This window comes from Ananas comosus, linkage group 1 (genome assembly GCF_001540865.1).
Source record: "Ananas comosus cultivar F153 linkage group 1, ASM154086v1, whole genome shotgun sequence".
NCBI lineage: Eukaryota > Viridiplantae > Streptophyta > Magnoliopsida > Poales > Bromeliaceae > Ananas > Ananas comosus.
The window spans coordinates 1,708,761-1,778,525 of NC_033621.1; the positions used below are offsets into that span (position 1 = coordinate 1,708,761).

Consider the following 69,765-nt stretch of genomic DNA (forward strand, 5'->3'; position numbering starts at 1 on the left):
AGAAAAGAAAAAGTGCTCAACTTGTTTCTGATATCCGCCTCCCGCCGGCCCAGCCTGGGGGTGTCAACTGTCAATACAATAGCCTTGAAGCCATTCTTCTCGGCTCTCCGCACCAACGTAGCCGAAACATCTCGTCTTTTGAATACCTATTGATAATACACAAACTAACCCTCTATGAACAGCAGAGCGAATAGAGTAGATAACGAAAACGGACGTATAGAGGACTTGAGCATTGACCGTACATACAACTGAAAGAAGCGAACGGCACTGCAACTAGAAGCAACCTCCTCTACGGTGTAATTGGATGAAAAGGAAAGCACCTGGAAGGAGAAGGGCCCTCCTTACAACGCATTTATTCGTGTATAATAATGTACTAACATTCTGAAACTAGATTTACCATAATAGCATCACATGCCGCAGCAGCTCTCGCCGTCGCCTTCTCGCCTGAAAACAGAGATCACCGCCGACGAGAGATATATAAGAACCACCGAACTCGTAAATGATATACCACCTTAATTTCAAGAGCAATAAGATCAGGTTACGACCTTCGGGGTGCGCCAACTTCTGCATCCCGGTCGGCGCAACCAGGATGGGTGAGGACATGTTATAGCCCAGTAAGGTCGTCGACATGTCGATTTCGCTAACGTCTACGAGGATTCTCGGGCGCAACCTGTGAAACATTAATGCTTATCGAACGTGATTAAGCTGAATGACAGTTGTTTTGCTAGATCGAAATATATATATATATATGTAGTACTACTGCAGCGACAAGTATATATTATTACAGAATCCTTCCGAATGCTGCAGTATTCTCCCTCAAGGTATGTTCATCCTCTGCTCCGCCGTTAAAATAATCGTAGTACATCTTCGGAAGAGCTTGCTTGGCCAGTTGTTGGAACTCGCTGATGTTAACCGGTTCATCCTGCATGTCTATATAGCTCCTGCACAAATTAGATACTTGACTAGTACTAGTACTAGAGAACATGCATGCATATCTCTCACTGAGCATAATTAATAGGAAAAACTTCAAAAAAAAAAAAAAAAAACCATGTGGTTTCACACTTTTTTATTTTAGTACCCGATGATTTAAAGTGTATCAAGGTAGTACCGTGTGGTTTTTCACTTTATCACTTTAGTACCCTATAGTTTAAAGTGTATCAAGTTAGTATATGTGGTTTCGCACTTTATCACTTTAGTACCCTGTGGTTTAAAAATCACAGGATACTAACTTGATACAAAATTAAAACCACAGAGTACTAAAGTGATAAAGTGCAAAACCACAAGTACTAACTTGATACACTTTAAACCACAGGGTACTAAAGTGATAAAGTGCAAAACCACAAGTACTAACTTGATACACTTTAAATCACAGGGTACTAAAGTGATAAAGTGAGAAACCACAGGGTACTAATTTGATACATTTTAAACCACATGATACTGAAGTAAAAAAAAGTGAAACCACAATGGGGGTTTTTGAAGTTTTTCCTAATTAATATCTCACCATGTCTTCTTAAGTTGTTAAAGGAGAAAAAAAAAATTGGATTTTGAGTGAATTCATGCTTATTTTTGCCATTTGCGCGAGGGACTGTTGCGTCCCGCAAAATTTTTAATTTCCGTAAAATAATATAATATATTATTAATAGTAATTATATTTTTAAATATATTTTATAAATATAAAATATTAACTTTGATGCTTCTAATAAAATTGTAATTCAATCAAATATTTCAAATATACTCACTAGTTAAATAAAAAAAAAAAATTTGATCGCTATATATATTTTCATTAATTTGACTTGTTATATCATTATTGAGCAACTGAAAAAAAAAATTTAAGGAGAATGAACTCGCCCAATTATGAAAGCGAACCGACAAATTTAAACTAGACTAGATGGAAAATACCATATAAACAAGTCAAATTAATGAAAATATAAAAAAAAAAAAAAGGCTATTCTACTCAACCCATCTCACCCAGCCCATTTGAACCGATTAATCCAAAAGTAAAAAAAATAAAATAAAATCGATCGGGGTTTGAGAAGGACCAAACCTGGAGGGAAGCGAAAGGAGATCGACGCGGCTTCCGGGTTTCAGGAGAGAGAGAGAGAGAGAGAGAGAGAGAGAGAAAGAAAGAGGACTACTGCTGCTGCTACTAATCAATCACCGGACATTGTCGCAGTGCGAGGAGAGAGAGAGAATTTGTTTGTTTGCGTTTGGCGCTGATGCGCATATGAAACTAGTTAGTGCATAGAAACATTTATGCGAGTGGATATTGTGTGGTAAAAAAAACGCTTCAGCAATCAGATATGTACGAGGGTCGCAATTATTGTCTTTGGATTCGCATATAAAAGGTATAAAAAATTATTATATTAAATTATAAAAAAAAAATTCTGTTAATATTTATTTTTTTATTTTTTTATTATTAAAAAATTTATATTTTATCTTTATAAAAAATAAAAATATTTACAGAAAAATATGCTGTGATAAAATGATCAAATTTTTTTTCATCTTCTTTCGGAATAGGCGTGGATGGAGCGGTGGGTGAGGGCAAAGGTGAGGCGGCGGAGGCGGACCAGAACGTGTGTGTAGGGATGTCAACGGGTATGGATACCCGAAATTTTATCCGAATTCGAATCCGAATGAAACAGATATATTCGATGGATATGGATATGGATATGGATATGGATATCAAAAATAGAAACCCGACGAATATGGATTCAGATATGGATTTTGATTGTACCCGACCCGAACCCGAATTTGTTTTGTAATATATATAATATATATATATAAATTTGATGTTATATTTGAATTTGTATTTTAAAAATTTAGATTTAATATAATATATTTTGAAATATGGAAAAAAGAAATAATTGTTTCGGATTCAAATTTTCGGGTTCGGGTTTCGAATTTTTTGTCGGGTTCGGGTTTGGATATGAATTTTTAAAATCCGTCGGGTTCAGATTCGGGTCTCGGATTTGGAGTCGGGTTCGGGTTTGGAATTTTAAAAATTCGCCCTGAATCCGACCCGTTGACATCTCTACGTGTGTGTTGGTATGAACAGAGAAAAGGGCGAGGACAAGGCGGCGAGATCGGAGATCGATCACCGCCAAAACCACTAAAACCCTTGAATCGCTTCCCCTCTCCCTCCGTTCCTCTATTTCTTATTCCTTCTTGGGTTATCGCGGCGTGAAACAGTGCATTTTATACAGAGTATATGCGTACGAGTATATGACTGTTTTGAAGCGGCGCGTACCTCGTACGTGTGCATCGCACAAGAATATACGCCTAATCATTGCATGGACTGCGGTCATACCGGTTTATACGGATATTTAATAAAAATACTAAATTATACTTTATAGAAAACTTAATATTAAAATATCGAACATGATTTTTTTTTAACATTTACAAAAAAATTTCATTATAATTAGTATAAATCTCTATCATAAACAGTAATATTCAATTCGAAAAATCTATTAGTTAAATGATACCCGGGTCTATAGACCGCGGTTCATGCAAATTCTCCTCAGAAACGTAACGTTACATGGAAATTTTTGGGCCACCGCAGCTAAATCCAGTGCAAATGTATTGGGCCTAGTTTACGACATGGGCTATATATATTTGTTGTTTTTATTTGGGGCCCCAACTAATAGTTGCTTATTACGAACAATGGGCCTAATTTAAATTCCTATGAATTAAAGTTTGCATTTGGACTACTTAAATGAAATTAATGCCTAAACAGCTTGGTTAGCGTTTTTTTTTTTTTTTTTTTTTTGAGAAAAAGATAAGTGTTTGCTATTTTGCAATTTGTTTAGTCAATTTATTACTGCCAAATCTGATTTTTATTTGATTAAGCTGAGTCGGATTAGACTGAGCCAAACTAGTTGGTGTTTGTTTGGCTAGTAGAGATATATTTACAGGTCAAATCTCCGTTAGTTAGATTTGTTAACTTAGTTTGATTAATATAATAAATGTATGTGTTTAACTTTAAAAAAACACGTGTTAGACGAAAAAATCTTCAATTTGAAGCTCCACAAAGAAATGTATGTTAAATAAATGTATGTATCAGTTTTGTCTCTATCCAAGGTTTTAATCCTCCCCTCTCGGGTTTAAGAGATTTTTTTTAGGTTTTAGTATTAAAAAGCATCAAAGAAATCTTTAGATGAAGGCAAAACTAGTATTAAAAAGCATTCAAGAAATGTTTAGATGAAGGCAAAACTCATATGTAGCAGCGGATCGGAGGCTTCCTGACGAGGTGTGTCTCGTTAGGGCATTCGCATTGAAGATTTATCCTAGGGTTTTGCTCAATTATATTTTGTCTTTTAAGTCTTTATTGGCATCTAAAGTCAATCTTTAGGTCCTAATTGATAATCAGTAGTGGATTTGACACCATATGACAGAAAAATAATATCAGGAGAGATTACTTGGTTTGTGACAAACTGGGTCATCTCAAGCTCTTAAGATCCCCTACACCTCTGAATTGTTAAACCCTCAGTTTTTCAATATCATTGTCTAATCCCTGGTATCATTGTATCATTAACTCAATCATTGATGTTAAAACAGGAATGTATTGGTATGCAACATAGACCTTAGTAGGAGGATTAGACCTAAGAAACCATCCAAGATAACAAGGATGCTAAGAATGTGACTCGGCAAAACTTTGGTAAAAGTATACAAAACTTATCTGAACAATAGATCATTTTGAATCGACTATCAAAGTCTTCAAATTTTTGATTTTGCTAATTCAGCCTCTCAATTTATCTAAATTGAGTCAATCAAGAATACTTTAACTTTAAATTTTGAACTAATTTACTTACTTTAATTTTTATCATAGTTGTGAGAATTGAATAAAGAAAATACTGACTAAGTATGTAAAAATAAACGACAGATTCAAATTTTAAATTTAAAATAATGTTAAATAACTTAAATTAAAAAAAATTTGAAAGATTAGACAGTTAAATTAAAAATTTTATAAAATTAGATAGTTGACTCAAAATGGTTGGAATAAGTTTTTGTGCCTTGTAATCTTAAACATTTTATGGCAACACACCATGATTCCTCATCTGTCAATCAACTCACCTTGCTATCTTATCACATTGTGCAAATTTGCACATGCTTATTTTGAGCAAACAGTGCACGGCGATACAATCGAAGCCATGGATAAAAAGGGCACCATGCTTTTTAAATTTCCTTTAAAAGACAAAAGAAAAAAAAAAAAAAAAAAGAGCACGAGAAATGATACATCATACAATGTCCATTTGCTTTGTGGGTCAAAATTTCACTTGTTATGGCTTTCTCAAATGGTTGGCTATGTTTTTCGTTTATCATATCCTCCTACAGTGAACCCTGAATTGAGTAGAGAAGTTGTTAAAAAAAGAAAAAAACAAAAAAAAAAAAAGAGAAGGCAAAAGGGCAAACTAGCTAGCTTATGTATTCAATAACCTTCCGAATTTGTAGGTGGGAAAAATCATATTCTTAATTAGTTGCATATTTTGTCTCTCTTTTATCACCAACAAAATAAAGTTTTCGAGTGCAAGACAAGCATAACTTAATTGGCTTTATAAATTCCCCGCGATATATTATTGCTTGCACCTAGCCAACGATGGTGCGCGCACTCCAGATAATGAATTTCATTAATTTTTTTTTATGTAGTCGTAAAAATTAAATGCAGAAATAAAATAGAGAGCAGATCAAACCAAAGTACATTCCATCGCTAACGAATGTTATATAAGATTATTGATCAATTAACATGCAATATTGGAAACTTGGTGAAACAACATATAACTCTTATTAGAAACCAGATAAGATTATTGGAGCTCATCCACCAATTTAGGAAAGCTCCCAACAATTCGAGCAGCCTCATTTTATTACATGCCCCAGTTTTTGTTCCCTTGGAGATATCTCCAGGTCCCATAAAAAGTAAATATACTTCTATAACATTAGCCAATTAATTGATGGTCCACATAATAACTCTCATTTATTAATGTAGCTAGGAATAGCAACCAGAATGAGAGGCATTTAATATCTCACACAAGTTTGTGTCCATTTTGTTGGCTTAAATGGGTCAGCACATTCTACTCTGTGGCGGGAGGTCATGTTAGGCCAAATCATATTCGAAATGATGTGAGACTGGTTGAGCCGAGTCACAATCGAGATATGTGGGCGCTAAATGAATTGATTGCGTATTTTTAACAGCTCGAACTTTTAGAATTAATTATTAGTGCCAACGATTCGACACAGTTGACATTTACTACTTCAGAAATGACCTTCTGTATAATACAAACAATAGTTTATGAAAATTAATTTAATTAGTAAGCCATTTGAAGAGTAAATATTTATTTAAAGCCAAAATTTTGTTACCTAGTCAAATGATCAAGTTTTTAGTAATCAGCATAGAAATATACTCCCAACACTTTTCCTCGTGCGCATGGTAATTAAAAACTAGACTAGCCAACTCAAATATCATATTACTTAAAAAATTGATTTGATAGAAAACAAAAAAAAAAAAAAAAAAAAAAAAAAAAACTCTGAAGGAGCCTTAATTAACAAGTTTCAAACGTGCATATTTATTCTCTTATTATCTAATATATTGATATTGAGATCCCAAAGATACCATCTTTTCATACTTTTTGTATCTATTTGTTCCAGTCATATATATCTACTTAGCCCTCATACCTGTAGAAAGCAAAATTTTGATTCCTTTAAACACATAATTGGTACTGCATAGCCCTCATAAATGCAAATGGATGTACGGATACTAATTGTAGGTATTGAGATCTCTAGATCTCCGTAACACGTATCCGCAGCGGAAGAAAAATAATATACAATCCATTATCTTTATGTTATGTGACGTATAAGAAGCATTTTCTTTTTTTCCCAACATGTTAACTTGAAAGCTTAATTTCGTACATAAATAAGCACTTCTGCAAACTCCCTTACCAGGAGAGTAATATATTTGCTAGTTCGAGAAAAAGTCATTTTTGCAACCATGCAGCACTGCACCTTATAGAAGCAAATTTGTAGGTCATGTGTTTGCCTCACTTTGCGATAATTTTCTGGCTCGAAAAGTATAAATGAGACATTTGATAAATAAGGTAATATAAAGTTTTCATTGTGAAACTAATCGCCATGCTATAATCCAGGTTCGGTTTCCATTTCAGACAGAACGAGTGCGTATCTACAGCATTCGAGCATCTAAAAAAATCTGTAATTTACCGACCGTCTTTAGAGCAAGTGGCAAAAGGCTTGGTGGTTGGTACCCGAGACCCAAGTTCGAATTCTAGTTGATTCACATTTCCAGCTAAGTTTATTTTTAAATGCTACCTATCTTAAAAATAAAGACAAAAAAAAAAAAAGAAAAAGGTCTAGCACTATGCTACTATTTTCATTGAACTAACTGTTTGCCTCTAAATTAGAGTGGGTTTCATAAAATATCTTAAAAATGTACCACATGCAACCAAACAATCAAAGTGTACGGGCTCTTCCACCATTGTAATAAATATATATCCCAGTAATTAAAACATTACATCGTACATAATAAAATATATTGGGCTTATCACCCTATTATAAATAGATAGACATTTAAGGCATGCTTGCAGTTGCATATAATTAAATATAGAGTACATGTACGAAATTTTTGTTATATATTGACAACATATTATCATCAACATATTATTAAAAAAAAACTTGATTGATTTATACATGTATTTTAAAAATATAAAATTGAATTACTAAAAACTTAGGAACCATATATTAGCATAATCTATAAACTACTATTAAATTTCATAGCATTCAGTCCACCTGGCAGGACCCACCTGTCATATTAAGCATTTAATTGGAGGCCTGTTATTGTATAATAATTTGATTGCATGTTGAAAATTTTGATAGATTTGTTTATATTAGGATTTAGAATTTTTGAAATGATTAATTATTACGCAGTCTAACGTCATACTTGGTGCAATCTAATGAATACATTAAAATTTATTTGCTAAATATATTTCATATTGTTTCTGATTAAATCTATACGTCACTACCTATATAATAAGACATCTATATATAGTTGTCAGAAATAGATGTGATTTGATAATTATCGTGATGCTTGTCTTAAAAATTGAAATGTTCAAAAAAAATATTCTTTATACTTTTTAATATACTTTAAAATTACTAAAATTTTTAAAATAAATATATATGTTATACTCTCTACAAAATAATTTATAAAAATATAAGGATCTAAAATTTAGAATTTAAATTTTAAAAAATATATTTATCCATCGCATCGTGCGGGTTACTATACTGGTATACTTAATTACTTTATGTGCTTTTCTGAGAAGCTACATGAGACTCCTGAGCCCTGATACCACAGCCCAAGCTCGATTACTTCTTTTGCACTACAGTAAAAAATAACAATAATAAATCAAAAACTTTCCAAAAGAGATTAAAAACAAAAAAAAAAAAAATCAAACCTGCCCATCATTCTCGGATTGGAAAAGTCTAAGTTGTTCGGCTTGGTGCGAATAACGGGATCAGGGCCCGTTTAGGTAAAAATTAATTTTCGACTGCAGTTTATTTGATAGAAAGTTAAAAATTTTAAAATTATATTTATTCTGAACTACATTTACTTTTACGCTAATATATAGAACAGTTAAGAAGTTTATAATGCTAATTTTTTTATTATGTTTCCTATTTTTCTTTTTTGAACAAATTTAATTTACAATCTATTAAACAACAGCAGTAAGTATTTAGGTTTCGTTTAGAATTGCGGATAGATTGGTTTACATGCAGGGAGAAAATACGATGAAAAAATATCCTATTTGTTATCGCGATAAGTCGATTATGACATATTTTCTACAGTCCCGCCGGAGAACACAGAAGAACATTTCTATATATTTTATCTAACAGCGTAAGATAGAACTCAGTACCAGAATGCCTGTTCCCTGTTCGGAGGAGCACACTGGGTGCAATCTCTGGTGAGACGACAAACGGACGGCGGTGATTAATGGACGAGGAATAATTGGACGGTGGATGTGAGGACAGTGTTATCCACTACCCAACCACCCTAAAATGTTGCGTGGCGGAATCGGATTTTTACCCAACCCGACCCAACCACGGGAAAAACAGGAGTTAGTACTTGATGGACACGAATAATAAAGCTAAAATAGCTCCAAATCCGCATCACTTCGAATGATGGGACAAATCAGCACGGTGTCCTTAAATACAATTTCTATTATTTAATTTTTTAAAAAAATTTAAATTCATCTTATATTAGTCAATTACACTAGATAAATAATGTTAAAATTTATAAAATTGGCAATCTGAAAAGCTCAAATATGGCGAATTAAGTTTAACAATGTTGATCGTTAGTTAATTCGGATGGCTTAATTTGAAAAACAATATAGAAGTAAACGCTTTTATTTACTTCTAAAAAATGATCTAGTTTTTTTTTTTTTTTCTAATTTCGCCGTTCTAAGTGACAAAACACGCATTTTAAATTTTCTTTTTCAAATGTTAAAATCCGGTAGAAATTGTCAATAGAGAAACATGTGGTGAGAGAAGTATTTCTCGGATACCTATCTAGTCAACATTTTGAGGGATTTTGAACCATTCAAAAATCAGAACAGATGCATCTGGATTATATATATTTTTCCAAGGCTTAATTAATTACACAGGATTTTTTTTATTTCCTACATTGTATTTTGTTTTTTCTCAAGACATCAGCAAACGTTGTTAATCTTTATTTAAAATAGTAAATTTGGTGATGATAATACGAAAATTGGTGAAAAAATAAAAGCCCAGTGATATCCTTCAAAAAGTAAATAGTATAAAATAGCAAATAAAAGTAAACTTGAATTACAGCAGACGATTGTTGATAGTACGAGAAAGATAGTATATTATTCAGTAAGTTCATTTAGTAGAATCATACATTTGAAAGAAAAAAAAAAAGTCATCATAATACAGTAAATAAAAATAATACTAAAGTATAATATAGTAGGATTGTGATTTAGCCTGTTTTCAAATTAGGTCTTAATCACCGGCTGTTCTAGCGTAAGTTGCATAGTATTTAATGAATTACATTCGAGATTCTAAATTTTAAAATAGCGATTTCATATTTCCGGCTAAGCTCATTTTTAAGAAAATAAATGAAATGAAAACATACTGACATTGTTTCCAACCTTTTTTGAAACTAACTGACCGTCCCTAGAGAAGTGACAAAGAGTTTAGTGGTTGATACCCGAGGTCCCAAGTTCGAATCCTAGTTGATTCACATTTCTAGCTAAGTTTATTTTTAAATTAGATAAACGAAGCGAATAGCATATTACCAATCTCAAAAAAAAAAAAAAAAAACTCTGAAACTAGGGCTTCATCCTTGCACATGTTTTTAACATGTTCCTCTTAATTGGTGCCAAAATTTTCTTTCGTGCTCAATCTTCTCAGCCTCACGGAAGTTCTTAGCCCACTTGTGGCTCTCACCACCTGTTTGGATGGGAGTACGTGAGGGATGGAGCTCAAATGGTACGTTGAAATCGCGTGTCCGACGACCCAAAATGCCGATGTGGCTGACGTCGGTCCAAATCTAAATTACAGACATATAGACTAGAATTATCGTGAGATTCTATCTCATGCTTCTGGCTGGTATTCAGCTCTAATACCAATTATAACAATTCGATCAGCTAACAATAATTATTCGTTGAATTTAAATCACTAACTTAAAATGTTTAAATCCAATTATTATTACTAACATATAAATTTTATATATTCTAATTAAAATTATTTTTTTGAATGATGTAAGATTAATATTGGGACGGTACAGCCAGAGAAATAATGGCAACTTTACATGAGACGGACGGAGCGGGTGTCAAGTCGAAGTACGAATCACTCACCGGCCACTCCCGTGCACTAGAGATAAAAGGCATCAAAGCATGCCTAGTTTTAACGCAGTGATTTTAATAATTATGGTCGACATTATGAATTTTGTGAATATAATTTAAGTGCTTATGTATAATTCTGATATGTATTTTTTAATTCTTAAATAGTGAAAATACTGACTATAATTATAATTTATTAACTTAATTTAATCAATTTTTTATGTCTAATTTATGTGTAGTCAAATTAGATATGTTCGTGTCGCCACCCGTAGAAGTCGAAACTTCATATTGAAAAGGGTTTGTTGGTTTGTATCCGAGTTTTAAGTTTGAAGCCGTGGATAGTACTGTACCTTTCTCTCTCGAAAAAAAAAAAAAATATATATATATATATATAGGGACCCCCTCAACTATAGGCGATTCTGAAAGAACCCTCTCAACTATTCTTTTTTGATTGAGATCTCTCACTTTTCAGTTTTTTAAAATTAGGTAATTTTGGTTAAAAAAATTAGAAATTTATCAAATTTATTAGTAATTTTACTAAATTTAGTAACTACATTTATTTTTCATCAAATAAAACTAAATTAACTATCAGGTAATAATCAATAAAGTTAGACTTTTAATTTAAGTAAATTTAACAATTTAAATTGAAAAAAATAAGAGTTGAGAGAGTCTAAATTAATAATAAAAAAAAGATAAAAATGTAAATCTTATCTCAACTATCACCAATTTTGATTTAACTATCAAACTTTTAAAAATTTTGGTTCTCTACCTAAATTTTAATTTATTTTATTTGAGCAAATTAATGAAAAAACTTCAAAATTTTAATAAGTCTTTTATCTTAAGAGACTTAAATAATATATTTTATGTACTTTATTTAACTACAAATTTATTAAAGTAAATAATTAGCTTAAATTTTGTAGTAGAAGAGCTATCAAATGAATTAAGTCAAGCAAACAGAAAGGTTGATACTAAAATCAAAATTTTACAAGGTTGAATAGCATAATCAAATTGCTTACAATTCAGGTAAGTTCTAAACAATTTTACTAAAGAAAGATAAAACGTACAGAATGTATCTAAATTGTGAACAATTTTGAATTGACTATCTAGTCTTTCAAAATTTTGATTTTACTCTCAAACATTTCAATTTGTTTGATTGAGACAGCCAACAACACTTTAACTTCAAAATTTAATTAGTATATATACTTCACACAATTCTCGCAACTATTATAAATTTATTAATACTAGTAATTAGCTTAAATTTTAAAGTTAAGATAATGAAGACTAATTCAAATAAAACAAACTGAAAGGTTGGATGGCAAAATTAAAATTTTGAAAGATCGGATAGTCAAATCAAAATGGTTCATAATTTAAATAAATTCCATACGATTTTATTAAAAAAAATAATAGTTGAGATGACTATTTCAAAATTGTCCACAGTTGAGGGGGGTCTCTAAATAGTTTTACCATACAAAAAAAAAGAAGAAATGCTAAGTTTACAACCAAAAAATTGTAATTTCTATGATCTCTCTCATCCAAAAATTACAGATTTTTTTTATTTTAATAAAACATTCTAAATCTGTCTCTCATTTAATTATTACGAACACCTCCTCCGAATATAACCATAAACCTCTCTTTCGCTTATCTCTCCATCAACCAATCCCTTGATCCCATCATCCCATCCTCACAATCCCCATTTACTTTATTATTATTAACTATTGTATTTATTTAATAATAATAGTAATAATAATAATAATAATACTCACTGATCATTATTATTATTATTATTATTATTATTATTATTATTAATTTTTACATTTATTATGGTCCTCCTCTTTCTTTCTCTCTCTCTCTCTCTCTCTCTCTCTAGTTCCTTTTGTTGTACCCATTCTCCCCCTATTATATCATCACCACCACCCTTTTATATAGTCTCCTTTCTCTCTCCTACCCTCGCGCGAGCACTTGGCAATGGCTTTCGCCATTCCCTCTCAGATTCGCCCGAGCTCCCCCCCTTCCCCCTGAGATCGAAACCCTCCTCGATCGATCCCCCGGCCTCTCCTTCTCTCTCTCTTTCTCTCTCCTCTCCTCTCCTCTCCTCTCCTCTCCTCTCGGTAAGCTGCGTCTCGCTCTCTCGCTCCTCCTCGTCGACGGCGAAACCCTAGAGGTCGTGGTGGTCGCGGCAATGGCGGCGTCCGCCGTGGCGTCCCCGCTGTGCACGTGGCTGGTGGCTGCGTGCATGTCGGTCGCGTGCGGCGAGGAGCGCCCGCGGGGGCAATGGAGGGGCTCCGCGCTCGGCGGGGCCGGGCCGCGGCGGCGGAGGGGGCGCGGCGGCGTTGGAGCGGCGGCGGCGGCGTCGTGGATGGAGCGGCGGGATCCGCCGCGGAGGATCATCTCCGCCCTGTTCGGGGGTTCCGGGGGGATCCAGGGGCTCATGAGCACGTGCCTTGCCTTCGAGCCCTGCGCCGATTTCGTCCACGGCTCCACCAATGGCTCCGCCTCCTTCCTGGCCGAGCACCTCTTCGGCGCCACTCGGAGGCGGCGCAGGGCCGCGCGCTCCTCCGCAGCTTCTGGTGACAGCTCGATTCCGTTTCTTTTATTTTTTTTTTCCTCGCTACTTGTTTTTCTTGTCTTATCTCTTCGGATCAGTGCTTCATTCGTTGATTAGGATTTATATAATCAATGATTATACTATCGGGTTAAGGATTAAACTATAATTTAATTCATTTTTGGCTATTTAGGGTTGAGACAGTGGAAATTATAATGGATGGATTAGAAGGTTAAATTAGGTTCTAATTCGTTTCACATTGTTTGCGTGGGTTGGGACACTGGCGTTGCGTAGAGGGGTCTTTTGGCCATCCGTAACACCTAGCAGAGTGAAAATAACGGCAGGATATGTGGGTGAATAATTCCCTTTTAAGGATCTCGGCCCTAGAAATTGGCGCATGACCTTGTTTTTTACCGGGACTCCTTGAGGATTGTTCTCTTCCTCTTGTCTCTGGTAGTAGTAGTTTTTAGGGTGGAAGATTTCGGGTAAATTGGCTAAATATTTTTGTAGTTTATCTTGTCTCGCTCTTTTTGTTTGTTACTGTGATTATTTCGTTCATAATAATTTCTGAGGTTGATGTGAAGTGATGGTTAATTGCAATCAAATCTTAAAAAAATTTTGCCATCTCTGATCAGTTCCAAAAAGTCAAAACCTTCAAAAGAATGCTTCAAGCATATTTCTAGATACCATCCAATTAGAGAGACAAAGCAAAAAATTCTAAAAAAAATGAGAGAAAAGAAATTACGGTTTTAGTTACTTATGCTTTTAATGCTAATAATAGCTGTCAATTCTTCTGTTAATTTGCCATCATACTGATGATGAGGATGGTTAGGGTGATGATAGTAGAAATCGCTTGCTGGAACTGATGTTGCTAGATGCAGGAAAAGCTATGGCGGTTGCATTGCAACCTGAAAAGGAAGCTGTGGAGAAAAAGAAACTTGACACCAAACAGAGGAGGGTTGTTGTGACGGGCATGGGTGTAGTGACTCCACTAGGCCATGATCCTGATGTCTTTTACGATAATCTTCTTGCTGGCGTCAGTGGCATTAGTGAGATAGAGACGTTTGATTGTTCAAGTTTCCCTACGGTAAAAATCCACCTTAATCAAATATTCTATTTCTTGATTTATTTTTGCCATTTGGGCAAGGCTAAAATCTTTTTATAACTTTTGATATTAGAATTTCCTGTAGAGGATTGCAGGAGAAATTAAATCCTTTTCTTGTGATGGGTGGGTCGCGCCAAAACTATCGAAGCGGATGGATAAATTCATGCTGTACTTGCTAATTGCTGGGAAAAAAGCATTGGAGGATGGTGGAATTACAGAGGATATCATGAATCTTTTAGACAAAACTAGGTGTGGAGTTCTCATTGGGTCTGCCATGGGTGGTATGAAGGTAGGATTCTGTAATTAATTGTCCACATTGGTGAAGACATAGTATGCAGGGGGAAAAAATGAATGAACAAACTAGGTGGCTTTGATCGACACTGCTTTTGCTAAATACTTGTGTTCTTTCTTTCAATTTCATTTGGTTTTCGGTGCTATGCAAGCAGGTGTTTAACGATGCGATTGAAGCATTAAGGGTCTCTTACAAGAAAATGAATCCGTTTTGTGTACCTTTTGCAACTACAAACATGGGGTCTGCCATTCTTGCAATGGATCTGGTTGGTTAAAATGACCTGTTCTTTGAAAAATACTAGCATTCTATTGCTTGAAATATGAAGTCCTAAAAATGATGTTGCTTATGCTATCGTGTGTAGGGTTGGATGGGCCCCAACTATTCTATATCTACTGCATGTGCGACTAGCAACTTCTGTATTCTGAATGCCGCGAATCATATTAGAAGAGGTGAAGCTGTAAGTAGATCACTTCCGTCTCTTTCTTGGTATTTAATTGAAACAGGAATGGTGGTGATTACCTTTCTTCTTAACCTTGCAGGACCTGATGCTTTGTGGTGGTTCTGACGCTGCTGTCATACCCATAGGTACAGTTGTTTTATTTGTCCCACACAGTTATTCTATTCCTTCTAATCATATATCAATATTTTTTACTATCTGAAAAATAAGTATTTTGTTTGTGTGCTACAGGATTGGGAGGTTTTGTGGCTTGCAGAGCACTTTCACAGAGAAACAATGATCCCACAAAAGCTTCCAGGCCCTGGGATGTTGTAAGTAGCTCTAAAGTAAAATTGTGCACTTACTTACGTGCAATCCATCTAAATGTTAGGGAACAAGTGATAAATCACTTCACAAGAAATGTTGGTGACTATCTCATGCAAGATCAATAGTGGGCTGGTTGGTTGTAGACTTGTTGGAGATTTGCATTTTTGAGCACTTTGGAGTTTGAATTTCAGTAACTCTGTTTATCTATTCATGATAGGACCGTGATGGATTTGTTATGGGAGAAGGAGCTGGCGTGCTTCTGTTAGAAGAACTAGAACATGCTAAGGTTCTTTGGCTTTATATATTTACATATATATAGAGCTAGGCTCCTATAATATCTATAGTATCGAGACTCCGGTACTATAGTCTTATTTTCGATCTTAAAGTATTCAAATCAACAATCCACACCGTTAAAATTGATCTAGGATATTTGAAGTTTTTAGAAATAAAATTTTATATTTTTTCGACATAGTTTACTTTATAATCAAACCATTTTAAAATGTCAATTTTCAATGGCTACTATGGCGTGTTTGTAGTTTAACAGTGTAAAAGAATCTAAATTTATTCAAATTTTGATAGAAAATACTTTAAACTATCTAGATCAAGGTCAGCATCTTTGATCTTGAATTCAAAAGTCTTATTCTCAAATTTTAGAGATTGTTCAATTTTTGCTGTTTATTTTTGTATGATTTACTTACTAGGTAAATGATGTCAAAAAAAATAAAATTTTATTCCTAAGAACTTCATATGCCCTATATCATATTTAACATTGTGAATCGTTAATTTGAACACCCTAAGATCGAAAACGAGACTATAGTACTGCTGGAGCTCCGGTACTATAGATAGTATAGTAGCCACACTCCATATATATATATATATATATATCGAATTGCTTTGATGTGGCTTTTTTTTTTTCTTCATGTTAGTTCAAGCCTTAAACATTTCTACTTTTCTCTTTATGTTTAACAGCAAAGAGGAGCAGAGATCTACGCTGAGTTTCTAGGAGGAAGCTTCACATGTGATGCATACCACATGACAGAGCCACATCCTGAAGGTAAATGACATGTTGCAGTTCATGGCATACTTGCACTTCCTCTTTTCTTTTCATCTTATTTTCAACCTCTTGTTAATGATCTATGTGTCTTGTTGTTTGCTTAATATTGATACAGGGACGGGTGTTATTCTCTGTATTGAGAAGGCACTAGCAGAATCCGGGGTAGCCAAAGAAGACGTCAATTATGTCAATGCTCATGCAACTTCTACACCAGCTGGTGACCTGAAAGAGTATCAAGCTCTCATTCATTGTTTTGGGCAGAATCCTGAGGTATGTTGGTTGAATCTAGGAATACTTCTTCATTTTAATAAGCTACTTAACAAGATTCTGCAGCTACGAGTGAACTCGACAAAATCCATGACGGGGCATCTACTGGGAGCTGCTGGAGGAGTGGAAGCTGTTGCTGTGATACAGGTAAATCAAAACATTGTAGTATACTTATTTTTTTTCTTAACTCTGTGAAAAACTGAGTATCACCTCCTTGAATTCTGAGGTTGTTTCCAAGTTCTGTCCCTATAGGCTTTCAATTTTCTTTAGATACTCCTTAATCTTGTTTGCCCTGTCCCTTGAGAATTAAATAGATGAACATTCGGTACAGCAGTGACATTCCATAGAAACTTTGAGTTATAGCAGATTGCTTAAGAGACTGTTTGCTGCAGAGGGGAGCAAATTGTCCCAGATCATTAAGATTGGGAGCAAATGTCAACCGATTTTTTGGTACAATAACAGAAAGTTTCTCTTATGATAGTCTTGGAGAGTTTATCAAGTCGCTTGTTTGTTTCTTCTATTTCCATAGGCGCCACCAAAAAGAAATAACTGCTGTGGCACGGGGTTGTGCCGGAAACTTGCCGTTACGATATGTCATTGTGCGTGCTAGATAGTACCGATGTGTGCCGAACATAAAAATATATGTGTGCCAACACATAATGGCATGAAATATTTATTTTCTTTAGCAACAAATTATTCGAACTGTTTATTATATATATTTTATCAAATCTTTTGAACTTTATTGAGAAAATTACTTACTAATTTAAAGAATAGAGGGTTTTGAGCCCTGCCATCGGCACGGGGCCCGTATCGTGCTGATATCTTGTTGGCACGATACGGTACGGTGAATAAGGTCCGTGCCGATGGGCACTTAAATCCTTGGGCCCCAACCCAAGAGTCCCTGTATATGAGTCATTAGTTATTAAGTAGATGATTACTGATATTTATAGTTCAGCAGTATCAACAATAAGGGAATGCATGGAGTGAACTAAAAGAAACTATTGAAATCTACTGACTGTTTATGAAACATCTTCACTCAAAAGCATTAAAGTAATCTTAATGGACTAGCAGTTATAAGAAAAGATGTACCTTCGAACAAGTATAATCGCCTATTAACAATTGAAAGGACGCTGAATGTTGATGCTTACTACGATTCTTTTCATTTCAATATGAAATGGCAATTTTCGCACTAAAATACTTTTAATCCTAATCTTTTTAAATTTTCATACTTTTAGGACATATGTGATAAATGCTTACAATTCAGGATTCTATCATAGATTACTTTACAAGTTGACTTCCCTCTATGCCTAGCAATTGTATTCCAATCTTTACAAAGTTGACATTAGCAATGATCTCTTGAAATTGTACCTTACGTGTCATAATGTTTACTTTGTATTTGCAATGTGCATATCTAAATTTGCCAATTTTCAAGTTATCGCTATTTATATTTATCATAAAAATTTTATAGAAGTTGGAATGAAATAACCGTTATCCAGTAGTGGCGCATCGAAGTAGGTTCTTCAGAAAACATAGTTTGGATGTAGAAAAATGTCCCATGCTCAATAAGGTACAATTTTGTTCTGGTAGTCAATGAGAATACTTTTAGAAATTAGAATACTATATAAAAAGTTGGCATGGATGCATGAGGGATGTGTGATAGATGTGTGCAAGCACATTGTCTGCACGTCTGTGCTGCATCAGCTCAAGCAACTTGTTCAGTAAGCAGCTGAATAGTCATCACAACTTTTTTGCTGTGTCCATGTTTCACAGGTTACAAATTACTGTCAAAAGTTTCCTTGTATGATTGTGATGTTCAAATTACTTATTTAACAAGAATGAATGATCACATAAATGTAGAAATAATCAAGTGAAGTGCCTCGTTGATTTTGTGGCCGCTTTTGTGGCAGTGTATTTACATCACTACAATTATCAAACTTCGCAAGGCATCTCCCATGACCTGATTCTGTTCTGATTTTATTTTTGTGGGCATTTTTGCTTCTATGCAGGCAATACGCAAAGGGTGGGTCCATCCAAATATCAATCTAGACAACCCTGAGAAAAGTGTGGTATGTTCTCATTGTCCTTGGTTTTCATCACTTCACAGCGTTTTTTTTGGTTCTTGTTGAGTTAGTTGGTAAACACCAGCATCTAAGATTAGGATCAAAAGATACAGGTGACTTCCCAATTATTTATGAGATTAAAATTCAAGACGCAAGTTTTCATCTGTTATCAGTAGATCTCAGGAGGCAAGGAAAAGAATACTAGTGAAGCTTATAAGAAATGTGCATATTAGAATATCTTGAGATGGGATAGTAAATCACTTTCCTTTAATAAATTGATTCTGTAAAGATCTTTTTATATTGTAAGCTCTTTGAGGTTGCCTAAATTGGAAGTACGGATGTAGGATGCCAACGTACTGGTAGGATCAAGAAAAGAACGGCTGGATGTGAAGGTAGCGCTATCCAACTCCTTTGGCTTTGGCGGACACAACTCGTCGATCCTGTTTGCACCGTACAAGTGACCGACGTTTGATACTCATGGAATACTTGGTCAAGAGGCGTAAGAGCCCTAGGGCTTTTTCTGCTGTTATTGTAGGATTCTAATGAATCAAAGCCGGGGGATCTTTTTTTTGGCATAAATTGTAGCCAAGAAAAGCATTGGGCCCGCCTCTGTGCTTTTTGAATTAGATGTTCTTGACAGACAATGTAATGTTTTTGAGAAGCATTAGGCCGTATAAGTATTTCACCGAGAATGTGGGAAGGGGCTGGCCTTTTCAATTTCGTAGGCCGATATTTGTTTTTTCTGGTTGTTGGATCGGCGCTCTAAGAGATTACTCTTTTGATCCCTTTTGTTTGTTACTTCTGCATGCTGCAGCGCCCAAACTGCAGATAAATGATCACATTTACATTTGAGTGGGCTTGATCTAGGACTTGTGGTATTCAATGAATTCCTTGCGGTCGAGCCTTTTTTTTTTCTTTGACTTCTTGTGGGCTGAGTTGATAGAACATTGGGGGAGGTTATCGACAACCAACTAGTGATCACCTTAGGTTGTGATAAAACATTGGTTGGAATAGTGTGTGAATGGCATGTCATATGTATGAATTTACTGTTGTCTGTCAAAACATCTTGGCAACCCTCATCAGGTAAGAGCAAGTGAAACGAAGTATGGCGCTGATTTTATTTCAATAAAGTAAGATCAGGACTATGTCTGCTTTTCAACAGATGTTCTCCTTGCATTTGCTTCAGTTACACTCATTCATGGGTTAGGGTTTCATTAACCCTATCTTATTCTTTCTTTTTCTGCAGTTACATTGTTCTTTGCTATCGTCATTCAAGGTTATTTTGGTTTTCATCTTGCTCTTAAAGCATTTTTCTGTTTGCTTAACTTATCCTCCCATGGTAAGCTGTCGAGTTCATTAAACTCGCCGCCGAGTGCAGTATGTTCCAATTCCGCGGCACCAAAAATACCCAAATGAGCGTGCCAGTTCCGAGTCCCAGCGAGGACTTAGAACACAAGTGTAGAAAAGCTACGGTCGCAACACCGACCGAATCATAGAAAACAAAATTTGCTTGCTAACCCACCCACATTCACAATGAACGTAGCAAAGACGATGATGACATATTTCCTATTTTACATATTATTAGGTTTCATCATTCCAACCTTCCCTCTTCCTTCCGTCGATTTGTTGACCTTAATCACGACTTAGTATGATCTCATCTTGCTGTCCATTACTAACTAGCTACTAAAACACTGTAACTGAGACCGCAAATTTGATTAAAACCTCTTTCCCTGCCCACTTAGCAGGGAGCATCAGAACAAATACATTTTTTAAGCTTCTCCTATTTCTTTCTTTGTTAACCTTTATACAGCAATAATACTGAAATTAATTATCATCTGTTTAGGTATAATATTATACCACTCATTAACGTCATTCTCAAGAGTGGTTCTAGGAATAACAATCACAAATAATCGCTGCTTTAATAATTAGTACGAGTTTATTTATTTATTATAAATCGGTGAGGATTGATTGGGGCGGTTCGCATGCTAGTCTTCTTATTAATAAATATAAGATTCTATATAAATAGGACGATAGCAAATAAAATAATTTGATTAATGTGTTGTTAGTGTTTGGTTGGTCGAGTTCAAATTAACATACTTGGTAAGTCACAGCCTATATTGTTTGATGTACAAAGTGCAAATTTTCTAGTTCCCTCTTGTTATGGAATCGCTCGGCAAATTTAATTAGCACACTTCGCGCAATTTTGCAACTATAAATTAACTAAAATAATTAGTTTAAATTTTAAAGTCAAAATAATATTGACTGATTCAAATCAAATAAATTAAAAAATTAGTTAGTATAATTAAAATTTTGAAAGGTTAAATAACCGAATTAAAATAGTTCATAATAAAAATAAATTTGGTACACTTTTGCCTTAATTAAATTAAATCAAAATTGGAAAAAAAAAAAACACTACAGTAAGAGAGCTAACATTTTTGACAGGAGAAAGAGTGAAATTGCCATTTTATGTTTCAAAAAATCACATAACAGGGAGCGTAGTACAATATACACCGCCTAAACGATCCCATGTCCAAAAAATAATAATAATAAAAATAAATCAAACTAAATTCCCTTGGATTTCCCGTTTTACCCCTCCATTCCTCACCCCTGACCCCACAACCTTACGACGTTACCACTTAACGCCGTCCGGTCCTGGTAACGGTACCACCCGAGATGGGGATCCCCTCTCCTCATCCTAAACCCCGTCCATCCCGCTAACGGCGTTTCGCAGGCAACCTCACTGACGCCGTCATCCCCTCCTCCTCCCTCTTCCCGTTTTTCCTCCTCGTCCCGCTCGTCGCCGTTATCCTCCACGTGGAAGTACGTGGTGAACCTCCCCCTGGGGGTCCCCTCCCCCTCCACGTGGCATCTCGGCGACCGATCCACGTGTCCGGCGACCGAGGGCCCCGGCGGGGCGCGCGACGCTCGGGGGCTGGCGACGGGAGTGGGAGGAGCGTCGGATTTGGAAGCGACGGCCCTGATGCGCCAGAGGCCGAGGCGACGGCGAGCCACGCCAGGAGCGGGGCGGCGAGGGCGGCGGCGTAGCGGCACGCGAAGGCCTCAACCGAAGCTTCTACCGCAGGATCCATTTCTTCTAGAAGGTTCCAAAGCGCACACTTCTACCACACTAGAGGAGGAATTTTAGGGGGTGGGGAATTGGGGAGGAACGATGTTGGGGTGGGTGTTTTTATTTGTAAAGATGGGGAGCGGAGAAGACGAAATCTGGGCCGTTGGATTCGGGGGGGGGTCGGGGAATCGCGTGGGAAGATGCCGAGAATCGAAGCGGTCGACTTGTTCCGATTGGAGGATAATGCGACACGTGTCACGCTTGCATATGTTGATTGTGAAGTGGGCCCGGACGGAGTTGTGGTGATGTGCGGCGGAGCGATTGGACGGCCCGGATGCTGCTGGATGCATGTGTGCGTTGTGGGGGAGGAGAGACTGTTTGTGTGGCTACACGTCAGTTGGGGCCCACCCAGCTGAGAGAAATTATTATTATTATTATTATTTATTATTTATTATTATATTCCAATTAAATTAGTAGTTAAGGTTTCTTTGCTTTCGTTGATCACATAATGTACGGAGAGAAAGTATGATAAAAAAATATTATGTTTGTTTTCGTATTGTATCCAGCATGTCGCGATGATTCGGTTATGATATATTTTTTACGGTATTATCGGAGAACGTAAAAGCATATTCTTATCTACTATTATCTCAACTCCATTTTATCCAATAATAAGTCTTAGTTTAATTCTCATGCCAATTACTTATTCTAGGAATTGTATTTGTATGATTAAATGCTAAACAATTATAGTATCATTAGTGACATTTTAGGTTATTGGAAAACTACTAAATATAAAATTTAAGGGACAATTATCAAATACATTAAGAGCAAGAGGCCCAAAATTTAGAAACATGAATTTTTTATCCTAAAATTAAGCTTTCCAGAGAAATTCAAAGAAATAATTCAAACTTCGACACAAAATATACAAAAACTAGTCATAGCTAAATAAAGCTCTCCATTTATGATCACAGATATATAGATTGCATTGCTCCTAAAAGACTAAAAGAAAGTTAATATTATCCCTTTAGTTTTCTAAGTGATAATAATTTGCCGTATAACCGGCTGTTCCTAGCACAAGTAGCAAAGGATTTGATTATTGATATCCGAGATCATAAATTTGAATTCTAGTTAGATTTACATCTCCAACTAAATTTATTTCTAAATGAAATATACGAAGTGGTTAACATACTATCTTTCTCTCTTAAAAAAAAAAAATTGCCACATAATTTTACTAGTTTTCAAAAAAATGAAAATAATACATCTCTGTATTGTTCCTCTCCGAACTTTTTGGCTTAGCATGTAGCGTCAAAAAATCCTTGGCATAACAACTAACATATGATCTCTGTTAGGCGGATCGGAGACGTAGAAGGAAAGTGGACGAATTCTGCAACTCTAAATGAATCCTTGTCTTAAATTTTTTCGAAGTCAAGTTGTGTCAATTTCTGTAGCTAATTTTTTTTTCATATATGACTGCAGTAGACAGTGTTTTTTTTTTTTTTTTTTTTGTTTAAAAAAATGTGAGAGAAAACTTATGGAAAAGTTACCCGCAGTCTTCACAAGCAGGCTGTAGGCTCAAGAACTAATGATGTGCGCCAGAAAAGTCTGGTGATTGTGCAGAAAAATAATAGCGCAAGTAAATTAATAAGCAAGTGTACCACCATTGAGTATCTCATGACCTGCATGGTTTGTATTTAATGTATTTTTGAAAATAAATAATAGTTTTATATTATACATAAAATAAAAATTTTGCACCGAATTCTTCTTCCTGAACTATATATCACCTACACTTAGGTCCTGTTTAAAATTGCAAAAAGTTATATTATGTGCCGCGAAAAGGTACTATAAAAAATATTTTATTTATTTTCGTACGTAATATAGTATTTTTTTACATTACAATGAGTTTATTGCGATATATTTTTACAGTCATACCAAAAAATAGAAAAAAAAATTTTATTTGCTTTTCATCCTAACTTTGTTTGGCCTAATAATATTTGACATACTTTAATACCTAACGAACCCAGTGAATTATATGAATTAAGTACCTTTTCAACGGATTGAAGTTATCCAAGATATAATAATACGGTAGTTTTTATAATAAAAAATAGGGCTAATTTTATACAGATCTCTATAAATATAGTGAATTAAAAATATATTTATATAAAGTTCAACTTTCGTATATTATTTCTATTAAAGTCCTAATATTTTTAAATATACTCCTCTTGTTTATTACCATTAAAATACTGCCCATTTTACAAGTGAAATGACTTTTTACCATCACAAATATATCTCTCTAAAAATACCAGCCGTTAATTGAAAAGGAATAAAAAGGTCAATTCACCTTATTAACTAACAAGGGTTAAATATTTAACATATGATTAACTAAATTTTTTTAAAGAATTCTAATGGTAGGAACATATTTAAAAATATCATGATTTTTATGGAATCAAATAAATAAAAATTAAATTTTATAGAAATATATTTATAATTTACTATATTTACGGTGACGTATATGCAATTAATCCTAATAAATAATATCCTAATCAACCAAGGACAAGCAAAGTCCAAATTCATGGACAGCTGGGCTTCTTAATTTTGAGAGAGTTTCCACCATCAATGGCAACTCAGCTTGACAGCACAACTTTTTAGACTACTAACAAAAATAGGAAAAATTCTAGAATGCAACAGGTATATTAGTGACGTGGCGTAATAAATCAATCAAATTAATCTTTTTAAGAATATATGTTTCATCATAATTATAAAAAATATTTTTATTATATTTTTATTTGAAAAAAAAAATTATGATTAACTTGTTATTGATGACGTGTGCAATTAAGTATGACAGTGTAGAATTCCTCCAAAAATAGAGAGTGCATCAAGTAGCAACTTGTCACTTACTGGATTTAGGTGCTGTAGTATAGGCTCCAACAAAATGACAATGACAATAAATACAAGGAAAACTTTAAATATCATTTCTCTAATTTTTTATTTTTTTATTTTAATATTCTATAATTTAAAGTGTATTATTTTAGTATCATATAGTTTTATTTTTTTCTTTTTTTTATTCACTTCACTAATTTTTTTTATTAAATCAGTAATAAAATTAAAACTAAAGAATACTAAAGTGAATATTCGATAAACTATATGTGAGGTATTTGAAGTTTTTTGTATATAATTTAACAAAAAGTTAACGAAAAAATTGACGAAAAACGAAAATAAAATTATAAGATGCTAAATTGATATATTTTAAATCATAAAGTATTAAAATAAGAAAGTTAAAAATTACAGAGATAGTATTAAAAGTTTACCCATAAATATCCAGTGACAATCTACCCAAAAACTAAAAATAAAAAAAAAAATTTGCAGGACTACATGACAAAAAATAATGAATGTAGACGCAAGCCTTGCGATAGGACCTATATATCTAACTACATATATATAGACTATAGAGTTATCCTCTACATATAGAGTTGCTATTTCATGTACCCTCATGATGTAGCATTAACTCTATGTGCACTATATTTTAATATTCTGAGTTAGTATAACATATTTTAATCATTTATATAGATTTCAAGTTGAATTCTATTGTAAGTATTAATGAGTTAGTGTTATAGTCTTTTTTTTTTGACCCTGTTGGATTATACAACAGGCCCGGGTCATTAGATATGAACCATGAACCATTATTACATTTGATTTATAACCGAAAGAATTAATCTAACAGCTGAAAAATTTAATTACAAACACCAACCCTTATGCTTTTCGAAGTATTTTCGTTCAATATCATTTATGTGTATTCAGTATTTATTTATGTAAAACTTCTTGATAGATTTAAAACATGAACTTTAACTTAATTGGATGGAGATATATATCTTTCTTCTGTAATAAGGGAGCCAGCTGGTAAATTTTGAAAATCCTGATTGTGGATTCAAAATTAAGACGCGATAATGCATGTTTTGATACAATAACCTTTCTATATTTTCAAAAGCTTAAGTTATTATATAACGGTATTTTATTTTTCTATATATATGTATAGAATTGAGCTCCTATGCTTTTAAAAGTACCAAAACTTTAGTGCTGGTAAGTTTTCAGCCTTTGGATTAAAATATATGTGGTTAGGATGATGTGGGCCATCTAGGATTGAGTGGGTGGTTGGTTGAATAGTATAATCTAACGGGTGTAAATGATTAACAGTGCTGATCTAACAGTCAAAAACCTACAAGCACCAAGTGCTTGGTGTTACAAGCACCATAGCCAGACTCTCTCTCTCTCTCTCTCTCTCTCTCTCTCTCTATATATATATATATATATATATAATTGAGTTAGAATACTTTTAGAAGCACCACCTCCTTGGTGTAAGTTTTTAGCTTTTGAATATACTCCTTGATTATTAATAGTCTTTGGATCAAATACTATTCCACCTACCACCACCTATCATCATCATCATCCCAACCCTACATTTATTCATCCAAAGGCTAAAAACTCAAAAGCACCATCTCTTTGGTGCTTTTGAAAGTATTCTAGCTCAACTCTCTCTCTCTCTCTCTCTCTCTCTCTATATATATATATATATATATATAGTAGCCTTAAAGCACGAAAGGCTTCGTACTTCCGATAGTATAGTAGCCTCACTCTATATATATATATATATATATATATATATATATATAGTAAGAGAGAGAGAGAGAGATACATTGATGCCGAGCATGCAATTAATTGGTGTCAGCGCAGTATCTACTTTTCCTTTCTCTACACGAGATCACGTTAGAGCACTACACTTTGCAGGAAAAGAACATTATATATATTAATTAAGAAGTATATATATAGAGAGGAGGGGTGTTACAAAGAGAGAGAGAGCCACTTTGGTGGAAACTTGGTTGTTGCCTACATGCACCTGCACCACCGCCCTCTTCACACAGCTGCGGCAAAGGGATTGGTTGATGATCGAACAAAGTCACTCGCAACATAAGCAGGTACGTGATTCATATGCCAAGTACCTTCTTAATGTGTTATTTGGTATGTTATTATCCTCTCACTTATTTTCCACATTCATTGTGTTACTAATTAATATAATAAGTGGCCTTTTGCCATTTTCTTATTTATACGTGTTGCACACATGATATATAGGGTGATTTGGATAACTGCCAAATTTTTAATAACTTTGTCCCAAAACAAACTTCTTTAACAGAGACAAATGTTAACTTGTTTAATTAAGTGCCTTTCTACAAGATATGCATGGAAAAGAAAAACTTGGACATGTACTTTCTCTTTATTGAATATAAATTATTGTCAAACAGTTATTTCACATGGTATCAGTAGTAAGAGTTGTGTGTTTAGAGGAGGGTTGACAATAGGTTATTGCCTTGAGCTTTTAGAGAAAAACCATTATTTATACTCTTCATAGGAAATACGAGATCTTGATCGTTAATGACTAAATTTACTTCTTCTAAGATGGACTAATTAGAGTGTGGTAAGCACATTTCCTTTTTCTTTTTCTTTTTCTTTTTTGGCATAAGAAACATTAATTTTAAGTATTAGAAAGCATGTAATATATCTTTGTTGGATGGTGTCTCCCTTTAAGAAAAGATTGTTTTTTTTGTTTTTTTTCTTCTTTTTTTTTACTGTAAGACACAGTGTGATTTATTGCACAGTAATATTTTAAAATTGTTCTTTCTCCTTAAAACAGTTAGCCTTCTGTTTGGAATGGTAATGGAGGAGATATAATATTTTTCTCATCTATTTATTCACAAGGCCATCCACCTAGCTAGGCCCTTTTTCTTTTTCCGGTAGAAATAAATTACAGCATGCTTATGAGACCTTAAATAGTCCTATATATAAATGTAATAAGGCTAAAACTCTTAATTCGGCTTAAATATTTTGAGCGGTGGCTAGACCCAAAAGGTTAATAGAGTTCAGCTTATTAGAACGGGAGTAGTCCTTAGATGGATTATCCCATGAGAAGTTGGGCATCACATTTGGTATCAGAGCTAATTACCAGCTATAAGTATATATATATGAGATAAGTGTCAACTGAGCCAGAATTATAGCGGAGAGAGCGAGGCTCTCGTACTGTTGACTGTTGTGGATGGAATGCAGCTTACCATTTGGTCAGTTTAGGCTAGCGAAACGAGTCTCGCATTGCCTGATATTTGTTAGTCTGAGTCTGATAAGGACGTCAAGGCTTAAGGAGGGAAGAATGTGAGATCCCAGGTAATCCTATATATAAGATATAATAGGGTTATAACTCTTAATCCGGCTTAAGCATTTTTGGCAGTGACTAGACCTAAGAGATTAAGAGAGTTAAGTGTGTTAGGATGAAAGTAACTCTAGGATAGATGACCCGGCCTGTGGAAAGTTGGGGCGTCTAAAAATTTAGATGCAGGGACACTAAGCCCCAAAGTTACAAGTGTGAATCTGAGTCTTAATTTTGTCAAGAGCATAGGTCCCATATTAGATTAAATTTAAAATTCATGACACGTACATATGTAAATGGTATAGACAGTTTAAGTTTTTGAGCTAGACCTATCGATTCATATCAAAATTACAAAATGATTGGTAATACAGATGAACAAACTCGAATTGAACCTTCAAAAAGCTAATTTGCTTTATATATTCTCCTCCATTTGTGCCGAACTCCAATGGAGACTAGGCTCCCTCTTGAGTATTTGTCCATCATTAATTTATGGAACATGTACATGGATTGACTCTGCCTCATCTGTTCACTTAAATGGTCACATTGTCAGGAGTGTTTGATGAGTACTGTGACAAAAAACTAATAAAGATTCAAAGGCTATTCCATGTTGAAACTTATAATGATTATAATTTTGATTAATTAGGTCACAGTTGCTGTAACACTATTAACACACCCACCTATGAGGATTTAGATTTACTTGATTGTTTTCTGTTAACACTGCTGCAATTTTGGCAGAGCCAAATAATAGAGAGAGAGAGAGAGAGAGAGAGAGAGAGAGAGAGAGAGAGAGGAGGCTGGGCATGGAACAGCTGTGTCTCTCAGACATGTTGCAGGTGTTGCAGGAAAATGTGAAGAAAAGGAGAACAAAAAAATATAGATAGAATCATAGAATATAGAGAGAGTAGAAGGGAAGTGTTATTGACAAATATTGCGGTCGTACTCAATGAATTTACTTGTCAATATCAAAATTAACTCGAGCGGTATCACAAGAAGAGAAAACAAAAGAAAGAAAAAGAAATGCAGAATCATGGAGATTCGATTCAGATTTGTAGCCTCTCCTTAAACTTGCAGATATTTTATTAAGTCCAAAAGGTAAAATACTACTAGCCAACCCAGTTGAGTTCTCAATGGGAGCTCCATGTGAATGCAATATATTGTAATTAGGTTGCACACAAGGATTATAGATTCCAAAAGAAGCTTTGCATCTATATTTGTCCTGAAAATGGCCTTGAATGGTGTCTTTTTTTTTTTTTTTTTTTTTTTTTTTGGTAATCGGAGAAATCTTTTGTGCCAACTCATGGTTTAGAGTTTACGCATCCAATTCATCGGTAGCTAATTTTCGGTTAATTAACTATATTCAAACTGCATGCATGGAAACAAAAATTTCTCAATTGGCCTATATATATTTATCGAAAAAAAATACTATGAGAGGGTTCTTTCCTCTCTCTTTATATTGTGCTCAACTAGTAAACTTGCTATTTACCTGCTAGCAAGTTAATTATTGAACTTTTCAAAAATCGACAGAAAAATGGAAGTAATGAAAGGAGCTAATTAATTTGCAAAATTCCGGTAGAGACTATGACAGCCATTCTCCCTCCCAGCCGTCGATTTCTCCAATTTCTAAGCTGCAAAAGGATCGGAAAAAAAGAAGAAGAAGAAATAGGAGTACATTAGCCTGCCTCACTAAGTAGATGGATCATGGAAATTAAATAGCAGCAGGTGTAAAACCGGAATACAATTTATTGGATTATTATGCTGATGGAATACTTGATTCTCATTACAGTACTAGTTTCATAGATATTAGAACCTTTAATTTTTTTTTAGATATAAGATATAATCAGCATTTTATGTTTCAGAAAACAATGGAGTGTTAGGGATGGAATTGAGCAAATATATTTGTGTCCTTTTAATTTGTAGTTCAGTTTATTTCTACTTGCTTTCATTGCATATAATTAAAGATCAGGTAGGGGTCAGCCGAAACCTCTATCCGACTCGATGGTTTTTGTCGATAAAAATTTCTATCCTAACAACGAACTTCTTACCGTGGCAGCGCATCTTCCGAATAGTCCTCGTTCCGATAATTATCACACAAATGCTGCTCCATGAAATTGTTCTCTTTGTTTTCTAGACCAAAGCCTTCGTAGAAACACGGAGGCACATCGAAAATTTCACCGATCGCATGCAGATCGTCTCTTTCTCCTCCGTCGCGACTCTCCTCGACACCCCCTTCCATTTTCTTGAGGAATTTGCTCCACCACGCCGACGTGACCAAGTTCACCGTATCGTTCCACTCCATATCATGCTGCTCTACGATCGAATGGATCTCCGCCATCTCTTCATCGTCCATCGTAGGATGCAACACCGACGAGGGCGGGTCGACTAGTGTGGGCATGTTCGAGGTTGGCGATACCTCAGTGTTCGACAATATTGTCGGAGAAGAGTAAGAACACGAAGAAGTTGGCGGTGATTGAATTGGTGGTTTGATGTTGCTCTCACTGCAAAAGGGAGCTTCAATGTTATTGAAGCCTTGGAAATTTAGATTGAGACCTAAGGGTTGGTTATCAAAAGCAGTAGGTGGTGCAACTAATGGGTAATTAAAGGGTGAGAATTGGGTATTATGAAAGGCATTAGAGAAGGGATAATAACTAAATGGAAAGGCCCTAATACTCCCACTAGAAGGGGGGAGAGGAACTGGAGATGGTTGTGGAGCTGGTGATGTGGGTGTTAGGCTTTGCTGCTGCTGCTGCTGCTGCTGCTGCTGCTGCTCCTTCATGGCTGCTCTGTGGATTTTGAGTGCAGTCACAATCTCTCTTCTGGCCTCTGCCATGTTCAGAAGCCTTTCTTGGTAGGGCTTGCTGGTGTGGAGCCTCCTCCTCACCTGCTTCTTGTGTGGTAATTGAGGTGGTTCTGTGGCTGAGAGTGGTCTTGAGAGGCCTCATCTTTCATGGGTTCTTTGGATCTTGAGGAGCTGAGCTGTTTCACTAGGCTTCTGATGTAAGCACCAGAGAGATGGGGCTCCTCTTCTTTAGTGAGCTTATTAGGCCTGATCTCCATTTCCATGATCCTGTTGCTGTTCTTGCTCCTCATCTCTCTCTCTCTCTCTCTCTCTCTCTCTCTCTCTCTCTCTCTTGTTGCTGATTTAAGGTTGTGGTGGGGAAAGTACAAGAGTTGGTTAGGGGAATATGGGTAGGTGGGATGGGAGAATCATGGGAGGGAATGGCTTCTGGGGGTGGAAAGTACACAACAGGGTCAGGCTTCTGTTGCCTGGTGGGAGCATCATGGGTTGGCTATAAATAGCAGAGCTAGCATGTACACTCTATATATACATAGGATCGTAGGATTAGTATGATCCTTTCGTGCTTTGGCAAGGCTAAGGAACATAGCTAGAGGTGTTGGTTGATCTTTTTGGTACTTGGAATAACAATAACTACATATATGGTCGATCTCCACAGTAAGAGTAAGTAAATACACATGCCATGTCATAACATGCATGGTATAAAAAGATCAAATTAATGTGGGTTTTCCCATTGCTAGCTTGGTTGGACCTCGACATGCACTCACCTCGCTGTTATTTATGGTATCATCTTGTGCGTAGAATTTGACTGAACGAAGAATAACTTTTAAATGTTTTTTTTTTTAACCAAAAAAAATGTTGTTCGTTATTTTGTAATACCACCGAATTCTTGAAACTTTGTGTTGAAATAGAAAAGTATTAATTTTCGAGCTAAATACATAGAACGCTAGAGCCCGCCACACAGGTTGACATCAAATCTCCATCTAGCCGTTAGTGTTACCGGCGCCATCGATCGGACGGCTGAGATTGCTCGGAAATTATTCTGAAATTTTCCGACCGTCCGTTAGACCCATCTGGGGCAAGCGACAGCATTTACAGGGCCCCCTTGTGGGCCTGTCCCCTACAAAGAGAGAGAGAATGTGGTAGGCCCACCCTACTCTTTGATTAGGGCCCACTGAGGGGATTTATTGCTAATTGCTAATGCCCATCAATGATCAACGGCTATTATTAATTTGTCGTTGTCATCATCATCATCATCATCTTCTTCTCCTATCTTCTTCTTCATGCTTCCACTTGGATGATTCTGCCATGTGGCGTCCCATTAGAGGTTGAGGTGGCGGCACCGGCTCGAAAGCTTTGAATGAATAGACTCTCTGTGTGCACGAAATTTCTTCACACCAGTCTTCTATCAAATTGTGCGCAGGACCAGTCGGTGGAAGGCTAGATTGCGATCAGACTACTTCGATCTATCTGAAAGGCAAAATTGATCTTGATCAATACCGATAGCACCAAATACGAATGTTCAGCAGTCGAGATTGACTAGGTCCTTCAATTTGCAACAAGATCAATTGGTGTGCGGAGATTTTCTGTACAGCAAGGTTGCGGACAATCTACGACTTCTATATATATTGACCTTCACATTAATGGAGTATGTTTGAGTAGATAGACCATAGGCTTCTCAGTAAGAGCAGGCCTCCTCTAGTTGTAGCTGAAATGAGCATGGTCCCCTAACCTTCATAAAGAGGAGATGGAGGGATGAGGATGGACCATTTTATCACATTTTTACCTCCACATGCAACAACCACCACTCTTATGGAGACTAAACTTGGCCGTAATTGTTGAATCTAGAGGCTTCTAGAGAAGGCCAACACACCTGCTAGACCTAGCTAGCTAGTTCCCGACCAGCTTTTTTACTCGAGAAACAGAAGTTGAACATTTGTTTGATCATAAAAGTAAAGTTGAGAGCTCCCGTTAGAAAGCGAGAAAAAGGAAGCATATTTCATAAGTTTTAATTTGATATTTGCATTTTCAACGTTCAGAAAACCATAGTTGGAAAGATTAGAAAGGCAGAAAGTAATTTATATATTTCGATTTTACAAAAAATTTAATGTGGGATTACAAAAATTAATCCTGGCCGCTCTTAGGAAATGGCGGCCTCCAAATACTTTGAGAAATTTTCAATTTCTCTCCAAATTTGATCGATTGCGACATAAAGTGGGCCACATCTAAGAATTTGAACATTTAGATGTGAAACCATCAATATCAAGTTGTAGCCAATTTGAACATTTAGAGATCTATATATATAGGCACGTCCTATGAACCTTGATATATATAGATATGGTTTGGTTTCCCTTCCTGGGAATGCGACGATGCATGCATGCATTCACAATACGGATAGAATAAGTAACTTGGAGAGTTAATGCACCAGGATTGTGGGGCTCATGATATATATATATATATATATATATATATATATATATATATAGATCTATNATTTCATCGATTGCGACGTAAAGTGGGCCACATCTAAGAATTTGAACATTTAGATGTGAAACCATCAATATCAAGTTGTAGCCAATTTGAACATTTAGAGATCTATATATATAGGCACATCCTATGAACCTAGATATATATAGATATGGTTTGGTTTCCCTTCCTGGGAATGCGACGATGCATGCGTGCATTCACAATACGGATAGAATAAGTAACTTGGAGAGTTAATGCACCAGGATTGTGGGGCTCATGATATAAATATATTTGTACTGCAAAAGAGCCTGCGATGATTGGATGCACGGACGGTGGAGTGTCGTACGCTCTACGTGTACGTACGTGTTCGTTTAATTGCGTATGTACAAGAACAATTCGAACAGTGCGTTATTGTACGTAGTATAGGTTGTAGGCAAATGAATCATACGAAAAAGTAGTGCTTCTCATCAGCGACAAAAAGCGTGCATGTTAGCTGTTCGATATGGATAAAGAGCGGTTAGAATGTAATCACTAATATATAAATAACATTAGGGGCATGGACATGGTTGATTAATTCTTAATAAGGATAAAAATAACACTGTTAGTTGATGATCAGGTTGAGAAATTTCATTTAGCAATATTTTTTATTAATTATTCCTAGTAAAACTTCGTGTGATAACGTGATAGTTGATTAGTTATCACGTCATACTAGTACTATTAAAACTTTAATTATCATTGCATCATCTTTAAGACACGACATGCCAACTAAAATGCCACATCACCACGCATCTTAATGAGATGGAGTTGCCATGTGTACCATCCGACTTTGATTGAAATATATATACAAGCAGATACAAATCTAATTGTAATTTTAAATACATTTTTCTTAGTTGCTATTTAGTATTTTCAATCTTTCCAACGGGGTTGTTGCTGTCACCATCTGTCTTAATTAATTCTAAAATGTGATCAACACACTCCAAGGTCTAGTTTGGTAATATGGTGAGAAATTGTGAATTTTTTAGGTCTTGTATAAAATATAAAAATAGTATTTTTAGTCACTATATTACCAAACTAGGTCAGAGTGTGCAAACACAGATATATCTCATTTGACTCGGTCCACTTTTTCTAAAATACTTTGGATTCAAAGTATCTAACTCTTATTTTAAATTTTCTCTCATCGGAGCTATTCATATTTTGGGCACCTACTTTGGGCTGGGCTGTAGGAGAGCCCAAATAGGTGTTAAGTAATGGGCTGGGCTATATTAATGTTTCTCCCTTAGGTTGAACTGGACTGGTCTTTGTGGCATCTTTAGAAGGAACATAGATCACTCAATGATAGAGTGAATTTTTTTTTTTTTTCTAAAAAAAGGAAAATGTATATATGGACACCTTTTTTTAAGAAAAAAAATTATGGACACCTTTCAATAATGGGTCATTATCAAACCATTGAGATTTCCCTTATTAGGCAAAGGGGGAGAAAGGGGTAAGATCACGAGCTCGAGTCATAATAGCGACATTTGAGGTTCTAACAAAAATTATGTTCAAACTTGATGAAATTTTTCATATCAAATAGTACGATGTTGTAGATGTTGTTAGTATTTTGATTTAAAACAAGTGATTTAAAACTTTTTTATATGCTCATATGTTTTAAAACTTCAATTTGGCCTTTGGACTTTGTGGGCAGCCCACTGTCAATGGGCCTTGCCTGGGAGCCCAAGCTTTGGTCTCTTTTCATGTGGTGTTTAGTCTCACATTGGAAAGAGACCCTCACTTGCTCTGGTTTATATTTTACTTTATTCTCATTGTTATTACTTGGGAAGTGATGAGAATGAAGCTCTCGTCTAAATACACACGAGCCGAGCCGGGCGGCGGCGCGCGTGAACCCGGTTCATTTTATTTTTGTTACACTTTTCTTTTATTATTTTATTTTTGGCCTTACCTGGATTAGGTCCAGATTTGGTCCAGTCGAAGGGTCGCACCTCGGGACTCAACCAGCCCCAACGGTCTACCTCGGGAAGGTGGTCTTCCCGTTGGAACCCTTCTTTTGCTCTCCTATTTACTAGGGTGAGTGGCTGGGTTAGGACAGTAGTGACATACAGAAACCCTAGCCTGAGCTTCTCCCCTTTTCTCTCTTCTCCTTCTTCTTCACTGTTTTGCTGGATCTCTGAAAAGCTGTGACGGTTCGTTCTTGCGCCACCCTGAAGCCGTGCCGACGGGGTGGACGAAGGTCGTTGTATCGCTAGGAGTGATTGCCGGCGCCTCGTACGTGGAGGGGCAATCTTGCTTCTAGGACAGTGCAATCGCACGCCTCGACTCACAGGCTCCATCTAATCCTTTATTCTCTATAGTTTTTATTTATTTCGTTCTTAATCAACGTTTCTAAAAACAGTAGTTAAGTTGTTTTCAAACAAAATTGTTTATACAAATATTTGACTAAAGATTTCGAAAGAGAACTAATATTTTCCAACAGATGTTCAAATCCCAAAGAGCTTAAGTATCAGAAATATTTTACTAAACCATTTATATCCCAGAGTTTGACTAAAGAGGTCTTGAATTCGAATCTTAGGTGGAAGGACTTTCATCAGGAGTTTGGACAGTTCTTAAAGAGAGAGAGAGAGAGAGAGAGAGAGAGAGAGAGAGGAAACACTATCCGAATTAGTCTATATTTACGACGAATTCCGAATATAAGGCAACAAATTAACCAAACTAAGTTACAATGGTTTGATTAAGAAAGGTTTTCCTTGAGACACAGTTTGCATCAAAAAGTGAACATTCTACAACAAACTACCAAACATATACATGATGTTCAAATACAGATGAATAAGCAGCAGTAAAGAAGACCAGAATAGAATGGTACCACAATGTTAAAAAGAAAAAAGAAAAGAAGAAGAAGAAGATGTTCTCAGATGCTTTGAAGTAGCTTTAAGGTCTCCTCTACATGCTTCTCAGGTTGGAATTGGTTGTTGTAAACCAACTGAACCACACCATTCCTATCCAAGACATAGGTTTGCCTCCCAGGTAGTGTGCCAAAGAGATCAGAGGGAACCCCCCACCCCTTCCTCACTTTGTTCCCTTCATCACTCAGAAGAGTGAATGGTAGCCTATACTTTGTAGCAAATGCCTGTAAAAAACATCGAACAATTTTAATCGGCGCATTATTAGATTAAAAAAAAAAAGCATTAGATCAGAGCCAAAAGTAAGGGTTTTTCCCATACTAGTCCTTAAAAGTAGCATCATGCATGGTTTCTGAAACCACATCAATTGTACACTGCAGTCACAAAAGCTAGCTTATAGTAGTATTTTCGATGAATAATATTCCGTAAATCAATTCTTCTCAAATTTAAGACTTTTCGAAAGGAAATGCCTCCACAAGCATCACAGAATTTTTTTTTTTCCCCAGGAAAGTTTGAACTTCACAAAGTTTACTAGCGAAACAGATTTATAAGAACCATTACAGAAAGGCATCATTCTATATACCTTGTGAGAGGAAGGATCATCACCACTGATTCCAACAACCTCTGCTCCCGCTTTTTTGAACTTCTCATAGGAGTCTCTAAAGGCACAGGCCTGATGATTAAACATGACAACACCATATATAGTAGGTCACATGATAGCCGAAAAAGGGTAGAGGAATGAGTTCTTCTTCATTAATGTAAGAAGATCAAGGAAAAAATAAAAAATTGTTCACTCATAATTGTACATGGTTATTTCATGGTAAAGTTCCGTAATTTTCGTCTCTTTGTAGGTTAATCTTGCAGTTACAACCGTAATTTTCGCTGTCAAAATTAACAAAACGCAGAATAATATCACGAAAGCGAGATATGCCCATGTTTCGAAGACAAAATATTCTTAAAAACTTACATTTATGATTTATTTGGGGAATTTATAGGTCATATATGAAACTAATTAAACTTTAACTATACACTTTTTCCTAATAAAAGATTCGGTTAGTAATGTAATTCTAAGGTTTCAGAAAAAATATTAATCTTTTCTTATATGATAATGTTTCTTCATCTGCTATGCCAAAATAAATTAGACTATAAGTTCTCAACACCAACGACCAAACCGATCGATATCCTTATATTGGTTGCACCCAAACCGGAGTTATAGTCGATCAAATTGCTGATTATATCATGCAAGATCAATAAATAATTCTTGGTCCATTTGAAATTCAAGCAAGTGGTCATCTTAACCACCAATTGATTTGAACCCAAACTACATTTATTAAATTTTTTTTTTTTTTTTTACCTCTTTGGTGCACCCAGGTGTCTCATCTGCTGGGTAGAAGTAGACCACCACTGGTTTGCCTTTGAATTTGGAGAGAGAGACAGTCTTCCCATCCTGGTCCTTTAGAGTGAAATTAGGAGGCACATCACCTTTGGACACCTACAAAAAACATCCTACCACATGTGTCTTAGCATCATATATTTTTATACTTTTCTAAAAAAAAAAAAAAATGTTACATTCACAAAACATTTTTTGAAAGGAAAAGGCCAAAGTTGTGCATTGAAGAGATTTTTTTTTTTTTTTTTTTTTTTGTACCTTTGCAGAAATGGGTGACCTGTGATGAGGGAGTGAAGGAGGGGAGGAGGGAAATGAGGAAGATGGGGTGGACAGAGTGGGGAATTTGAGGCCAAAAAGTAGGGAATGTGAGGATCTGGGGAGGGTGGGGAGAGCTGGGGAGGGGAAATTTTTGGTTGGTCTTGTGAAATTGAGGAGGGGGAGAGGGTGCTTTGTGAAGCAGGTGCAAGCCATTTGAGAGAATTATGGAGATTCTGGAGGAGCTCTTGCTGCGTTAATTTCCCTTTCTGTTTCTCTTGGGGGTGGGGGTTGGAGGAAAAGGTGAGGGATGAGGAGGGGTTTAAGGTTGGTTCTGAGTGTTGGATGGGAGGGATAGGATGTCTTTGGCGTGGCCAATTGCTGGCCTTTTCAGGATGGGTGGGGAAGGAAAATAAATAAAAAAAATAAAAAAATAAAGAAAGAAAAAAAGAAGGAAGGAAAAAGACCTTAGGTCCTCTAACGTGGACAGAACCCTGGTAGTGCAGGTGTGATTGCCAATCAAATATCACCATCTACTTTATTAACTATATACCTTTTTTTTTTACTGATTGTCTTTAGAGCAAGTAGCAAAAGGTTTGATGGTTGGTACTCGAGACCTAAGTTCGAATCCTAGTTGATTCACATTTCCAGCTAAATTTTTTTCTAAATGAAATAAATGAAACGGGTAGCGTGCTACCTATCTCTCTCTCAAAAAAAAAAAAACTATATACTTATTTTTCTTTATTATTTCTTTTCTCTTTTTATAAAACAAGTGACTGAACTAACTTTTGATCTAATATCCCCTGACATAAAAGAATTGACAACCCTTCCTAGGATACGGATTCTCTGCAAATCTGATATGCAGCAGCAAGTTCTTAGCCCTGATTGCTTTACTACCCACTCATTTGGAGATGAAACATATTTCAAACTGTTTGCTTGTTAGCCTGCTAGCAGATCACTGCAAATGATTGAGATGCGTCTTGCATTATGAATGAACAGTAGTTTCATTGTCAACGTACAGAATATCATGTGGATCAGATTTGTCTCTTTAAATCTTAAATTAACCTTTATTATTCAAAATTCTATTTAAGCCGTTAAATGGCTTCCTCATTTAAAGACAAATGTGGGTCGTAAAGTTCTCGATCGCTACTCGCTAGGGCCATAGAGAATTGAATTGCTTTTTATAGGTACTATGCACGCACATGCAATCTCATGAGCCAAAAAAAAAAAAACCTGTGCACGAATATGATCCCCCTAAATAACCACCAATCGCCACTAAAATAGCTAATTGTACAATTTTTCTCTCTTTTGTGTGTGCGCGCGCGTGTTTGTGTACATAAGCCTGTAGAGAAATTGGACCCAACTACCGTTATAATGACGAGTTTAGCAACGAAGGTGAAGGGAAAAGGTGTCAGATAACGTGCAATATAAAGAAACACACTCATTCTCATACTTTGCTTTTATTTAAAGGATAATGTTAGTTCCTGAATCCGGGTGATTAGGTATGCTCGTGTTTGCATAGGGCGTTCAGCAACAGGATCATTTGTTAATTAGAAGTGGGGGCAAAAAAAGAGAAGAGAAAATCTAGTGAAAAAAACAACAATTGAAAACAAGTATTCAAAAGCTAAACAAAACAGAATGCTTGTCTCTACTAAGACTTCATTATTCTGCAAACATCAGAATTACTGGAGAAGCAAGTAATTCACAGAGAGAGAGAGAGAGAGAGAGAGAGAGAGATGAAAAGGAGCCTCTTTAATTTTCACAAATCCAGGGAGGAGCGTAGCGTATGCATAAATTGCGATTTACACGGATTACACACTACAAATGTGGAGAAAAACAGACTGCAAAAAGAGAAGTGTCTCTGCGCCAATTGGCATTGTAACCTAGGAAATCTATATGTCCAAACTCGGCAAAAAAACTAATAAATCACAACAAGGTGCGGAGGACATGACCGACGTATGAATCACCTAAAGAAGATTATATATATATATAATCACAAACTACAGATGCCGTGCAACATCTAGTCGGAAAATTTGAGTGTTATACAGCTCAAGCCATATTTTATATACTCACACTCCAGTTCCCATGAGGTCACCTGAGCTTGGATTCGCTCCCTTTGGTTCGGAAGGATGAAAGCGAGAAGAAAGAGCGAGGAGCTGCAGATTTTCAGATAATGGATTACAGCATTAGTACAGGAGAAAAAAATCTTTAGAAGTTTAAAACTACATTTGCACACCAAACAAGTTTTCCTCGACTAGTCGGCAATATGCTAATCGGCAATTTCTAGCACACAGCTCACAAATCAATAGGGCAAAATTGGATCTTAAAATTTCATGGAGATGTGAACATTGCACACGCGGGGTTTCTTTACAATGTAGCCTTACTTTTGTGGCTTGAACCAGTGCATGGGACAAGCATCAACTATCAAACTAAGTGAGAGACTCGAGGGAGCCCGAGCAAACCTAGAATATTAAATTTTGAGTGTAACAAAAGAATTTCTCATCTAGTAGTTACCTTTAAGAGAACTTCCGGTGAGATGATCCTCCCTTAACTTGAAGTTGGCAGGAGGATTGGGAATGGAACTGCGCAAGGATTGAGCTGCAGATAAGGAATTACATTAATTTAGCATGCTCAGAAATAACTACATCTACCTGATTGTCAAAATAAAATACCAACAAAAACTTTTTTGTGTTTTTTTTTTTTCCAAATTATCTTATTATGTTGGAAAAGAAACAATTAACAGAAAGTCTAACATAATCTATTCCTTTCTCCCAAAGGCAACTACTAGATTACAGTAGAGAAAATAACAGAAAAAGTTTACACTTAATTAGTTCATTTAGTTGACAGTAGAGTGAATTCAAGACCAAAGTGATCACTGTAGGAAAAATGGCTAACAAGGATCAATTACTGATTACAAATTAGTTCATTCAGTTGACAGTAGAGTGAATTCAAGACCAAAGTGATCACTGCAGGAAAAATGGCTAACAAGGATCAATTACCAGTTACCTTGTTCACTGAAGATCTCGCACTCGTTGAAACCATCATAAGAAGAAAGAGGCGGGTAGCCCATTCTTGATTTTCTCGGCTCATCACGGCCATCGTCCACATCATCATCCCCTTCAGAAGCAGTTGAGGCTGACACCCAATCATTCACTAAAATATCAGCACCCCGGCTCTTCCTCCCAAACTTCAATAATCTCTTGAACCCTTTCGTCACATCTTTTCTTGGTTGTTGAGATGGATTAGTACTAAGCATAGTTGGCATCTGAGCGCTCCCCCACTTTTTCCTCGTTCGAGCAGCATCAGCCTCCATCATCTGATTCAGTGGGTGAGAGTTCCATGAAATCGGACTTCCCGTAGCTGAATCGATTGAAGCATCAAAGTCCGATGTCTCATGTGTATAAGAAAAATTATGGGGATTCCATGATCTAGGACTTTCGGTCGGTGAATCCTGTACATTTCCTGCAAATGTACCAAACTTGGAAGCTGCGGTGGCAGCAGCAGAAGACACATTCATTGCAAAAGTATCATCATTTTCTGAACCAAGATCATCGGTATTCCCATATTCTTGACTCAATCTTGCTTTTTCACTATCTGAGTCTGCTTGAAAATCCCTAGGGTTTTCTTCACTAGATGTTCTTTCAAGCTCTTCATCCTTGATAATGTCGGGTGTATCCTCTTGCAGACACCCAACTTCTTCCCAATCCTCTCCGTTTTGGGATGCATCAGAAACCATCGAGGCTGTATAACCAGCAGCACCAGGATTAATTCCATTGCCTTTCTTCAGAAATGACTTTGAGCCACTCTTTTGGACCTTATTAACTAATGCTCCCTTATCATCATTCAGGGGTAAAAGATCTTTTAATTCACTAGAAACAGCTGTGCTTTGTCTCATGGACTGTGACCGTTGTGATTTCTCTTCCTTTAAAACGCTGTTTGTTTCCTCAACAATACTCTTGCTACGAGAGAAATTTCTCAACTGTGTGCGGGTAGTTATTCTGTTGACTCCAATTGATGGCTTAGTATTTTCCTTCCTAAAGTCTGAGAAGTTGGGAACTGATTGTGCAAGAGTATTTTCAGAAACGTTCCTGCGTTTTACAGAAGCAGAATTTGCAGCCTTCACAGAGGGCCTGGGAATTGATGCAACTGATGTCTGCAGAGTGGAGGAAGAAGCCACTTTAGCAGAAAACTGCTTCTTGGAATTGGTGCTTCTGGAAGAACTATCACCAGATAGGTAATCAGTGTAGGACTTCTCTTGGTCGTGACGAACCGGGTCAAAAAGTTCCTGCTCTCCCATTAGAGATTCGGTTGCCTGCCGAAAGAATGTCAGCAGGGTTTAACAAGAGATAAAAATCTAAAAGCTAATTGCAGAAAACTTTAATGAAATAGAGCCCTTAGCACTGTCCCATGGAGAGCTAAAAATCCACATTTAAAACCCTCAACTTTTGGACCTTCAGCACTAAACCATGCTCCTGTTGCATTTTTCACTCGATATTCTTAAATTGTCACAAAAAATGTGAATACCCATTATAGTCAACTAAAAATGATGGCAAGGGGGTTAAGCATTGAGGGGCTCAATTTTTAACTCTCAGGGCGACAAAGTGCAAGTGGAAAAATTTTAATAGGTATACCCTAATCAGAAACTTGTAACATGATCAAGAAGAAGAAAAAGAAGTGAAGCCATAATACCTGGCCTTTATTTACAGAAGTGGAACAAACACTAAAATATCTCGTCTTTCGTGCAGGGCGATGAGCAGATGCCGAATCACGATCATCTTCAGATTCTGGGAACTTGGCCCTCATCTCAGCCAGACTTCTTTCTAGGCTCTCATGCATTGCCTTCATCTTTTCTTCCTTTTGTGCTCTTTTCAATACCCACTCTTCCTTCAGCTTTGCATCCCTTCTTTGCATATATTTCTCATAAAAGTTTCCCCGAATTTCCTCTGATAAGCTAAGAGTGCCGAGCTTCTGCTTTACGCTATTGCTGTAGTCCTGATTGTGTACCATCTTTAAAAGCAAATTATAATCAAATTCAGGACCATCGCTAGAACCTTCTTTGACAAGACTCCTTGCTGGTTTCATACCCACAGTTTTTGGCACATTATCCACCTGCACATCTGAAGGTTTGCTTCTTCTTGAGGAAGTCATCTGATCATTCTGAACCCTGAGCTTGTGTGCAGCAAACAGTTTTTCCAACTCATTGGCCTTCATTTGCAACTCATCATTTAGCTCTTGGTTCCCCTTCGACGGCCTCATCACCTGATCCTGGTCTACAGAATTTTTGGTAAGTGGATCGAACATCTGTGCGCTTTCGTTAGGCTTCTTCACCGGGAATACTGGTGCGGTACTTGTTTCATTAGCAAGAGTTTCATCTCCTTTTGTTTTTACAGGAAGAGATCGAGATGGTGCAGCATAAGAGGTTGACCCCTTTGCTTTAACTTCGTCTACTTTTCCAGGCAAACTTTTCCATGATCCAACAGCAGACAATTCGTTCTCAGCTTTTCCTGACTGTTGTTTCTTCACTCTAACAACATCTACTGCAGAAGAAATCTCCCAAGGCTGTCTGCGGGAATCTTCTTGGTCTCTGAGTCTCTGCTGAACTATTGCTGCTTTGCTATGGGATGTTAGAGGAAAATCTTCTTGATCTCTCACTGTGGAATTCACCTCTGAAGCAGGTTTAAATTGAGGTGGAACAGCTCCACGATCTTTCTGTAAAGCCTCCTCATTTGAATCTGGAGGTGTTCTTAAGCGGGTCTGAGAAGCAGATTGCCTGCTCAGTCCGTGCTGCTCCAACTTTTCTGTAAAATTATTTACCAAATTAACTCCCTGCTCCTTTTTCAGGGTTGATCCAATTTGGGTGCTAGAAATTGCAGCTTCTTTATCCTCGGTATAATCTCTAGTTTTAGATGAAGACAACAGTGCACCAGCAGAAGAGGAGATGGTGATTGTGGTGGCAGTAGTGGAGGCGGCGGCAGCAGTGGTGGCGCTGGCAGGGATGGATGACGAGAAAGAGCCTGCTGCTGTGTTGTCCTTCTGACCCAACAATGACCTGGATGTTGCACTATCCCTCAACCTACTAACCTCCTCTTCTTCAGCTTTGCTACTGGAATGGGCCTGTGTATTAACAGAAGTAGGAGTCTCTACACAACTCCCACCGTCCTTCTTGTCACTAAAGAAGCTGTTACTACTAACACTAAGATCGATGCTCATGTCACTGGCACCGCTCCATCTCCTTAACACCGACTTTTCCATTGAGGTGTTAGAAGGTACCCTCCTGTGCTCCCCCTTCCCTGTAACCACCTTACCAGCACCACCAGTAATGCTGTTACTAGAAGTAGAAGACTGTTCTTTCTGCTTACTCTCAAAGAGATTAATCCTATCCTGCACACTAAGTCGCCTCGAAGCCGCTCCTCCACCAGCTTGTTGTGATGGCTGGGCTTCTGGTGCAGAAGAATGAATGGGCTCTTTATCTGCTTGTTTCTCCGTGAAGCGTCGAACAACAGGCTTGGGCTGCTGGCTTGTTGCGGGGTCTGCTTGACTTTCGCCTTGCTGTTGGGTATTGCTGAACTTATTGGGCCGAAGCCCATCACTAGTTCCAGAGAGCGGCTTGGTTGATCCACTTGGCTCTGATTCAGGCTCATCTATAGACATGTCTGAACCAGAGGAGGCACGGACATTCGCATCATCAAAGCTCTTCCATTGCGATGAAGCAGCTGGTGGCAAGTTCTTATAGCTTATAAGTTCGGGCCTCCGTTGGCAGAGTGAGATGAACTTGGCGCATGCTTCACTGGATCAGTCGTTATAAAAAAATTATAAAAAAAAAATCATTACTATATATATATATATATATATATATATATAGAGTCCGGCTACTATACTCTTATGAGTACGATCGCCTTCGTACCCACAAGTTGTTTGCAATGATAGAGCTTCCGAATCGACGATCCATACCTTTAAACATTATCTAGAGCATTTAAAACTTCTAGAAATCAAATTTTATAATTTTTCGATATCATTTACCTTACGATCAAAAGCTCACAAAATTGACAATTTTTAACGGTCGGTATGAAATATTTGCTAGTTTAACGGTGAAAAAGAATCGGAATAGGTTGAATTTTTGATAGAAAATTCTATTCACTACCTAAATAAAGATCGATAACTCCGATCTTAAATTGAAGAATCCGATCGTCCATTTTTAGAATGTCGTTCGATTCTAACCGTTCATTTTATACCCGCTTGATGGACTCTATAATGATTTCGAAAAATTACAAAATTTATTTTCTAGAAGTTTCAAATACTCTAGATCATGTTTAATGGTGTGGATCGTCGATTTGAAAACCCCAACATCGAAAACAACTTATGAGTACGAAGGGCTCTATACTCATAAAAGTATAGTAGCCCTACTCTATATATATATATATATATATATATGAAGAATTAGTAAGAGGGAAGAAAAGAAAGGACAAAGGAAGAAAGAATCTGGGAATATGACTAAAGAAGAAGATGCACTTTTTATTCTATGAAAGCTATTCTGAGCCTCTGACCAACTAATTATGTTTGAAGGAGGAAAAGAGTAGTCCATTATTAGTTTAGGCATACAAGTCCAATCCGTATGAAACCATTGACATATGACTTTCTAGTTTCCTACAATATGCAATCAGTAATTTAAGTTGTCTTTGTTTGATTTTATCTTTTTTTTAAACTATTTCAGGTTTGGCAGTGTTCATACTTTAAACGAGGTGCACCAAAATGATCTGCAAAGAGAAGCAGCTCAGAGACATTGTCAAGGGTGAAGCCAGCAGAGGTCGCTCGAGCACAAGCAGTGGCTAGGTCTTGTTTAACAGCAACAAGCCGCACATCAATAGCCCTGAGAAGCTCCTTCCTGGAAAAAAAAAAAAAGAAAAAAAAAGAAAACACACACAATGGCTTCATGAGATTATTCTATAACTGAAAAACATCATGCAGTTTTTCTTCATTTTAGTCACACTCCCAATTTTCTTCTAACAGTATTCACTCTTAGCTATAAAATGTGTGACTCAACGCCTTGAGAATGTTGAAGTAGAACTCAGGTAGCACAAGCTTCGGTTAGTATGTGGTTATTATTATGTTTGATATAATAATGTACGTCTAAATGCTTCGACATATTTGTCTTGAAAACCTTTTCAATCTATTTATCCCCCAAGTACAAAAGTAGTGTTGGCTTCATTAGTCCGACCTGAATTTTCTTAAGATGCTTACAAAGATACAGAACAGTTTCTAATCAACTTTGGATGGAGCTACTGAAATGATGAGAGTTTCAACAGAAATATATGAAAAAACAGAAAGAGTTGAGTGTAGAGAGAGACAGAAAGAGATAGATATGAAGAACAGCAAAATCTGAGATGGAAATGAACATCTACTGTTTCTTGTCTCCCTGTAATGTTTCAAAAAATTCAAGAATCTGAACCCAGAAACTCTCAAGATTTTACAGGCTGAACTAGGCTACACCAACAAGAAAAAAAGGGAAGAAGAGCGGGCAAAAGTCAATATAACTGATTAGGATGGTATACAGCTTATAGATCACAAGAGATTTTCTACTTGTTCCTCTATCAGTCCAAACAAGTTTTATAACATTGCATTTAGTCAACGGTAGCTGCCAATAATTATGACAAAGAAAAAGATGTAATTGTCTATACTCGGACAAATCTCAGCTTTGCATCTTTGAAATTAAGAATTAAATCAAGAAAGCTACTTTTAGCAAATTCAGTCATTTCCAAAATCAAATTCTTCCTGGCTTATGTAATGGTTATGTGATAATTCAACAAAAAGGCTTAAGGATATAGTAGCATATGCTCAAGTAAACTACCAATAATTGTTATGAAGTAATTCGGCTTTTGGCAATGGCAAAGTTTCAAACTTCAAAGAAAGGCTAGATTGCTGATATGAGTGAACAAAAGGATGCATAAGATAGAAGAAAGATCAATTAAGGAACAAGCATAATGGCCCCATTCGGAATGCAACAAACTCATGCAATTGAGAAGTAAGCATTTATAATCTCTGCGGTCATTGCACAGCATGTTCCAAGCACAACAGTTAGTCAATAAAAGAACAGTCCAAGAACCAAAACCGAGATATATGATCGAGCATAATCTAGATTTGTTATCCTACATCATTCCTGCTGTGTAGCATGTCACGATTAAGTAAAGAGAACAGTGAACAATTAATCCTGACTTCTCTCCCAAACCAAGATTGATTGTAGTCAAATAAGTCAGAGCATTCTAACCTGAAATTAACTAGAAGAAAATTACTTACTTTGTCATGTCAGCAGCTGCAGCAGTTGTTTCGCTTTCACCTAAATAAAAAGCAAGAAAACTTTGCGCTTACATGATGAATACAACTTAATAAGCCACAGGAGTACAAGAAAGTTCAAGTAGAAATGCATGCTTGTTCATGCTATTTCCCTAAACAAGGAAATAGATCAAGTCTATCAAATAAAACAGAATAACATAAGCAAACAGCCAGTTCTATGCATAGACAATTTGTTACTTGTAGCTTTATGCATCAAGTGAGGAAGTAGGCTAACAGAGAGAAATGATAAATCCTGTCCTCACTGCGGCAACCCTCCTGGTTGTGCTTCAACAGTACAATGGTTTCTAATTTCCGAGCAAAGAAAAGCCGTTTTAAGGTCATCTTCTTTGTGCACTTTCCTTAGTGACTAAATAACTAGAATATAAACTGGGACGTCTAAGAAATCTGCATGGACAATGGAACTGATCTAAAGGGCATGCACACTCCTTTATTATTTTATCTAAAAGAACCAAATCATATTGCTTGAAACACAAAGACAACAAAACAAAAGCACGATTAGTGAGATATACTAAATATGAACTAAACTGCTCTCAAGATTTCATGGGCCATACCAGTTCCAGCAGGAGGAGGATCTCCTGCTCCCTGTATCAAAATGCATTGCATCATCAGATAATGCTAGACAAAAGTACTAAGGAATGGACAAAAAATTGAGTTTCATGAAATGTGTTACCTGTGAATAAATCTTCCTTGCCCCTTCCAACTGGGATGTCTCCGCATCAAATGTATTCACCAAGTCCAGTACCTCTGGCGTACTCACAAATCGAACAAACCTGCATCAAAGTTCCTACTTTTATTACATAAACCGTACAGAAAACACTCAAACTACAACCAAATCCTAATAAAAGCCCAGTTACTATCAGAAGTAACCGGAAGCTAACAATCCAACCTCTCGAGCGTTCCTTTGTTGAACCATGCGCTTCCTTTCCCGAGCTTCTCAACCTGTAGCTTTATCGACTGCGATGCGTGTGCCGCTTGTTCTTCAGCAACCTTCAAATGGGTCACGAACGGCTTCAAGAACCCTGAAGCGATCTTCTCCGTCCTCCCATTCCCCGATACAAAAAGCTCGCACCTACACATAGAACAAAAAAAGGAGCTTTTTGAAGCATACTGCAGATACGAAGCCGGCAAAGAGGCCAAATTTAAAGCACAGCGCTCTCTACCGCGAGCGCCTCGGTGAGAGCTGAAACAGCGCGTAGTCAAGAGGCGCGTCGGAGTCCATTTCCTCAGTGCGAAGACGCTCCTCTTTCCCCCTACAGTTAGTGGTACAGAGCTTCATAAATCCCTCTTCCAAAACCCACAAAGAAAAAAACACGACGGATCTACTAGATCGACACCATTCCCGGATCAAATTCCCAAAAGGAAACCAATTTCCGACCACTCACAGCAGGATCCGACGAGATTGGCAGCGAGATCCCCGATTTACCGGGAATCCGCACAATGCCGAGGGAACCGAGCCCCGCCGAAGCACTTCTACCGATCGCAACTCATCCGGAAGCGCCTGAGCTCCCGATCGAGCGCTCCAACCACCCCGATTCGCGAAATCGACGCCCTGTATCGCGCAAATGCGAATCCGTTCGTCCCCGATCGCGCCGAGAGCGCTCGCTTCCGCCACTGGGGAATCGAATCCCTTCCTAGCTCGGTATTAGATCTCTCTATCTCCCTCTCTCTCTCTATGTCGCTTCTTTCGAAGAGAGAGAGAGAGAGGGGAGCGGAGAGAGAGAGAGAGGGGAGCGGAGAGAGAGAGAGGGGGTGGGTGTAGCCGTGTAGGGGGAGTAGGGTGGGAGTGGGAGCTTTTTCGACAACAACTTTAGAGAGAGAAAAGAACTGGATGGACGAGAATGCCCCTCAGGAGACGGGGAATTTACGAGGGGTGGGACTATGACTGGGACGGTGACCGGAGTCGACGGGAATTACCGCGTGGACCTGGTCCACCACGTCATCAGTGGACCGGAGCGGTGAAAATCTCTTTTTCTAAAATTTTTTGTGTTTAGACTTTTTTTTTTTTTTTTTTTCTATACATGTAGTGATCTGACCGGTAATTAAATGACGGGATACGTTTTACAGTTTTACATATTGAATTGATCAGCTGACGATAGTCAAATAGATTTCACCATTAAATAAATGGTCAAACTACTCAATGCATGAAAAAATTCTCTACACGAGTTTAATGTACTCACCTAGCAATAATACTCTCTGGGCATCACAAGTATTATTGTAGTCCACATTTTTTTATCTAACAGTTGTAACGATAGATGTGTTTGCGAGGAAGAATTATTTTCTACACCAGATCTATTATATAATTGTTGAACTGTTATTTTTAAAAATATTCTATTTTCATACTTTATATTTAAAAATTAGTTAGTATACTACATTACTTAACAGAAAAATATCACATGCATTTTTTAAGTAAGTAGAAATTTTCTTTACATCTTCATTTTATATGAACATAGTAGATCAATCAAACAGTATCATATAGTAATGCACCAACTTAATTAGCAATAACATTTTACTGAGATTGATCTCCTGAATTTTCTTTTGCAATTATCAAAAATAGAATTTTCTTTTTCCATCTCTTTTCACTTGATCCAAGACACTAGACAAGGCCCAAGCAATAATAATTTGTGAGTGTAAAAGAGGGAGGAGGGGTTAGAGAGGTAGGGGGGTAGTTGAGGGGGTTGGTTGACATTTGGGTCATATATTACTCCATGTGGTCTCTGAGTCTCTTTCACTTGATCTCATCAGATTCTGACTCAACTCATACATATGATTTCTAACTTTCCTTTTCTTATACATTACTCGGATTGCCCAAGCACCAATATCAATCCAAAGTTTTGCATACATACTTTATCCCCCTAAAACACACAAAAAAAAAAACATCATAATTATATACATTGAACAAGTTTTGACAGTATTAAAATATGCTTTACAATGATCAATATTCAGAAAAAAAAAAAAAAAGCATGAGATTTGAAATTTTCTATCGTACGCGCATGAAAAGGAGAAGTTTTTTTTCGAATCCTTTAAACAATGAATAAAATGATAGTATATTGAATTTGATTGCATCGAAATTAGAAGCTTTTGGAGCATTATAAAAGTAAGGATTGATGATGAAAGATATATATTAAATATTGTTAATAACTTTGTCCCGTAACAAATCAATAAATCCTTATTTTATTTGGAGTCAATAAAATTTAAAAAGTGCATGTATGCATGAAGTGCATGTATTTGACCAAATGTAGAAATGTTTATAGCACTTGTTCACTTATTTTTTTTCTTTATGTACACAAAATACATTATTAAGGAGAGGAATATATATATATATACATATAGTTGTATTTGCTGAGGACACGGGCATGAATGTATGCTGAATTTCTGAAAAGAAGGGTACCACTTTCAATCCACTACCAATATTATTTCTTTAAAATTGAAAGGGTTCGGTTGGCTTGTTCTAAAGAAGAGACCGCTTACAGCTGATAATTTGGTAAAGAGGGGATGGATGGACCAGCAACACGAAATGCATGCTGTATGGCCTGGAAGAGGAAACTGTTGATCATCTATTCACACAATGCGTAGTTACCAGGTTTTTTATGGTGATGACCCAGGAGAATACCCAATTGGGTGACCTGGGGGACGACATGCACTTTGTCTGGGACAGATGAGTACGAAGAAGGACATCACAACTGACCTCAACCGGACTTATTGGACTTATTACATGCTGGTGGGTTATTTGGGATCTTAGAAATAGAGCGATCTTCAGAACGATCCGGACTGACCCAACAGTTGGTATATACAAAGTTAAGCAGCTGCAGGACTTGCGGATGAACCTAACATAAGTGGACTAACTGTGCTATTAGTTTATACTCTAACCTTTTTTTCTTTTTCTTTTTTTTTTCGCCACACTTCGAGGCCCTTATTGCCTCGCCTATATAGCTTAATTCACTTTCCTACTGAATGAAGTGGGTAGCGTGCTACCTGTTTCTCAAAAACAAATATTATTTCTTTAGTGGTGTTAAATAATTCAAAAAACGTATAGTTTTTAATTGAGCTGGTCACACTAATTAATAGGATGAGACAAAAAAAAACCTTCTAAATTTGATAAACAAACTCTTAAGGAGGCCGTAATTACATTTCATATTGTTACCCAATCAAACAAAGTTGAAAAATATCTAATGGATGGGCATTCATTGGGCGCACCTCTCTGCACAGATCGACGGTGTGATAAGCACATGCATCCTATCACTGATGGGTAGTAGAATTTACGTACTCTGTGTGCATAATTTTTTTTGCATAAAATTATAGAGAAATTGCACTCCTTGGGAAACTACATTAGCTCGTGCACTGCTTTTTCCATCTATTTGTTACATCTTACGTCTTCAATCAAACTATCCAACTTCATTTAATGATTTGTCGACTAACACATGGTGTTCTGTTTTTCATAGATCTTATCTCTCTGTTAACCTTTTTATCTTGCGACGTGAAGCTTGACTTAATTTCTTAATTACTTAGTTTAAGTATTAGTTAAGGATTAACAAATGTAGATGATTAACCTAATCTTACGCCTAAGTGTAATATAAAGATAGGTGAAATTAGTTTGAGAGGGATGGGGGAGCAAAGCAAAACAAAGAAGAAAATAAAATAAAATTGTATGGAGACCCCCTCAACTTGTAATTATTTTTGTCCATTTATATAAATTAACGTTTTTTTATTATCAGTCGTTAAATAACCAGTGATATTCAACTATATAAATAAGCGTATTCGCCTGCTAAACAAGTGTTTGCAACTATTAAATCTAACAAAATTACTGTTAAATTTAATAAAATTTTAAATTTGCTCGATTAAAATTTAAATAAAATCAAAAGTTTGAGATATATATTAAAATTGAGAGGTTTATTTTGGAGAAAAGGCCTATAGTTGAATGTTCTTTGACATTGCTCACACAAGGTATTATTTCCATGTGAGAGAAAGTAAAGCAAAGAGGGAGGGGCAAAGTTGCAAATTTCTAGAGCAAGCAGGGGCAAAATCGGAAAATAACCACGGAGATCCTGTGGTTTTAACGGCTAAATAAGTTAAATTCTTAAAGGAGGGATTAAAGTGAGCGCCGCTTCGATTTCTTTTTTTTAAAAAAAAAAAAACTTTGATTGACTCAAATAGTACTAATCTAGTACTAATTGAGTTACTTAGACTAAATTTTAGTCTTAATATGCATTTATTTATATCTTATTGCTTAATTTATATTCCTTTCAAAAGTTACGTGTTTATAATAGAATCAATCTACAATTGTCTCAAATTCAATCGAATTATCCCATTTTGTTTTGAACCACTCATTTATTTACTGAATTCGGCCGGATTAGACTGTGTTTTGAATCCATCCATTTTGAATTTTATCTTTCTATTTTTATGATGAAAGGTTATTAATTATATTTTTTGTCGTGACATTAATTGGTTTTGTAATTATAAATTTGGCGATGATGTGCGACATTTCGCTGATTCATCACAGCAGGTGTGATTAACTAGAGTCCAACTAATCAGCGAAAAATAAAAGAAAGTAGTACATAAGACATCTTTTCATATTTGTCCATACTTAATAAATTCAAGGACTCTGGCATTTAATGTTCCACTAATAAAATGTTACAAAAACTGTTTCTAATGCATCATCTTGTACCGGTAAGCTTTTGGATCACGCCGTTAAAATAATGTGAAATTTTTGGTATTTATATTTAATATTTTTGGTAGGTTTGAAATGTAATTAAATAAAGTTTGGGGTCGGACAAGGCTCAAATTAGAGTTTTTTATTTTGATATTATGTTAAATTATGTGAATTAATTGTTTTTTTTAAAAAAAAACTTAAAGATCAATCTAGTAGATAAAACGACCAGTACGATGAATATAAAAGATACTTAAAATTGATACTCAGAAAACAAGTATTATTAATTTTTTCCAAAAGTATTTCTCCGAAAAGTATTTTATACAATTCATCACACAATTAGATCCTAAAATAAAGCATAAACAATTTTGTTAGATATCCGAAACATGTAGAACAAGGTTAACAATAATATTGATTTTTAAATATTTTACAGAGGCATAACTGTGATACGAATGTTTTTTTTTTTTTTTTTCTTTCACATTTGGATATAATCCGTGGCTTTTTTTAACACCAAAACTCAAAAAAAAAAAACCAAAAATATTGAATATTTGAATTTCTAAAAAAAATTTAAAACATTAGAAATTTTGAGGCTAATGAAGAACTTCACCTTCACGTGACGTGAACCACAAACATGCTCTGCAGATGAAATAGAACACGAGTGTGACTAATGGGACCACTCTACGAATATAAGGTCAATAGAGAATAAATATTTCGTGGTTCACAACATTTTAGTGGTCAAAATTCACCTCCACGAGTCTAAAAATAAAAATTTCTTCTTTTTTTTTTAACTACAACTGTAATTTTTTTAAAATTTATTCTCAAATAAAATTTAGTTATTAAAAATTTTATAGGAACTGTTAATGCAAGTTGATCATAGCCCTTTCAATTTCCCCAAACTTATTATTCTAAGCTTATAAAAAGAACCAGGGATTTGTTAAAGCTCCACGTGCTCCTCCCCCCTAATTATAGGTTCAAATATATTGCCCATTATTATTTCATTTTGTACAACATATAGCATATATGTACATTTGAGTTGTTAGTAGTTTCACATGCTAACCAAAATAATATCGAACTAGGTCTCTTTTTAGCCTCGCTTTTAGAATACTTTCTTTTTTTTTCTTTTTTTTTTTTCCCTCTGAAGCAGTGATTAGGATGTTCAACTTCAAAAGGTCAGGAAGTTTTTGATTCTGCTACAGCATGTTGTTAGAATCTCAATTCCACAAGAGCTAAGCATACGCTGTAGGAAGTAAACTTTTCAAAGGTTAGGATGAATATCTTCGTCATTGTAAATTAAAGATCTATATATAATCCAAGTGCGCATGAGACTACGAAAAGCACATTGGGTGCAGCAACGTGCGCACAGGAAAATCCCGTGTACGAGTCGAGTTTACTATTCATCTGCAACAAGATGCATTAGAGCTATGCAACTATAAATAAGCAACCGGACCTCTCTGTGTATATTTTATATATATAATGGCATTACTTCTTACTCCATTAGTTCTACTTCCTAGCTATTTCTTAAACTACTGCCCATATCAGAATCAGATGTGCCAGGTTGTATGAATTGCTACGGCCTCAGTTGTGTAGGATCAGCTGAACAGAAGAGAAGAAACTGATAAGCGCTGTAGACAAAAGCTGCTTCTGCACATTGCCGTGGGATCGATCGAGCACAAAAAGAGTCACATGGTAGTTTGTGCTCATGATTTAGATGGTCCACACAAACATACCCATCTTACCACTTCAGCAATATGTAGTGTTTATCACACCAATTTGATATCTCCACATACCGTTACCATATAACCACGCGGGGTGCATCCGATAAGATTAAATTTAACTCTCAAGTTCCTATAGACTCGGGAAATTTAGAAGCGGAAGCAGTTAAGCTAAACCATCAGAGAAAAGTAATGCTTAATGAGCTCAAAATTTAAGTCTTCCATCAAAAATCGTTAAAGCCGCATAGCCATTAGGAAGAAGAGAAAAAAAATAATCCACAACAGCACATATGCAACAGTTTAGATCAAGAAAGAACGGCCATGACATCGGAGACTCTCAAAGCGATGTAATCCGACCCGTCCGTGCTCTTGAACTCGCTCCCCGCATATTTTGAATACATAACGGTGCTTCCCGGGCTTATATCCATGGGTTTCCTGTTGCCCTCTTCATCCAGGGGACCCGGCCCGACAGCAACCACCTGTTTTGTGCAAATACAGAAGGGGAAAATGATGAGACATCATTCAGGAGACCTAGTAGTAGGCAAGACCTAATAGTAGGCAAACACTTAATGGTGGTAGCTAAAGGAATGGGACTATTTTCTCTTTTCCTCTTATTCTTTCGTTTTCTAGTTAATCATGTTTGTTGAACTGAGAAGCACTCAGATAACAAGTTTTCCATTGTCTACTGCGAAACCTTCAAAAGTATACATAGATATATGTGTAACTAAGAGTTGCTTGAAACCAAGTTAAGGTTGCAAATGTTAAATAATCTTACATTATTAAGATATTTCAAAACAGGAATTTCACATAAATACGCAAATTTCTTCCTTTGGTTTCGTAAACTTGGCTTTTTCCATTTTTGATCCTTCAACTTTAGGCCATTTTAAGGTTTCATCATTACAAAAATTCCCTCTATATGTTTTCGAGCTATGAGGGTGTCAAGTGAATCTTGACGAAAGTCACATGAAAGACTTTCTCACCTTCTCATCCTAGACTTTCATTTTCTAAAATGGAGAAAAGATTGAAATAGAAGAGCAAACTTACAGTTCCGATGGAAGGCTTTTCCTTGGCAGCCTCAGTCAATAGTAAACCACCAGCTGTCTTCTCTTCGGCTTCAGCAACCTGAGATTATGTAAGGCAAAAAAAAAAGAAGAGTCGGAACTTCATAATAAGCAAATTGGATTAACCAGTGATTGTACTACAGTTCATGCAGTGAGATGATTATATATCTTACATCTCAAGAGAGACTAACACCATGTAAATGGTACCCCATAATAATAGGGGACCAATAAAAGGCATCGAATGCGAAGCTTCCAATTAAATATCATAATTGAAAAGTATGGCCAAAAGCTTTCCCTTTCAATTCCAGAAGTATGCTCCCACACTAGTTCAATATCTCATTTCAAAACATTCAAAATTATCAAAACTAATCAGGTAAATTTGATGGAACCAATAGATGAAATTCACCCAAAATGCAAAACAACCTGTGACATATAAATATGCAAATTTGCACTTGGAGGCTCACCTTGATTAGTACACGTTCACCAAGAGGCTTAAGGTCCTTAATATCATCAGTGTCCAGAACCCCCACAATGTCATCTTCCTTTAGAAGCAGATGGTTAGTTTCATCGAACTCGAGTTCTGTTCCAGCATATTTTGAGTACACAACCTGGCTACCAGTCTACATTCCAAAATAAAATAAAATAAAGGGAGATTAGAGAAACCTACAAAGCAACGAAATGATATCATCAAGAACATGAAACCTACGCCTGCCGCTAGAAAAAAGCGGACGCAAGAAACTGCAGGTCTGATTCCTAACAAACTTGTCATGTTTAGGCAATTCATGTTGAAGATAGAAGCACATTTAACAAGAATAAAAATTGTTCGCTGGTAACAACATACAGCTATCATCAGCAAGTTTGAATTCCCGAAAAGTACCTTCACGGTTATTTCTATTTTGTTCTTGCCGATGGTTCTACCCTCTCCAATGGCAACAACCTCACCGCCTTGTGGTTTTGACTGGGCAGTTGTTGGAAGCAATATGCCTCCACTGGTCTTATCTTCTGATGACTTAATTTTGACCAGCACTCTGTCGCCCAACGGCTTGACGGTTGTGTACTGCATAGACAGTAAGATAGTAAACCACCAAACACGAAAAAGAATAATAATTTCCGTGAATAATTCATACAAGACAGAAATCGAGGCAGAGAAACAGATATAAACATGCAACTAAATAGACTATCGGAGTGGGATTTCATAGAGACCAACCAAATGACTCAAGATGCCACTAAGCAAACATGAGATATGGGGTTTCCCCAAGTCCAAGCGCTACTAAGCAACAACTATGTGCGGAAATTCAAGAGAACAAGCTATATTCATTTTTCTTAGGAAAGATATGAATTGTGATCAACTTTTTTCACACGCAAAGACCTTCATTAACAGGATCTAGTGTCTGAATTTCACACAAGCATCATGCTATTGACTAGGTGACCAATCTTTCATCAAGCCTTAGTGAAGCTCTAAGTCTTGTTGTTTATACCCTATTAGAACCAATAAAAACTAGGAGACCGACATTTTATATTCTAGGTGATGAGGATTTTTAATCCGAACAACATTAGTTCCTAATTTCAGTATACTTCTGAAGCGTAAACCTCCTGAAGCAATTCATCGAGACTACATGAAATGTAAACTCGTAAATTTTAGCTCCATAAACTACTAATTTAATCTATTAAGATCAGATCATTGATACCCAAACCTACCACAAATCATCTAAACATCGCAAATAAACGAAGCTGGAATTGACAACAAATTGGATCTAAACGAAAGAAGCAAATGCGGATATACCTTCGGGGCCACTACAGTAGCGGCTTTCACAAGGAGCCCTCGGAAGCTTCTCCGATCAAACCCTACCCCACACGCCCCCACCGAAGACGAGAGCCTCAGCGTCGGCGGCGAGAGGCGGAGCCCCAAGAACGATGGCACCGCCGCCGTGGCCCTTCTCCCCGCCGCCATTCCCGGCGCGGAGAACTGTACGGTCGCCATTTGCGCACTGATCCATGGGAGGGGAAAAAATCGTTAAAAAGGATCAAAATTGAGCTTAAATTCCACAAAAAAGAGCCAAAATCTGCGAAGAATAAGATAGGATAAGAACCTAGAAATGGGGAGAGGTTGCGTGAAAAAGGGGAAAATTAGGGATTTGAGGAAGGAGACGGCGAAACCCTAGCGAGAAAGCGAGGGGTTTTATACTCGGAGGGAGTGAGTGACGAGTTTGGAGAGAGGATAACGTATTTGAAAATGGCGGAGAGGAAGCTTCTGGAACGTTGCGTTCGTAACGGGCCTTGTGGGCTTTAATATGTTGGGCCCACTAGACCATTGATTTCATATGGGCGAATTAGGCCCATAAACTTATTTATTCAAGCTGTATGGGCCTTTTCTTCGAAGATGCTCGGCCCAAAACGAACAGCGCACACAAAAACGTTGTAGCGGAAGCAGAAGCGGAAGCAGAAGCAGAAGAAGAGTCGGCGATGAGTATCTTGAAATTTTGCCGAGAATGGTCTCTACTCTCTCTCTATATCTCTCTCATATTTTCTTTTTTCTAATCCTTTTTCAACTATATATGAGCGTTTTAACAAAGGATTTTTTTTGTTTTTTTTTTTTTCCTTTGGATGGTGTAGCAACAACATATTGTACCCAAAAGAGGACAAGGAGACTCGCACCCTCCTCTACGCTTGCCGCAACTGCGATCATCAGGTTTTTTTCCAAAAAATTATTATCATTTTTTGGTACATTACAATTATTTTTAGTTTTTATTTATGATGGTATTGAAGTAGGGTTCCAACTTGATCTGCAAGTATCAATTCTGGGGTCGAATTTTAGGGCTTCTTTTGCTGCTGTAAGGTGCAGCTGTAACGACCTAAAATAAATAGTAGAAGTAGTAGCAACAGAGGAGATTTCATCATCGGTGGTTGCGGATCGTCCGGGTTGTTACAGCAGCACTAAAATCCTTGCAATAGATAGGAATTGCTCCCACCAGTGTCCTTTTATGGGTTATACACAATTATGCAGGTTTTATAGGGATAAACATTTATCCCCAATACCAACCCTTATTCCTCTCTTTGAGTTCCATGTCAAAATGTACACTTGTCGGGGGTTACGATTCGTTAGTTCTCGTAATGATTTGTAATAGCGTGCGGGCAGGAGGTCGCTGACGACAACATTGTCTATAAAATGGAGATACGCCGGCCTGTTCGTAAAGGAACTGAGATTTTACACGATGCGGCGGCTGACGCTAGTCTTCCTCGTACTAGGAGTGTTAAATGCGCCAACTGCAACCATCCGGAAGCCGCCTTTTTCCAGGTCGATTACATTCGCACGCAGCCTACGTTTTGTGTTCCAAAATTATGCTTACGAATTAGTTTCTTCTCTTTGGCAATCGCATGCGGTAAGAAAACTAAGAAAAGTGCGCAAATCATGCAATTTCGGCCGGCCCAGAATTTGGATATCTATTCTGGTAGATTGATTTTGACGCACTTTCTTTTGTTTATGTGTTTGTTTATTTAAAAAAAACAAGCATCTCAAAGTTACGACTTATATTATGCCAACAAAATAATCAAAATTCTGGTATACTACACCACGCAGAACTTCTTCAAGTGAAATGTCGTAAATAGAAACGAGACAATAGTTTGGAATTAGTGTCGCAATGAATAGCCTAATATTTTAACAACTCTTTCTTCTGTAACACTAGCTTCACAAATTTTACTGTGCACTTCAGAGGTGGCAATGGCGGAGTAAGTGCTATTTCAATAATGCAATAGATATACGAGCAATTGCATACCCAAGATCACTTTATTCTAAAAATTGAGCGTTATTGACCTCTTGAATGCTTTCTTCTCCTTCGCTAAGCTGTTAATTCGCCCCTTTCGTATACTTGTTGTTTCTTCTCGGTAGTAATGTCTCTCACTTCCCCGGCGATCTAAAAATACCCATGATGTTGTTTGTGTATTGACTAGAAAGCAAAAAAACACGCATTGGTATCTTGGAGGAGGGAAAGGAACAACTTTTCACATGTTAGATATATTAAACTTATTTTGCTGTTTATAAACTTGTCGGACATTTGAGAATTTGAACCTGTGCGATAGAGCTTAATGCCTTGACCTAAGATGGTATTATGGTAATGAGTTAATTAGAGAGCGACTTGACACGAGCTATGTAGATGAGTTTCCATTGTTGAAATGGCCACCCAACCGTAATTATTCACTTTTAAAGTTCTTCCACAAAATGGATTTCTACACAAGGAGAAATATGACAGGTTTTTTAGGATCTGCCTTCATATCTGAGGCTTATGTACATGCTGGAGTGTTACAAATGCAACAATTTAGGAACTTTAGTTAAAAAAACAAACAGATGCAACAGCCCAGTTGATCACTGAATGTTAGCTTGAATGATTAGGAAATTGGGCTGTGCGGTTTGACCATTTTCTGCATAAAATTGCACAGAAGATTCATTTGCTACAAGAAACTTTGACCCAACAACTTAAGCATGATATAGCCGAGGACTATTATAGTATCTCTTACAAGATGATTATAGAACATACAGCAACAAAATTTGGGTTAAATCTATTCAATAATTCAGCCATCATCATTAAGATCTAGAGGGACTAATAATAGACTCGTGCAATATTCTCCATCTTATTTATTTCCTGCTGATTTTACATGCTTCTTCGCAGACGCCCGAATGGATGATTAATACTGATTAAGAAGTTTTCTTGGTAAATGCTATCAATCAGACTGGTTCTTTAAACTGTTGGGCTTGATTGCTTATTCAGTTTGTCACTTTGATTAGTGCTTTTTGTGAGTTTATTGCTAACAACGGGGGGAATTGTAGGCGACCGCCAAGGGAGAAGAGGGCATGACGCTGTTCTTCATGTGCTGCAATCCAAGCTGCGGCCACAGGTGGAGAGATTGATGGAATTACTTCATGCTAACTACTTAAAGTTGGCGATGCATCGCCGTTCCTTCTTGAACAGTTAACGGTCATGTTTTAGTAAATTTCAAACGATGTTCTTAGTTCGACCTAAATCAGTAGTAATTCTGTTATGGCTGTAACGCAGAATGGAAAAAACTAGTTTTTATATGTGATCAGAAATATTGCTTCTTATGGCTTGAATGTGAATGCATCATTGGAAGCGAATTTTCGTAAATGATTAGAGTTGGTTTATCATATACTAGAATGCTTTTACATAACACAGTTCATGTGAGAATAATGGATTCATGTAGCATAAGATATCTTTGGTTATGTAAAGTACACCGAACTAAACTTTACATCGAGAACTAAAAATTTTTTTTTTTTTTTTTTTGAGAAAAATAGCATTCTATCTGTTTCGTTTATTTCTTTTGGAAATAAACTTAACTGGAATTGTGAAGCAACTACGCTTCGAACTTAAAATCTTAGGTATCAACCATCGAGTCTTTTGTTATTTATGCTAGGGACGGTCGGTACCGAGAACTAAAAGTTAATCGCAAAATAATCAGGGAATAAAGGCAGCTATTCCTGAAGAATTTGTTCCTGAACCAAATGCTTCTGAATGTTACTTCAATATTCTAGTGTTGATCTTATATTTTTTGAAAATGATTATTGCTGTTGGTGTGATGATAAAGGAAAATTTTAATGGTAAGCATTGAAGTGGAGAAATTATTCCCTGGACCTGGTCCACGGCATCGACGGTGGACCAGTTTAGTGATCTATATCTGGTGATGATTAAAAGAGGTATAGCATAGCAAGAACTTAACCATGATGGACCACATCCAAGCAATAATTTCTCCCTGAGTTGATTGTACTCCATGTACAACCAAAAACCTGAGTTGTTTGCTTGTTTAGGCCTGTTCAATGCACAAGAAACAGTGTGGCACACAGTTTTAGGGTACAATTTGGAACCCTAAAATTAATAATTCTACTTAAAAGTCCCCATTACCAGTGGAGTTGGAAGGGAATAAGAGATGCTATGAAAACCACACCACACCCCCTTCCAAGATAAAAGTGGGTGGTGGGCCCATTTGGAACAAAAAAAAAGGGAATCCATCAATACCTGCCTCCACTAATGAACAACTGTAGAAAAAAGAAAAAAAGCGTACTTTTTTGTGCATCTCAGAATATAGTTGATGAGTCAATTTTTTTTATACAGTAATAGATATTTTACACAAAAGTTCGATATAATTAGATATATCGACAGATAAACTCTAATTTCGTTATTGTTAGCTGGCTAGTTTGTAATGCATCCTAATTGGATGTCGAATCATTACCTTCGGAAAAAAAAAAAAGGAAAAAAAAAGACCAACACAAGAAGAAGAAGAAGAAGAAGAAGAAGTTTCTATTATTTTGTATCAAACAAACTCTATAGTTGTAACTAGCTTTTTAAATTTAAGAAATGACTTTTGAATTGAAAAGCAAATATAAAATGCTGAGCTTAGCTACTAACAAATTAAAATTTGTATTTACAAAATCGACTCATTAATTATATTTGAATATCTCTTGTGGCACTCCGCATCATTACTTGTCAAAAGAAGCTCTGCAAAAGTTAAATGTCACTTTCATTAGTGATATCATTAGAGATTACTCTCATTAAGCTACTCCATCAGTAATTAGACTATTCATTGTTTCGTGGAGATTATTATTCCCACACTATGTTACTTTTTTATTAGTGCCACTTGATCCAAAAGCTATAGATATATCTATAAAAAAAAAAAGCCAATAATATAAAAAGGTTACACATATAATTAGCATGTCTCAATCATGTGAACACCCTGATATTTTCCATCCGAAATTAAAATTATTTATAATAATATTATTATTATTATAAATATTATGTTTGAGGTGCCATTCAGATGTGGAGCTGACTCAGCCTTTTTTAGTGACTTACGAAAATATGACTTGGATTTGATTCCCAAGTCCAAACCAGTCCATTGTATACAGCTGGCAATTTATTTTTCCTTTTATAAAAAAAAAAATTACAAATATCTCTCAAAACAGCTAGAAATGTGAAACAATTAGATTTCGAATTTGAGATCTCGGATGTCAATCACCAAATCCTTTACCACTTGCATTAGAAACGGTCGGTTCAGTCTAATAATTGTTTTCTGAAACCCCCACTAAGTGTCAAGGATTCAATTTGTACTCGTTCTCCTAAAAATTGAGGCTCTAAACCCCGGATTCTCATGTAATTTAATAATATAAGTACTTGATTTGAGTAAGGTTTAAGAGTCATTTTGATAGAAAATTACCTATGCCACTCAACCAGGAGGAATAAGTTCCTAACAGTGTACATTTCTTTCAAATTAAAATATATATATATATATACATGAACTATATAAGAAAAATTAGCAAATATCCTTCCTTTTCATGTATGAAAGTAAAATGTAGACACCTTGAATAACACAATAAATAATGACAAAATTAACCTCATAATACACTGGATCAAACTGAACCTGAATCAAATTTAATACAAATAAAATTAATTAGATAGTGATTGCTTGATTAAATTATTTTCTCTCTGATGTGAGAGTTTTGTCTTTTGGTTGGGTGTTGAGATGAAAATTCCCAACCAACCAACTGGTTGCAAACCCATAGTTTTTCTAAAGCAGCGAGCTAAACCATCAAATTAAATAAAAATTAAAATAGAAATTAAAGAAAAAATATAAATATAAATTGGATAAAAATTAAAATAGAAATTAAAGAAAAAAATAAAAATAGAAAAAGAAAAAGAAAAAAAAAAAAAGAAAAAAAAAGAGGAGCACAAAGTGGGCCCAAATAAACTGAAGGGCCCATTTACGGACTCAACCTACCGTCCTAGTCACCGGTTCATCCAATCAATAATAAAGAACGTCCCAATCAGTGGGTCCCACGTACCCGATGTCACGACATGGAAGTTATTGGATGGACCGGGGTCTATACACTGGAGTCACCCAAAAAAAACTCAAAAAATTTTAGTTTTTAAAATCCAAATTGTGGTCATTGGATGTAAATTTCATTAATTTAAAATATTATAATGTCGAAACTTCTCTCCTAGGTATTAGGCTTTGTTTGTAATTGCAGATTGAGTGCGCTACGCGTTGTGAAAAAATACGTAAAACTTTTTTTCATTTATTTTTAAAAAATTATTAGACGGATTATATTAATTTGATATAAATAAGTATTTATGTGATCTCACTGAAAAATAAAAAAAATACATCTCAAAATATTAGTCTCCTAACTAGTGTTGGATAAATCTCCGTAAATATATTTCACAAATACCTCATAAAAATAGTAGTAAGGAAAAAAATTTAAAAATAGCTATAAAAATCACCCAAGAGATATGATATCTAATCATATAAAAGCTTATAAAAAATTCATTTAAAATGTTATAAATCACATCGTTTAAATGTTTAAAATATAAAATTCAATTTTGTAGACCCGGTCTATAGACCGCCGTCCACTCGATTATTTCTCTGGGGACCGCACCTTGAAAGCGGACCGACAGGTAACAAATACTATCCTCCGAAGGAGGCGCATGCGGACCACTCCGATCCACCGTCTAACGGCCAATGGCTCAAATCTCGACCGTCGCTCGGCGAGGCCGTATGCGCTGCGTCCGCACGGCATCTCCTTACTGTTGATAGCGACTACACCCGTATAGAAATTATTTCGATCCCGGCCCAGTGCGGGGCCCACGCACTCAAGGCGGTGGGCCCGGCCCACGACTTGTTGAGGGCGAGGAGCGGGGACACGTGTCACGTCGCGGGGCCCGCCTCCGACGTGTGAGCTCTTGTCGCGTAGCGGGGGCACCCCAGGCCCGCACTCGTCACGTGCCACGGGGGACTTCGACCAATGATACCGCGCCGCGTGTAAAGTTACACGTGTAGCTCCAATGGGCGTGGTGCGTGTCGCGGAGTTCCGGGTCTCGGGGGGTGTCGCGGTGAAAAAGGACGAGAACCCGATGTTTACTGAAATGACGATAAAACCCTTCCATTTTTTTTTATTTGAAAATTATTGTTTAATTACAACGGGGAAAGGAAATGAAATGTGGTTTAGTGTGGCTAATTCCAGGATTAGTTGAGCTTCCGCCCTGCACGTGTATTTAAATAATACACTGCTTATATTATTATTATTCTATAATATATTGTAATATAATAATATACTCTACTATAATCTTAATATACTTGTGAAATTGAAACAAAATTAAAAAAATGAGGAATTAGAAAAATAATAATTGTGTTATATTTACTTTGTTCATAGAGAATAATAAGTAATTTTTAATAGTAGAACAAATAATTATTTTTTAAAAAAAATTATCTTATTTTAAAAATTATACGCTATATTCAATAATTATATAAAATTTATATAAAATAATTGTCATCCTCTAAAATTTTAAACTACGACTCAGAGAATAACGTTGCTATATTTTATATTCAATATTATTTTTTATATTTGAATTTGAGATTTTTGAATAAACTCAATACATGAATTTGAATTAAATTAAAAAGAAAATGAGATTAAGAGCTTATGAAATTTGAATTGAGATCAATATATTTTAAGCTATTCTAGATAATATATATATATATATATATATCAAATATTTATACTGATTCATGACCTACTCGACTCGTACTTATATATTTTTAAATTAATACTATAAATAATTTATAAATAATAATAGACTAATTGGTATGTATGTTTTGACTCAATCAGCTCGTCAAGAGAACCGATGAACAAATCCATCTACCAAAATTATAATTATTTATGTTAAAAAATAAATTCTTAAGAACAGCGCATTAATGAATTATCATTTTTTTTATAGTATCTAGAATTTTCAATGTCTACGAACTAGTAATAACGCTTGCAGATCGAGGACATTTTGGTCATTTCGGTCCCAACACGGCCTCCAAGGGCAAAGCGCCAAGAAGGGCAGTTTGGTCATTTCACACGATCGTCCTCGTGTGGGTTCACCATTACCGATGCGGGATCTGATCGACGCGTGTCCAGCCCCTTCGCCGTGCGCGCGCCACGTGTCCCCCCACGTCGCAAATCATTGAAACGAGACAAAGCTTTTGACGTCCCTGTGCGGCCTAATTTTTAATTTTAATTTAATTTATTTACGAATTTAATTTCGTACGTTCCGTGTATGTCTTATACACGCCACTAACTGTATAGTGACCGTACATGAATAATTGTAAACACTAATAAGTTTTTCTTTTTTAGTTTTTCAGCTCAGTTTTCAAATAATTTTGATTTGATTTTTTAGTTCGCACTTTTTAAAATTTATTAGATAATAAAATTTCTCGATGATACATCAAATATATAATAAAAAAATTATTATATATACCAATAATAAGAGAGTAATTTATTTCTTATAGTTACTAAAATTTTAGATAAAAAATACACATGACATCCGACAAAAAATAATTTGTTTAAATATATTAATTGCACCATTATTATTTTTTGTGATAGTAAGTATATAAAATATTTAATTTTTTGTATTACTACTATATGTACATGTGGTGCATAACACTGAAAACCACTTTAGGACTCACACTATATATAAGCAGCCCACTATATTGTAGTCCCCTAGTTTTCACAACCAATCATTGCCCAAATTATTCAACCAACTAAAATATTCTATTTTAAATAAATAAATAAATTATTTTTTAAAACAAAAAGGGCACACTTAACTCACTTTCCCTTTTTTTTTTTATATATATATATATATAATATAATACCTCCTCAATAATACGCCTCACTAAGTCTCAAATTTCTCCTTCTCAATTCATTCGCTCCTTCTCTCTCTCTCTACCTCTCTCTATAGACGAAGGAGCGATGGTGGTGAGGGAATCTCAGCCGTCCATCCGGAAGGCACCGGAGCCGATGCTGGCGATCGAGCGGCCATGGATCGCCGAGGGGCTCCCGAGCCCCACGAGCCCGCTGGAGCGCGACGCGCGCTCGCCGCGGGGGTGGCGCAACCGCGACTCCGACGGGGTCGGGCTTGCGATCGTCGCCGCGCTCGACCGTCTCTGCGGCGCCGGAGCGTCGAGCTCGGCCGCGGCGGCGGCGGCGCCGATCGCGATCGGGGCCAGCGCCGCGCCGAGGAGCAGAAGGAACCGGGGCCGGTTCGAGGTGGCGGAGTCGGGGGGCTGCGGCGGCGCGTGCTCGGCGAGCGCGTGCGGGTTCAAGGAGAGGAGCGACGGCGACGGCAACGGCGACGGCGGCGCCGAGTTTTCCCTCTTGGATTTCTTGAGCTGCTGCTACTTGTGTCGGAAGAGGCTCCACGGAAAGGATATTTACATCTACAAGTGAGTAAATCGATTATTAATTTTATTTTTTTTTATTTTTTATATTTAAAAAATTATATTTTTAGTGTGTAAGAATTTTCTGCGCACATATTATTACGTATAATAATACGGTGTTGTATTTTATTTGGACGGTGCAGAGGAGAGAAGGCGTTCTGCAGCATGGAGTGCAGGTACCGGCACATCGCGAGTGAGGAATGCCAGGAGAGCTTTGTTGGGTCCGACCGGGTGCGGCGGAAGTCGGCCGCGCAGGAAATCGCGTCGACCCCGCCCCAGCGGTGCTCTGGCGGGCCCCTCTTCTTCACCGGCGTCGTCGTGGCGTGATCACTCTAGAGATCACTCTAGAGATTAGGAATCGGGCGCAGCAGATCTCGACGACGACGACGACGACGACAATGGCGGCGGCACGGATAGAAAAATATAATAAGGAATTTTATACACGAGGATTGAATCAAGCGCATGAGCCTTTGTGTAAGAGGGTGTAGAGGAGGGTTTGATCTCGACTCGAGGAGAAGAAATTTTGTCTAGTTTTCGAAAGTTATTATATTATATAATTTGGATCAAATGATCCCTTTTTATTCGGATCAGCTTCACTTAAAATTAGCACAAAAATGGTAACATATTTGTAATTTGATACTCACGATCGGAAAAATCGGGCAGTAGTGACGAAGAGAATATGATGAATTTATTATGGGAACTTTAATGTTGCACGCATCATTATTATAATTATAACAAAGCATTAAACCAGAATATATTTGTTCAAGAGTGAGGAACTTGTAGAGGATGGATGCAGTGATGAGCTCATTTATCAGTTTGGTGATGCTTCAGGTTGTGTTATTACTTGCTAGAAAAGATATTATGATTCTGATTAAATATATAAATATTTTACTCGTACTCGGTATTATTTTAATGGCTGTGTTGGTAAATCATATTCAGCCTTAAAATCAGTATAATAATAGTATATATATATTATATATATATATATTATATATATATATATATATATAATATATGTTTAAAATAAAATATGTATTCGAAATGTCTCAAAAGGCAACAACGCTTTCGATTTGGCCAAAAAAAAAAAAAAAAAAGCTTCTACTCACTTCTTTCTACAAGCTTCTATGTTGAACATATTCTAGAAGATTGTGCGAAAAAGCGAGTAAAAAGAAAGCAGGTTAGAGTAAGCACTTTACTCCCAACTAAATTGTGAGATGTGCTATTGAATCTTCTCTCTTTCTTTTTCTTTTTCTTTTCCTTTTTTTTTCTGGGCGTCGTAATTTATCCTGCTCTTGAATCAACTCTTCATTTGCTGGAACAGTTCGATCTTTGGCTGTTGCGACGAAGGCCCATGGCTCGAGGTTTATTTGATCAGGGGGATCTCCTTTATTCGGATCATGAGTCCATTTATTCTATTTTAAGTTGTGGCGATACCCTACGCAGCAACTTCGACTTGAGAGGTGGAGAGTATTTGTTTATTTATTTATCACTTGAAAGTTTAATTTCCTAGACCAAGTCCTGCTCAAAATGTGCAGATACAAGAATATATATAAAATTGGGCCGACGACTTTGACCAGGACTTGAACATGGATGGAGGGATAGTTTTGAGCGAGTTTAATGCTTTGTGTTATGTTATTACATGCGGATGAACAATCCCGTGCTAGATCCAAGTACACACGACTTGAAACTACTTACAAATCCATAATACGGGCACTTATATACGTATGTATACACACCACGACCATAAGATCAGTCCCAAATTCACCTTCTTCTCAATCCCAAATCATGTACAAGTGAGTATCACGAAGTTCCGCAAGCACAAAAATCCATCTCAGAGAAAGATATTGCGCAACACAGCAGTGACTCACGTCCAAGAAGAAGAGAAAGAAACAGAGGAACAAAAGATGAAATAGATATACACCACGAAGTTTGAAGTTTGAACAATCCAATAGTGTACTATTTTTCACACTTCCCACAGGGTAGTTGAAAATTCTATTGCACTACTACAAAGGATGTTTTCTGAGTCGAGTAACAAAATCTCAAACAGAAAATTCTAGTAAAATAACACACAACATTGCACCATTCAAATTTTCCGCAATTATGCATTAAGGCACGAAAAGAACCAAAGATGCACTCGCAGATTAAAGTTTTATGATCTGCGAAAAACAAGATATGCTTGCGGCTAGGTAGAAATATATATATATAGCCTATAAATTCGACATGCCATCATAATAGATTCACAAACCAGGGTTACAAGACCTCAGAAATCTAACACAAGACAAGAAGAAAAACAAAAAAAAAAAAAAGAAGAGAGAAAACAATTGAAGAGAAAAGCTCCCCAACTAAATGGTTTTTCCTACAAACACTCCTTACATGATGACAATAGTAGTATATCGGTACAAACTTAAGCAAACAAGGGGAGACGCCACCATTATAAAATCACGATAATAGTAGAGGTTCAAAGTATAGAAAGAAAAGTATACTAAATGCAAAAATAAAGATTTGAAGAAAATATAGGAAAGAGTAAAATGGGAAGGGTTTCACGACCTAATAGTACATCATCTGTTGGCTGGCACTAACACTCTGGAACCCGCCGTCGTATATAGCCTGACTGGCGCCCTGGGCGCTGAGGCCCATAGCAGCCTGCTTAAGCTGGCCCTGGGCCTGCATCAATGCCTGGCTCGAACCCATTTTGCTCATTGCTAGAGTGCGCTCGTAGGCCAAGAGCTCGGACGCTGAGAGCCCAGGAAAGGCTGCTGCTGCC

At 36.4% G+C, this 69,765-nt stretch overlaps 9 protein-coding genes across 13 annotated transcripts in view; 3 read left to right on the plus strand and 6 right to left on the minus strand.

The window, feature by feature from the left end:
• Window positions 1-2,216, minus strand: part of LOC109717154 (peroxisomal (S)-2-hydroxy-acid oxidase GLO4-like) — a 4,221-nt gene extending 2,005 nt beyond the window's left edge. Inside the window, exons 1-6 of one of the 2 annotated variants that reach the window (XM_020242828.1) lie at window positions 2,045-2,216; window positions 786-941; window positions 546-670; window positions 398-444; window positions 243-320; window positions 22-146 (exon numbers count right to left, since the gene is read on the minus strand). In XM_020242828.1, coding sequence (XP_020098417.1) covers window positions 22-146; window positions 243-320; window positions 398-444; window positions 546-670; window positions 786-928 — 518 coding nt within the window. In that variant the 5' untranslated portion in view covers window positions 929-941; window positions 2,045-2,216. The remainder of the gene's footprint in view (window positions 1-21; window positions 147-242; window positions 321-397; window positions 445-545; window positions 671-785; window positions 942-2,044) is intronic. The other variant, XM_020242835.1, reaches the window with a different exon arrangement.
• On the plus strand, window positions 12,741-19,856 carry LOC109713115 (3-oxoacyl-[acyl-carrier-protein] synthase II, chloroplastic). Of its 2 annotated transcripts, none has more exons than XM_020237084.1 (13): window positions 12,741-13,420; window positions 14,271-14,482; window positions 14,586-14,789; window positions 14,947-15,057; window positions 15,154-15,249; window positions 15,332-15,377; window positions 15,481-15,560; window positions 15,773-15,841; window positions 16,525-16,609; window positions 16,725-16,879; window positions 16,943-17,023; window positions 18,883-18,942; window positions 19,281-19,856. In XM_020237084.1, the coding sequence occupies exons 1-13, from the start codon at window positions 13,033-13,035 to the stop codon at window positions 19,395-19,397; spliced, it is 1,704 nt and encodes a 567-aa protein (XP_020092673.1). In that variant the 5' UTR covers window positions 12,741-13,032; the 3' UTR covers window positions 19,398-19,856. The 2 variants fall into 2 exon arrangements, with proteins under 2 accessions (XP_020092673.1, XP_020092680.1); XM_020237091.1 differs by having other exon boundaries at window positions 12,742-13,420; window positions 14,277-14,482.
• On the minus strand, window positions 29,737-30,671 carry LOC109707239. The gene is made up of 2 exons (XM_020228382.1): window positions 30,230-30,671; window positions 29,737-29,812 (listed from the first exon to the last, which is right to left on the minus strand). Exons 1-2 carry the CDS (start codon window positions 30,577-30,579, stop codon window positions 29,764-29,766), a joined length of 399 nt encoding a protein of 132 aa, XP_020083971.1. The 5' UTR covers window positions 30,580-30,671; the 3' UTR covers window positions 29,737-29,763.
• On the minus strand, window positions 36,145-38,346 carry LOC109710191 (peroxiredoxin Q, chloroplastic). The gene is made up of 4 exons (XM_020233041.1): window positions 37,990-38,346; window positions 37,696-37,833; window positions 36,925-37,014; window positions 36,145-36,568 (listed from the first exon to the last, which is right to left on the minus strand). The coding sequence occupies exons 1-4, from the start codon at window positions 38,200-38,202 to the stop codon at window positions 36,350-36,352; spliced, it is 660 nt and encodes a 219-aa protein (XP_020088630.1). The 5' UTR covers window positions 38,203-38,346; the 3' UTR covers window positions 36,145-36,349.
• LOC109711420 lies at window positions 39,720-49,074 on the minus strand. Its single transcript, XM_020234440.1, has 11 exons — window positions 48,717-49,074; window positions 48,495-48,584; window positions 48,221-48,403; window positions 48,005-48,104; window positions 47,886-47,916; window positions 47,278-47,317; window positions 45,716-45,868; window positions 42,676-44,773; window positions 40,993-42,298; window positions 40,501-40,584; window positions 39,720-40,142 (listed from the first exon to the last, which is right to left on the minus strand). Exons 2-11 carry the CDS (start codon window positions 48,551-48,553, stop codon window positions 40,078-40,080), a joined length of 4,119 nt encoding a protein of 1,372 aa, XP_020090029.1. The 5' UTR covers window positions 48,554-48,584; window positions 48,717-49,074; the 3' UTR covers window positions 39,720-40,077.
• LOC109714017 (20 kDa chaperonin, chloroplastic-like) lies at window positions 54,857-57,968 on the minus strand. Its single transcript, XM_020238399.1, has 6 exons — window positions 57,842-57,968; window positions 57,535-57,739; window positions 56,629-56,808; window positions 56,216-56,371; window positions 55,735-55,812; window positions 54,857-55,169 (listed from the first exon to the last, which is right to left on the minus strand). Exons 2-6 carry the CDS (start codon window positions 57,730-57,732, stop codon window positions 54,996-54,998), a joined length of 786 nt encoding a protein of 261 aa, XP_020093988.1. The 5' UTR covers window positions 57,733-57,739; window positions 57,842-57,968; the 3' UTR covers window positions 54,857-54,995.
• Window positions 58,098-60,889, plus strand: LOC109714020 (DNA-directed RNA polymerases II, IV and V subunit 9A-like). Of its 2 annotated transcripts, XM_020238422.1 has the most exons (5): window positions 58,098-58,243; window positions 58,365-58,440; window positions 58,888-59,046; window positions 60,416-60,457; window positions 60,574-60,889. In XM_020238422.1, exons 1-4 carry the CDS (start codon window positions 58,113-58,115, stop codon window positions 60,443-60,445), a joined length of 396 nt encoding a protein of 131 aa, XP_020094011.1. In that variant the 5' UTR covers window positions 58,098-58,112; the 3' UTR covers window positions 60,446-60,457; window positions 60,574-60,889. The 2 variants fall into 2 exon arrangements, with proteins under 2 accessions (XP_020094011.1, XP_020094002.1); XM_020238413.1 differs by lacking the exon at window positions 60,416-60,457.
• LOC109719396 lies at window positions 66,410-67,751 on the plus strand. Its single transcript, XM_020246046.1, has 2 exons — window positions 66,410-67,007; window positions 67,145-67,751. Exons 1-2 carry the CDS (start codon window positions 66,535-66,537, stop codon window positions 67,326-67,328), a joined length of 657 nt encoding a protein of 218 aa, XP_020101635.1. The 5' UTR covers window positions 66,410-66,534; the 3' UTR covers window positions 67,329-67,751.
• Window positions 69,173-69,765, minus strand: part of LOC109716890 (oligouridylate-binding protein 1B-like) — a 5,711-nt gene continuing 5,118 nt past the window's right edge. For both annotated transcript variants that reach the window (XM_020242504.1, XM_020242493.1), the window contains exon 12: window positions 69,173-69,765. This exon is cut by the window's right edge and continues 59 nt beyond it. In XM_020242504.1, the coding sequence (XP_020098093.1) occupies window positions 69,549-69,765 (217 nt within the window). In that variant the 3' untranslated portion in view covers window positions 69,173-69,548.

Excerpts from the sequence above, each read along its gene's own strand:
- LOC109713115 (XM_020237084.1), top strand. The coding sequence starts at position 13,033 with ATGGCGGCGTCCGCCGTGGCGTCCCCGCTGTGCACGTGGCTGGTGGCT. Across the intron at positions 13,421-14,270 it reads GCGCTCCTCCGCAGCTTCTG|ATGCAGGAAAAGCTATGGCG; the intron begins GTGACAGCTCGA and ends TGATGTTGCTAG. Across the intron at positions 16,880-16,942 it reads GTTTTGGGCAGAATCCTGAG|CTACGAGTGAACTCGACAAA; the intron begins GTATGTTGGTTG and ends AAGATTCTGCAG.
- LOC109707239 (XM_020228382.1), bottom strand. The coding sequence starts at position 30,579 with ATGCCCACACTAGTCGACCCGCCCTCGTCGGTGTTGCATCCTACGATG. Across the intron at positions 29,813-30,229 it reads TCGGAAGATGCGCTGCCACG|CTTAGAAATTGGAGAAATCG; the intron begins GTAAGAAGTTCG and ends ATCCTTTTGCAG.
- LOC109710191 (XM_020233041.1), bottom strand. The coding sequence starts at position 38,202 with ATGGCTTGCACCTGCTTCACAAAGCACCCTCTCCCCCTCCTCAATTTC. Across the intron at positions 37,834-37,989 it reads GGTCACCCATTTCTGCAAAG|GTGTCCAAAGGTGATGTGCC; the intron begins GTACAAAAAAAA and ends TGTTTTTTGTAG. Across the intron at positions 36,569-36,924 it reads ATGATCCTTCCTCTCACAAG|GCATTTGCTACAAAGTATAG; the intron begins GTATATAGAATG and ends TGTTTTTTACAG.
- LOC109711420 (XM_020234440.1), bottom strand. The coding sequence starts at position 48,553 with ATGGACTCCGACGCGCCTCTTGACTACGCGCTGTTTCAGCTCTCACCG. Across the intron at positions 48,105-48,220 it reads AACAAAGGAACGCTCGAGAG|GTTTGTTCGATTTGTGAGTA; the intron begins GTTGGATTGTTA and ends ACTTTGATGCAG. Across the intron at positions 40,143-40,500 it reads CACCGGAAGTTCTCTTAAAG|CTCCTCGCTCTTTCTTCTCG; the intron begins GTAACTACTAGA and ends GAAAATCTGCAG.
- LOC109714017 (XM_020238399.1), bottom strand. The coding sequence starts at position 57,732 with ATGGCGACCGTACAGTTCTCCGCGCCGGGAATGGCGGCGGGGAGAAGG. Across the intron at positions 56,372-56,628 it reads AAATAGAAATAACCGTGAAG|ACTGGTAGCCAGGTTGTGTA; the intron begins GTACTTTTCGGG and ends TTTGGAATGTAG. Across the intron at positions 55,170-55,734 it reads AAAAGCCTTCCATCGGAACT|GTGGTTGCTGTCGGGCCGGG; the intron begins GTAAGTTTGCTC and ends TGCACAAAACAG.
- LOC109714020 (XM_020238413.1), top strand. The coding sequence starts at position 58,113 with ATGGGCCTTTTCTTCGAAGATGCTCGGCCCAAAACGAACAGCGCACAC. Across the intron at positions 58,244-58,364 it reads TTGAAATTTTGCCGAGAATG|CAACAACATATTGTACCCAA; the intron begins GTCTCTACTCTC and ends TGGATGGTGTAG. Across the intron at positions 58,441-58,887 it reads GCCGCAACTGCGATCATCAG|GAGGTCGCTGACGACAACAT; the intron begins GTTTTTTTCCAA and ends GCGTGCGGGCAG.
- LOC109719396 (XM_020246046.1), top strand. The coding sequence starts at position 66,535 with ATGGTGGTGAGGGAATCTCAGCCGTCCATCCGGAAGGCACCGGAGCCG. Across the intron at positions 67,008-67,144 it reads AAGGATATTTACATCTACAA|AGGAGAGAAGGCGTTCTGCA; the intron begins GTGAGTAAATCG and ends TGGACGGTGCAG.